At 37.7% G+C, this 72,089-nt stretch overlaps 2 protein-coding genes across 10 annotated transcripts; both read left to right on the plus strand.

The window, feature by feature from the left end:
• The first annotated feature begins 983 nt into the window (after positions 1-983).
• LOC132042858 (uncharacterized) lies at positions 984-1,355 on the plus strand. The gene has a single exon (XM_059433367.1). It carries the CDS (start codon positions 984-986, stop codon positions 1,353-1,355), a length of 372 nt encoding a protein of 123 aa, XP_059289350.1.
• A 36,793-nt stretch (positions 1,356-38,148) lies between these two features.
• On the plus strand, positions 38,149-49,276 carry LOC132042861 (uncharacterized). 9 transcript variants are annotated; one of them, XR_009411611.1, is made up of 10 exons: positions 38,204-38,383; positions 39,081-39,362; positions 39,451-39,666; positions 39,754-42,340; positions 42,440-43,212; positions 43,378-43,562; positions 43,639-43,799; positions 43,867-43,915; positions 46,329-46,424; positions 49,090-49,276. XR_009411611.1 is itself a non-coding variant. In XM_059433376.1 (7 exons), exons 2-7 carry the CDS (start codon positions 39,156-39,158, stop codon positions 43,718-43,720), a joined length of 4,050 nt encoding a protein of 1,349 aa, XP_059289359.1. In that variant the 5' UTR covers positions 38,149-38,292; positions 39,084-39,155; the 3' UTR covers positions 43,721-44,078. The 9 variants fall into 9 exon arrangements, 2 of the variants coding, with proteins under 2 accessions (XP_059289359.1, XP_059289358.1); XR_009411612.1 differs by having other exon boundaries at positions 46,332-46,424; XR_009411608.1 differs by having other exon boundaries at positions 43,639-43,915.
• Positions 49,277-72,089: the final 22,813 nt, after the last annotated feature.

Consider the following 72,089-nt stretch of genomic DNA (forward strand, 5'->3'; position numbering starts at 1 on the left):
AACTAGTTTGGCTTATGGCCCTGTTTATTTTAATGCTTATCCTAACTTGCAGGTATCATTGCAGGATGATAATTCTTTAGACGCTTTAATATTAAGTGTTAAATTGCATGGTTATGATTACATGCCAGGTATAGAGGTTATATGTATCTGTTATAGAATATATTTTAAACCATTATATACTATGAATCCTATGTGTAAAATCATGGATTTCAAAAATGAAACTATTTTGATAGAAACTAATTTTGGTAAATCCAAAGTTGTTACTAGAAGACCTATAAAATGGGATGAAATTGATTTTCCCAAAGAGTGGGTCATAGAAGGAGCTGCACCTCCTCAAAATAATATAAATACTGATATTTATGAAATTGAGCAAGCCCCAGATGGGACCATTAAATTAAGATTTTGTGAACCTTCATCTTTATTAGATAAAGCTGAAAGTTATAGTACTAGCAGTAGATCTAGACTAACTAGATCAAATTCTTCATGTCATTTTTATATTTCGCCAATTGATTATATTGTCAAGTCCCCATCTAGAGCTTCTACTTCTCAAAATAGAGAAACTGACACTAATAGAGTTAGTGGTCTTAAGATTGACCAGGATAATATTGCTACTAGTATTCCAGATATAGAATTGACTGCGTCTGATATGGAATTTAAAGATTTTTAATGGATTCAGATCAAAGAATTGATTTTAGTCGGGGATCACCCGCAAGACTGGAAATTAGCAAAGAATTTTATACACCCAAATGGGAGCCATTTCGAAAATGGTTTTTTACAAATTTTACTGATAATGAAACAACAAGTTTTCAAAATGAATTTTATAAAGATCCTTCCGCATTAACCAAATTATATTTTTTCCCTTGGTTTCTACACAAATATGTTGACAATTATATTTCTGTTGTGGAGGAAATACTGCACTAACCACTTCTCCAGTAGTCAGTTCGTAATTTGCTCCAAAACAGAAATATAATTGTCAGAAGATTATGAGGTTTGGCCAAAAAGGAAAACTTAGTCCTCGATTTATTGGACCATATGAAGTACTTGAGAGAGTTGGTCCAGTTGCATATAAACTAGCTCTTCCACCGGAGTTAGATAAGATCCACAATGTCTTCCATGTTTCTATGCTTAGAAGATATCGCTCAAATCCATCTCATGTTCTTCCTGTTGAATCCATTGAGGTCAGCCCTGACATGACATATGAAGAGGAACCTATCCAAATCTTGGCGTATGAGACAAAAGAGCTTAGAAACAAGAAAATCCCATTAGTAAAAGTTCTTTGGAGAAATCATTCTGGCAAAGACGTTACCTGGGAGCGAGAAGAGGATATGCGAATTCAATATCCCCATTTGTTTTGAGACTAGCATAAGGTAAATTTCGGGACGAAATTTATTAAGGGGGAGAGAGTTGTAACACCCCAAAAGTTTTTTTTAGCGAATACTTGAATTTTCGATTTATCATATCTTGATAGTAAGGGTATTTAGATATTTATAAAAGTGGGCAGCCCCTTTTTATTTTATTTTATTATTTTTCATCCTTATCTTACTAAGTAAGATTTATACCCTTTTGGCTCTTATCCTCTCCACCACCACTCTAATTTTGTTTTCTCCAAGGAAACAAGACATCAAAACCTCTCTCCTCTCATAATATTCATCCTCTAAATCAATCATCAAGACTTGCTTTGGTTGAGCCCCAAGCAACTCCACACGATTGAGGTAAGTTACAAACATGTTTTTGGACTAGACTGCTTTTAGTGTTTTCAGCATAATTCCTTGTATAAAGCTTAGTTTTAAGTGATTCAAGATGTTCTAGAAAGCTATTTCATAGCCCTACAACTTTCTTTCAGACTCCAAAACTCATTTTTGCTTGTATGTACTCGAAAAGGGGTGATGAAGTACAGGGCAGGTGTGTCGCCTAGATTTCTGTTTTACAAACCCTACATGTACTGCTGTTAGTATTTTGAGCATATCTTTTTGTACAAAACTTCTATAGGAGTGATTCTAATTTCTCTGAAACCTCAAGACATATATCTACAACTTTCATTAAGGCTACAAAGTCTATTTTTGCCGTTTACCCCTTTGAAACTGAGCGATAGTACAAGACAAAGACAAAAAGATCTGTCCGTAATTCCGTTTTGATAGTTTGGCCGATTTTCACTGATTTCATGTTTAGTTTTGACGTGCTGAAACTATTGAACTTAAGTAGATATTTGATTGTGTATTTAAGTTATATATGCTCTTGTACAAGCTAAGAGGAATTATTTGACGAAGTGGACTTTGGTTGGTCTATGGCGTAGATGATTTGAACTCCTCGAGTTGTGGTAGAACTTGTTGTGTGGTAAAATGCCAAGGTTTGTGTATAAACTTGAACTTGGAATATCTTTATTTTATGTAATTTTTGAAGTATCTGGATGGGTTGTTTCCTTACTCTTCATCTTATATCATTGTATGGTTATTATCTCAAGTATTGCAAAATTTTAGCTAAATCGCCCACTTGTACGAATTACTTGATCATTTTGCATTCTTGTTGGGACTTTGTCCTTCTTGTTGCACTGACTTTGTCATCGATATCGACATGCCTCTCAATTCGGATCTTGCCCATCTTGACTTTGGATTTATATTTCGTCTTGATGATGGATTTTCGTCCATTTTCGAATACGAGTGGAAAGCCACTTTCAACATGGCTCTTGATTCTCTTGACTATTGGGTGACGACCCTTCTTGATTTGGGGTTTCGGTACATCTTGATATTGATTGTGCTTGATGTGATGGCATGACGTACATATTGGGCGAAATTGGTTATTTGACAAACTCTCTTGAATTGAAGTATAAGCTTTCTTGATACTTGAACCTTCGAATATTGATTTCGACATTTGGAAAATCTTCAAGGTTTTGATATTTGATACTTTGATATACTTGTTTACTTGATTTATTGTTATCTTATTGAACTACCTACAACGGATAAGGGAATTGGAGAATCTAATGGTTCCAAGCCCAACGTTTATATACCACTAAGCTTTATGCTTAGCGATAGTTGTTTTCTATCGTAGGTAATGTACGGGAAGAGATTTGAAGAAGGCCATTTGGAGTAGACTTTTTGGGAGCCTTAGTGAAGATCACATTTTCATATGCATCTAGGTCTTGTAAAAGTTTGGGGACTTGCACATGATCCATATGTAACACTTATGTATGAAATTTTGGAGGCTTGTTAGACACAAGACCATATGCTTGTAACTTAAACTTGGTGACTTATTTTGCTATTTTAGGGTGTGCTTCCAACCCAAGTCATGCCATGTACTGGGTTTACATTTTGCCTTGTAATTATGTACAAAGGAAGATACTAGTTTCTGTGATAATCGCAAGTTTGAGTTTCGTGTATCTTATAGACCCGCAATGGTGTTGATTTGAAAATATAAATTTCAAAACGAAGTTACTTAAATGTGTTGACTATTCGAGAAAGGCATTACCATTTTAAATAGATACTCTGATATTGTATTTCATCTAAGAAATTTTTTCGGAGGGTACAATAGAAAAAAAAAACGTCGCACTTTCAACAGGGCGGGTAATCCATCTATAAATTTAGATTTCCAATGACTATCATTGCATTCGGACAGTTCCAGAACCCGGCAAAGGAATACATCCTTGTACCACCTAAATGAGGTAAGGGTTTTGCATCTTAAATTTTGAAGCATGGTCCTAATAGTTTCACTATTATCCATCCATCTTCCTGAAAAGTGTTCCATAATATTAATAACTAATGAATAAACAGCATTTGGGACTAGAACTGATTCTTAGGAAGTTCCTTGTTCCGGTTTTACAGCGTTCAAGATATTACCACGCTGTTCTTGGGTTAAATAATTATCCCACCAACCTTTTAATTGACCAATAAAACCAGCAATAATCATATCTGCGATGTTCGCTCATTATTTTTATTGACCTTACTAATTGTACTATATATCAACATTCTATGTATGGTACAATAGATTTGTCTTTCACTATAACCATCCATGTTCCATTCATAGATTTCTTTACCGCTATAACTATTGGTAATAATATGCTCATGCTACTCTAATAAGACATCCTGACGAGTAGGCCTAAAATAATAGTACATCCTTTGAGTAGGTTTCACAGCATAATGTTTATCTATTTTATTAATATCTGTTGCAACCTGGGCCTTGCAATCCATATTTGGAAAATTATCATCATCCTCTGCTATTAAAGGACTAATATTGAAACCTTTAAATTTTTCATCAAGCATTTACTCTAACTCTGAAAAAGGTTTTAATTTAAAATCTTTCATTTCAGGTGGAGGCTGTATACTTGGAGTAGCAACAACTTCCTGCTTTTTCCCTTTATTAAGGGTGGAACCGTGTAATGTCTCTATTTGAGAAAATAGTTTATCAATTCTTTCATGTAGTGAAAGAATCTGTTCACCCAAGATAGTTATGTAAATATTAGCATAGTTTTGTTGTTTAAGCATATTATTAAGATGCTTAACAGTTACTTGTAAAGTATCGTTTTCAAATAATTTTGAAAATGCTGCAAAATGAAGAGTCTTATCATCTTTACTAATTTGAAACGATTGTTGTGGAGGAAATACTGCATTAACCACTTCTCCAGTAGTCATTTCGCAATTGCGCTCCAAAACAAAAATATAATTGTCAACATATTTATGTATAAACCAAGGGACAAAAAATATAATTTGGTTAATCTGAGAAAGATCTTTATAAAATTCATTTTGAAAACTTGTTGTTTCATTATCAGTAAAATTTGTAAAAAAAAACCATTTTCGAAATGGCTCCCATTTGGGTGTATAAAATTCTTTGCTAATTTCCAGTCTTGCGGGTGATCCCCGACTAAAATCAATTATTTGATCTGGATCCATTAAAAATCTTTAAATTCCATATCAGACGCAATCAATTCTATGTCTGGAATTGTCACGACCCAGCCCCGTGGGCCGTGACTGGTGCCCTACTTGGACACCCAAACAGACTTACATACCGGATCGACATATCAGAGACTTAATCAAACTTAACATACATTAACTTAAGCAAATACTGGAGACAAATATCGTATTAAGCGGGCGCGCGTGCAAAAATTATCAGATCATAGTCAAAAGGGGCGGCGGAATACACCTCGCCGAACAGATATACACACATATACAAAGTACGGGCCATTTAGGCCGCATCCAAATCTGATAGATTGGCGGAACATACATCGCCAGATACATACACATGTACAGACAATTAGGCCAACTTGGCCATAATAACAAACGGGATCGCATTAAGACGCAGATCATAAACAAACGAACACATACGTGACCCATGACCCACATATATGACTACAGGCCTCTACAAATCGAAACAGAACATATGACGGGACGTGGTCCCGCCGTACCCCAAATAATCAAATGTGCAAAAGCGTATACATCACAAAAGATATGTACCAACATCTGGGCTCCGGATCGAAGGGAGCACTCGTAATAGCGTTGAATGTGTGGCCTACACCGGCGCACACCGGCAGATCACGAACCTCTGTACCTGCGGGCATGAAACGCAGCCCCCGAAGAAAGGGGTCAGTACGAAAGATGTACTGAGTATGTAAAGCACAAAGTACAAAAATCCAAGCCATAGCTGAAGTGAGGGGTACAGAGAGAAAATACCGGATCAAAGTATCGAATCATGACCGAAGACACATGTACATAATGCAAATAGAAAATCATGCATAAGCTCGGGAACGTGGTCACCACTCCGACCCGGTGCCACAACACAAGCATACTCCAGAAGGTTTCAAATCTCCGTACAAACCCCGAACATATCATATCACACACATATCATATCGCGACGTCTCGCGTCGCAAAACAAATCATAGCATTAGCCATATCACAAAGATAACTCCATATACGTAACCCGGCCCTATGGCGAGGTCTCGGAAACCGCAACACAGCATACTTCCGAATTTATCATGGTGCGCACGATCATAAACCGGCCCGGGAACCGGCGAACGATGTCATAGTATAGGCACGAGCAGAGTAGTGCAGAAGCCATATGCATATACTCAATTAAACTTCAAGACTCGGCAAATACATACATACACATATTCATATTAAGATCAGAAGGCTTAAAGTAAGCATTGGGTCTGTTGGAATTAATATACAAAACATATGAGCCTTTAGATTTATAAAACTTTCGAAAAATGCTTCATAACTATTCTCTGAAAATTTAGTGTCGTATACATTTAGAAGCTTTCATATAACTTATGGAACGCACCAAACGGAGTCTCAATTCATGGGCAAAGGTTCTTCCTTTATATCATACGAAAGTAGGTTAAGCAAGACCAACGAAAGAAATCTCGGGGCTAGTGGGCCCACCTCGGGTCAAGTCGAGGTGGCGGACATAAATCACGAACTTTAGACTCTATGGAGTCATCTATGTAAGTTTCAAACAATTCCATCACATTTGCGCAATTTATGGATATTCGAATAGTTTTTCAACAAAACATAGAAGTCATGATTCAATTGTACTGAATGAATAGTAACTAAAATCAAACTCGGGTTTCGATGAGCAGAATAATCCCCGAGGCTCAAATTCAAACCTAGTATATCTAGGACATGCCAAAAGAAGAAAAGGGATAGCTTTACATACCTTACGTGCGTCTTACGCTCGCTTAAACTCAAATCCCGTTTGCTTCAAAATCTGCAATTGGTCATAGTTGCCAAATATAGGTTTCAAGCTTTTATGCATTCGACTCAAATCCATATTTGTCTACCGAAATTTCGGCAGCATTTCCCCTATAAGTTCAACATCCCCGAGACTTAGCTCGGCCATAATATCAATAACAACAACCACAACAATATCAACAATACCAATAATCAACCGAAAACACATTTCTAATACAAATAGTCTTTTTCCAACATAATGCAACAACTCCTATTCTTAACTTCACATTCCCAACTAACTTCAATATTTCCGTATTCATTTACTAATCAAAATCATTCCAACACAATCCGGAAGTATTCCATATCCTTACACAAAGTATTTGCAAAACATACAAAAATTCCACCGTGATTCATAATTCATTCAAAACCTCCATTCTTCGACATAAATGTTCATAACACATTTTCGTCTCCCAAATTCGTCAATAACAATCATAGTTCACATCTAGAATCTTACTTCCATACTTATATAACAATTCATATAAAAATCACATAATTTCCCATAATGCCATACATGCCATTTCAATGCCAATTCGAATCGTTTAAGGCTTATTTACGTCATAAATGCCACAACGACACAACTAACCAACTACATAAATTTAAATTCATCTTCCCTTGATCACCCTATAACTCACGGCCACATACACCACTCCCCACACACACGGCCATGCACACACAACACAATATCCCTAATTCTCATTCAATTCTACCCATTATTTCACATACACTTATTCCATAACATAAAAGAATAGAAATCTCACCTTTTTCTTCCAATTTCAACTTGCCGCAAACGTGGTTCTTCCGCCAAACTAATTATACCACGTCGAAGGGCATCTTGAACTTGTTAAGAATTCAAGAAGAAAGAGATTTTTTTGAATCAAATTTGAAAGCTTGAAATTTTTTATTTTATTTTTTTTGAAGAGGGGCCGAACCCCTCCTTTTTCTTGCTCTCTTTCATTGTTTTGTTTTTGTGTCTTGAAAGTTCCATGGATAATGATATATATATAATAAGCTTTCTAATTAATTATCACATGGAATAATTTCCATGGATTTGGGCTTGGCCTTGGCCGGCCACCCCTACAAAGAATTGGGCCTCATTTTTTTTTCTTATTTTTGAGCCCAATTAATTATACACCATAATTTGCAATTCCCGAAACCAATTTCCAAAATTCCAATTTCACCCTTAGCCTTCCCCGACACTTTCACGTCAACACTTTTCATAAGCAACAACATATGTACTAAATGAAATCGAAATATGGCCTTATTCCTTTCAAGGCAACATTGTTCCATATTTTTCAAATGCGCAAAAACACGGGATATAACAGGAATACTAGTAACAATATTATCCTGGTCAATCTTAAGACCACTGACTCTATTAGCGTCAGTTTCTCTATTTTGAGAAGTAGAAGCTCTAGATAGGGACTTGACAATATAATCAATTGGCGAAATATAAGAATGACATGAAGAATTTGAACTAATTAGTCTAGATCTACTGCTAGTATATAACTTTCAGCTTTATCTAATAAAGATGGAGGTTCATAAAATCTTAATTTAATGGTCCCATCTGGGGCTTGCTCAATTTCAGAAATATCAGTATTTATATTATTTTGAGGAAGTGCATCTCCTTCTCTGACCCACTCTTTGGGAAAATCAATTTCATCCCATTTGATAGGTCTTCTAGTAACAACTTTGAATTTACCAAAACTAGTTTCTATCAAAATAGTTTCATTTTTGAAATCCATGATTTTACACATAGGATTCATAGTATATAATGGTTTAAAATATATTCTATAACAGATACATAGAACCTCTGTACCTGGCATGTAATCATAACCATGCAATTTAACACTTAATATTAAAGCGTCTAAAGAATTATCATCCAGCAATGATACCTGCAAGTTAGGATAAGCAATAAAATAAACAGGGCCATAAGCCAAACTGGTTTGTACTGTCCCTATAAGGGATTTTTTCCAATTTCGATTTCTATCATCTCTTAAAGCTGCTATAAAACTTTCCGGCAAACCTCTTAATGTAAGTGGTTTGAATACTACTTGTACTAACCTAATATGTATAAATCTATGAGTTTTCCTATAAGGAGCTAAATCACTTTCAGATAATAATCTAAAAGTAGCATGGTCACTATCAACTGTAATTGTTTCTTCAGTGGTTTTAACCACTTGCTTGAGACCTAATTTCTCAAAAGTACCCATCTGATATATTAATCAGGGTTGGATTTTAGGAATTGTCCATTTATTAAAATGATCTAAATGTTGAGGCATATCATATTCCTCTTTTTTAGTATTTTTAACCGTATTTTTTCTTCTAATGATATCCATTAGAAAAAGAGTGTTGAACATATATCACCTATGACTACTTCCGTACCATGGCTTTGATACCATTAACTGCAGGATCGCACTTTGGGGTGGCGCTACTAAGGAACTTTTATAGGTTAATAACCCTAGTGATGGGTTTGTCCAATCTCAGAAAAGTCCAAAAGCAGCCCTAAACGCCACCTCGGCTAAGCGGGCAAAATAACAGGACCACCGCCTGAATTTGAACAGTCCGCCTGGGTTATTCTCTGCCTGACCTCAACACCACCCTTGGTGAATCCTTGCTAATTAAAGCATTTTCACCATAATAAGTAGTAGTCTAGTGTGATATAGTTCAACACAAGATGTTTAGCCTGTCATTTAGGCTAAAGATAATTGTAAGAAATTTGTTAAATAACACAAAAGAAAAGAAAAGAGAATTACCTAAGTGAGTTTTGTTGTAACCAGAGGAGAGAGAGATGTGGCAAACTTCAAAGATTTATTGGTCTGGGCTGGATCTTAGGAATTGTCAATGTTGAGGCATATCATATTCCTCTTTTTTAGTATTTTTAACCTTTTTTTTTCTTCTAATGATATCCATTAGGAGATGTGTGTTGAATATATATCACCTATTAGCACCTTAGTTTGTGGAATATCCATCCCAAATTGTCCACAGAATTCTCCTAGTTGTTGTCTTTCATTTAGACCATGTCTCTTAATTTGCTGATTCAACTTGATCTCATTGCATAAGGCTAAACCTTCCTGCATGCATGTTACTATTAATTTCCCATAAGTATAATTATCATAATTGATACTAGCTTCCCATTTTCTAAGAGCTTTTCTAACTCTTTCTGCAAAAAGGGCGGGCAATCCATGTATAAATTTAGATTTCCAATGACTATCATTGCATTCGGGCAGTTCCATAACCCAACAAAGTAATACATCCTTGTACCACCTAAATGAGGTAAGGGTTTTGCATCTTAAATTTTGAAGCATGGTCCTAATAGTTTCACTATTATCCATCCATCTTCCTGAAAATTGTTCTATAATATTAATAACTAATGAATAAACAGCATTTGGGACTAGAACTGATTCTTGGGAAGTTCCTTGTTCCCGTTTTACAGCGTTTAAGATATTACTACGCCGTTCTTGGGTTAAATAATTATCCCACCAGCCTTTTAATTGACCAGTAAAACCAGTAATAATCATATCTGCGATGAAAGTATTTCCAAAATTGAGGACAAAGGAAGCATCATACAAGCTCCAATTCATCAAATCATGAAAGAAGCATCTATAGAATGAGAACTTCCAAAGTTACTCAAGGAGAAAATTTCCTCACAACTATGAAGTTTGCCACATCTCTCTCTTCTCTGGTTAAAACAAAACTTACTTAGGTCATTCTCTTTTCTTTTCTTTTGTGTTATTTAACAAATTTCTTACAATTATCTTTAGCCTAAATGACAGGCTAAACATCTTGTGTTGAACTATATCACACTAGACTACTACTTATTATGGTGAAAATGCTTTAATTAGCAAGAATTCACCAAGGGTGGTGTTGAGGTCAGGCAGAGAATAACCCAGGCGGACTGTTCAAATTCAGGCGGTGGTCCTGTTGTTTTGCCCGCTTAGCCGAGGTGGCGTTTAGGGCTGTTTTTGGACTTGTTCTGAGATTGGACAAACCCATCGCTAGGGTTATTAACCTATAAAAGTTCCTCAGTAGCGCCATCCCAAAGTACGATCCGGCAATTAATGAAAAAGAGTGTTGAACATATATCACCTATGACTACTTTCGTACCATGGCTCTGATACCATTAGAAGAAAAAATACGATTAAAAATACTAAAAAAGAGGAATATGATATGCCTCAACATTTAGATCTTCTTAATAAATGTACAATTCCTAAAATCCAACCCAGATTAATATATCAAATGGGTACTTTTGAGAAATTAGGTCTCAAGCACGTGGTTAAAACCACTGAAGAAACAATTACAGTTGATAGTGACCATGCTACTTTTAGATTATTATCTAAAAGTGATTTAGCTCCTTATAGGGAGACTCATAGATTTATGCATATTGGGTTAGTACAAGTAGCATTCCAACCACTTACATTAAGAGGTTTCTTTGGAAAGCTTTATAGCAACTTTAAGAGATGGTAGAAATAGAAATTGGAAAAAATCCCTTATAGGGACAGTACAAACCAGTTTGGCTTATGGCCTTGTTTATTTTAATGCTTATCCTAACTTGCAGGTATCATTGCAGGATGTTAATTCTTTAGACGCTTTAATATTAAGTGTTAAATTGCATAGTTATGATTACATGCCAGGTACAGAGGTTATATGTATCTATTATAGAATAGATTTTAAACCATTATATACTATGAATCCTATGTGTAAAATCATGAATTTCAAAAATGAAACTATTTTTATAGAAACTAATTTTGATAAATCCAAAGTTGTTACTAGAAGACCTATCAAATGGGATGAAATTAATTTTCCCAAAGAGTTGGTCATAGAAGGAGCTGCACCTCCTCAAAATAATATAAATACTGATATTTATGAAATTGAGCAAGCCCCAGATGGGATCATTAAATTAAGATTTTATGAACCTCCATCTTTATTAGATAAAGCTGAAAGTTATAGTACTAGAAGTAGATCTAGACTAACTAGACCAAATTCTTCATGTCATTCTTATATTTCGCCAATTGATTATATTGTCAAGTCCCCATCTAGAGGTTCTATTTATCAAAATAGAGAAACTGACACTAATAGAGTCAGTGGTCTTAAGATTGACCAGGATAATATTGTTACTAATATGCCAGACATAGAATTGACTGCGTCAGATATGGAATTTAAAGATTTTTAATGGATCCAGATCAAATAATTGATTTTAGTCAGGGAACACCCGCAAGACTGGAAATTAGCAAAGAATTTTATACACCCAAATGGGAGCCATTTCGAAAATGGTTTTTTACAAAATTTTACTGATAATGAAACAACAAGTTTTCAAAATGAATTTTATAAAGATCTTTCTCAGATTAACCAAATTATATTTTTTGTCCCTTGGTTTATACACAAATGTGTTAACAATTATATTTATGTTTTGGAGCGCAATTACGAACTGACTACTGGAGAAGTGGTTAGTGCAGTATTTCCTCCACAACAATCATTTCAAATTAGTAAAGATGATAAAACTCTTCATTTTGCAGCATTTTCAAAATTATTTGAAAACGATACTTTACAAATAACTGTTAAGCATCTTAATAATGTGCTTAAACAGCAAAACTATGCTAATATTTACATAACTATCTTGGGTGAACAGATTCTTTCACTACATGATAGAATTGATAAACTATTTTCTCAAATAGAGACATCACACGGTTCCACCCTTAATAAAGGGAAAAAGCAGGAAGTTATTGCTACTCCAAGTATATAGCCTCCACCTGAAATCAAAGATTTTAAATTAAAACCTTTTTCAGAATTAGAGCAAATGCTTGATGAAAAATTTAAAGGTTTCAATATTAGTCCTTTAATAGCAGAGGATGATGATAATTTTCCAAATATGGATTACAAGGCCCGGGTTGCAGCAGATATTAATAAAATAGATGAATATTATGCTGTGAAACCTACTCAAAGGATGTACTATTATCCTAGGCCTACTCGTCAGGATGTCTTATTAGAGGAGCATGAGCATATTATTACCAATAGTTATAGCGGTAAAGAAATCTATGAATGGAACATAGATGGTTATAGTGAAAGACAAATCTATTATACCATACATAGAATGTTGATTTATAGTACAATTAGTAAGGTCAATAAGAATAATGAGCGAACCATCGCAGATATGATTATTGCTGGTTTTACTGGTCAATTAACAGGCTGGTGGGATAATTATTTTACCCAAGAATAGCGTGGTAATATCTTGAACGCTGTAAAACGGGAACAAGGAACTTCCCAAGAATTAGTTCTAGTCTCAAATGCTATTTATTCATTAGTTATTAATATTATAGAACACTTTTCAGGAAGATGGAGGGATAATAATAGTGAAACTATTAGGACCATGCTTCAAAATTTAAGATGCAAAACCCTTACCTCATTTAGGTGGTACAAGGATGTATTCCTTTGTCGGGTTATGGAACTGCCCGAATGCAATGATAGTCATTGGAAATCTAAATTTATAGATGGACTACCCGCCTTTTTTGCAGAAAGAGTTAGAAAAACTCTTAGGAAAGGGGAAGCTAGTATCAATTATGATAATTATACTTATGTGAAATTAATAGGAACATGCATGCATGAAGGTTTAGCCTTATGCAATGAGATCAAGCTGAATCATCAAATTAAGAGATATGGTCTAAATGAAAGACAACAATTAGGAGAATTCTGTGGACAATTTGGGATGGATATTCCACAGACTAAGGCACCTCATAGGCGCAAGAAAAATAAGAAAAACTTCCAAGAATGGAAAGAGAAACGCTTGCAAAAGAAAGCAAAGCGGAAAAAAGAATTCAAAAAGAGAAAGGATTTTGTTAAATCTAAAAATCCAAAAGCCTGTTATAAGGGTGGTAGAGTTGGTCATATTTACAAGAATTGCAAAGTCAAGGCGAAAATTAAGAACCTTGACATTGACGATGAATTAAAAGAATCATTATACAAGATTTTATTGAATTCAGAACCAGAAAATTCAGGTTTTGAGTCAGATGAATCATGCGGCTCCTCATCAAATGAAGATATTAGAGTCCTTGATAATGAAAGCTTTATTTCAACCAGTTCAGAGGATGAATGTCTTCCTTGTCAAATAGGAAACCCTGTACTAGTAAGAGTAAAAAAGATGATGAGTTTTATAATCTCATATCCCAATTTCAAGATACCAATATCAATGTTTTAGACGGTGATAACCTTGCGGATTTGTTAAAAATTATTAAAGATCCAGAGCTTAGGTCCCAAATTATTGATAAGGTGAATGAATCGCCCAAACAGCCAGAAATTCAAACTGCCATTCACATCCAAGAATCCCCAGGTCCATATACCATGTCAGAAGTTAAAAAACTTCTTCAACAAAGAAGAAATGTTATAACTGCTCCTGCTACAGTCCAAGATTTGGAAAGAGAAATTTCCAATCTAAGACAAGAAATTTCTAGCCTCAGACACCATAATCAAATCCTAGATGAAAGGGCTTCCAAAATTGAGGACAAAGGAAGCATCATACAAGCTCCAATTCATCAAATCATGGAAGAAGCATCTATAGAAAGAGAAACTTCAAAAGTTACTCAAGGAGGAAATTTCCTCACAACTATAGAAATAATTACTTCCCAAAAAATTTTCATAAAGGTTACTCTTTTAATTGATTACAATTTCAAAAATGAATTTACTGCTCTTTTTGATAACGGACCTGATATAAATTGTATTCAAGAAGGATTAATCCCTTCAAAATATTTTCATAAAACTACCCATAGTTTAACATCTGCGAATGGGCAGAAAATGGGTATTACTTTTAAATTGTCAAAAGCCTATATTCATCAAGAAAAAGTTTGCATACCACAAAGTTTTGTCTTAGTAAAAGACATTTCAAATGAAATTATTTTGGGAACTCCATTTTTTCAAAATATATTTCCTATAAAAAAAAAAAGGGATACTAAGGGTATTATAGGAACCTTTGAAGAAAAAACTATTGAATTCCAGTTTATAACTGAACCATTTTTCAGAATTATAAATGAGATAAAAGATAGATTGATGAATAAACATCAACAAATTAGTTTTCTAAAACAAGAAATCTATACTCTTAATAATGAAGAAATTTTGCAAAATCCTAAATTACAGCAAAAAATAAATTTCTTAAAAAACCAATTTTCCTTACAAATTTGTAGTGACCATCCTAATGCTTTTTGGGAAAGGAAAAAACATATTGTTACTCTTCCATATGAAGAAAATTTTTCAGATAAAAATATTCCTACTAAAGCAAGGTCATGCCAAATGAATTCCGAATATTTAGAATTATGCAAAAATGAGATTTCTTCTCTTTTACAAAAAGGTCTTATACGATCTTCGAAATCTCCATGGTCATGCATAGCTTTTTATGTTAATAAACATGCTGAACAGGAACGAGGAGTTCCTAGGTTGGTTACTAATTATAAACCCCTTAATAAGGTTTTGAAATGGATTCGATATCCAATCCCTAAAAAAAGGATTTATTGGATCGACTCCATAATGCTATTACATTTTCCAAATTTGATTTAAAATCGGGATGTTGGCAAATTTAAATTGCCGAAGCAGATAAATATAAAACTACTTTTAATGTCCCTATTGCGCAATTCGAATGGAATGTCATGCCATTTAGATTTAAAAATGCCCCTTCAAAATTTCAAAAAATCATGTATGGTATTTTCATGCCTTATAGTAATTTTATCATTGTTTATATTGATGATATTTTAGTATTTTCAAATACTCTAGAAATGCATTTTAAACAACTTAATATATTCAAGAAAATAATTATACAAAATGGATTGGTTATATCCAAACCAAAGATGTCTCTTTTTCAAACCAAAGTTAGATTTTTGGGTCATAATATTGAAAAAGGAAAAATTATTCCTATTAATAGAAGTATAGAATTTACTTCTAAATTTTCTGATATTATTACTGATAAGACTCAACTGCAACAGTTTCTTGGAAGCTTAAATTATATTTCGCCATTTTATAAAGATTTAGCAAAAGATACATCTATTTTATATGATAGATTAAAAAAGATTCCAAAACCATGGACTGATGATCATACTCAAGCAATTCGCAGGATTAAGGAAAAAGTTCATAAACTTCCTTGTCTTACTCTAGCCAACCCTACTTGGCAAAAAATTATTGAAACAGATGCTTCTGATATTGACTTTGGAGGAATATTGAAACAGTATTCCCCAGATGATAAACAAGAATATTTAGTACAATATTATTCTGGTAAGTGGAATAATAGCCAGAAAACTTATGCTACTGTGGCTAAGGAAATCCTTGCTATAGTAAAATGTGTACTTAAATTTCAAGGAGATTTATATAATCAAAAGTTTTTAATAAAAACGGATTGCCAAGCCGCCAAATTTATGTTTAACAAAGACTGCAAGCATGATGTTTCTAAACAAATGTTTGCAAGATGGCAAGCACTATTAGCTCCATTTGATTTTGAAATTCATTATAAGAAAGGGACAGATAATAGTCTCCCTGATTTTCTAACAAGGAAATATTTGAGTTCATAACTCTTGTTCATTTTATTTGCAGAATGAGGCCACAATTTAGCCCCAACTCTAATAGAGGACGGGGAGGAAGAGGAACAACATCAAAAGGAAAAGGTCGCGGTACTGTTCTTGCTCAAATGGGCAACCAAAGGCTAATAGCCGCCAATATTGCAGAATCTTCCAGTAATACTAAGGAAGAAATCACATACCAACAATATTTGGATTTAATAAAATCCTAAAAATAGAAGGATAATATGCCTCCATCATGCTCTAGTACCGTTGCAGATGATGATCACGAGGACACGGATTGATATGAACAAAATGATAGCCGAGAATTAATAATTCTCATAGAAAATGATGATCTCCAATGGAGAAATGAGCTTTGGCAAATAATGCAAAGGTATTTTGATCAACAATCATATGCTACGATTACTTATAAATATCGTATGAATTATGAGATGGTCCTTTCATCCTTAGGACCAGCAGAATTTCAGCATTTTTATCCTGCTACTAGCAAAAAAGTTTATAACTTTTCAAAAATTATTATAAAAAAGATTTTCTCTCCAAATGAATGGGGATTAAGTACTTTAAAGGAAAAAGATTATACTCATCCTGAACAAAAAGCCCCAGTTAAATTTAATTATTGGAATTATGTTGAAGCTTTTAATAAAGTCTTTTTATATAAAAATCCTAATAAGAAACATTCCTGGTTCATATAAAGGTGTGGATCGCACTTTGGGATGGCGCTACTGAGGAACTTTTATAGGTTAATAACCCTGGGGATGGGTTTGTCCAATCTCAGAACAAGTCCAAAAACAGCCCTAAATGCCACCTCGGCTAAGCGGGCAAAACAACAGGACCACCGCTGAATTTGAACAGTCCGCCTGGATTATTTTCTTCCTGACCTCAACACCACCCTTGGTGAATCCTTGCTAATTAAAGCATTTTCACCATAATAAGTAGTAGTCTAGTGTGATATAGTTCAACACAAGATGTGTAGCCAGTCATTTAGGCTAAAGATAATTATAAGAAATTTGTTAAATAACACAAAAGAAAAGAAAAGAGAATTACCTAAGTGAGTTTTGTCGTAACCAGAGGAGAGAGAGAGATGTGGCAAACTTCAAACTTTTATTTAACAGATTTTTACAAGAGAGAGAAGGCAGTGTGTGAAAGCTTGCCTTTTCTCATTTACAAGTGATCCTTTTATAATGGATCATGAAACAAAATAACAAAATTAAAAAGATAAGGGTGGACGACAAGTTTGGCCGATAAAGAAAAAGAAAAAGCTACCTTGAATAAAGTAAAAGTACAATAATTAAATAAAAAAAACTACTTTGCTTTATTAAAGCTATGCTTTTATAAAAGTTGATTCTTTGTGGCGGGGTCCACCTTATCACTTTATTTTAGTCTTGCCTTTGTCCTTTGCGGTACTGGAAGATTCTTCCTTTTGGCTATTGAATCGTGCCAAAAATTGTGAAAAGTCCTCCGTATGATCAGGACTTTGAGATTCTCCAGCTAAAACATGGCTATCACCTGCTTCTTCATCTTCTTCCTCATTCTCTTCATTGTCGGTGGTATGACCAACCGATGCCATAGATATGTCTGGCGAAATTTGAGAAATATCAATTCCAAGATTCTTGGATAAGTCCTTTTTAAATTCTTCCATATAAAGAGCTATCATTTCTTCTTGGGATATAATCCCTTTTTTCATTTGAATTCTGTGCGCAATGTCTTTGAAAAGGGCTAGGAACTTCCCTTTGTCTGGAATTATTGATTCCCGATAACTAGCAATGGTAGTTTCAAACTGGTTTATTAACTCTTGCCCTGGAATGGTTCCATCATTTGATTTTTGGATCAATTTCTTCTAGAATTTTGTATAAAAAATCCTGTGAAGACAAAGAATATTGTGCGGGGTATGACCCACTTCCACAGACCATTTCATTATCCACGGAATAGAGAATTCAATGAAGAAATACATATTAGCAATTCCTTCAAAGAAAATATTATTAGTTTCCAAATCTATGATTTTTGGAGAGACTTCAACCCATTCAGTATATAAACTTTTGAATGGTTCGGGTAAAATCTTTATGGTTGGACCATAATTAATCCACCATTGACAAAACCAATTAGGGATGACTTGTTTATAAACATTGGCACAAACCTTTATAAACCAAGAATGCTTTTTATTAGGATTTTCATATAAAAAGACTTTATTAAAAGCTTCAACATAATCCCGGTAGTTAAATTTAATTGGAACTTTTTGTTCAGGATGAGTATAATCTTTTTCCTTTAAAGTACTTAATCCCCATTCATTTGGAGAGAAAATCTTTTTTATAATAATTTTTGAAAAGTTATAAACTTTTTTGCTGGTAGCAGGATAAAAATGCTGAAATTCTGCTGATCCTAAAGATGAAAGGACCATCTCATAATTCATACGATATTTATAAGTAATCGTAGCATATGATTGTTGATCAAAATACCTTTGCATTATTTGTCAAGGCTCATTTCTCCATTGGATATCATCATTTTCTATGAGAATTATTAATTCTCGGCTATCAGTTTGTTCATATGAATCCGTGTCCTTGTGATCATCATCTGCAAGGGCACTAGAGTATGATGGAGACATATTATCCTTCTATTTTTGGGATTTTATTAAATTCAAATATTGTTGATATGTGATTTCTTCCTTAGTATTACTGAAAGATTCTACAATATTGGCGGCTATTAGCCTTTGGTTGCCCATTTGAGCAAGAACAGTTCCATGACCTGTTCCTTTTGATGTTGTTCCTCTTCCTCCCCGTCCTCTATTAGAGTTGGGGTTAAATTGTGGCCTCATCCTGCAAATAAGATGAATGAGAGTTATGAACTCAAATATTCCCTTGTTAAAAAATCAGGGAGACTATTATCTGTCCCTTTCTTATAATGGATTTCAAAATTAAATGGAGCTAATAGTGCTTACCATCTTGCAAACATTTGTTTAGAAACATCATGCTTGCAGTCTTTAGAAAACATAAATTTTGCAACTTGGCAATCAGTTTTTATTAAAAACTTTTGATTATATAAATCTCCTTGGAATTTAAGTACACATTTTACTATAGCAAGGATTTCCTTAGCCACAGTAGCATAGTTTTTCTGGCTATTATTCCAGTTACCAGAATAAAATTGTACTAAATATTCTTGTTTATCATCTGGGAATACTGTTTCAATATTCCTCCATAGCCAATATCAGAAGCATCTGTTTCAATAATTTTTTGCCAAGTAGGATTGGCTAAAGTAAGACAAGGAAGATTATGAACTTTTTCCTTAATCCGGTGAATTGCTTGAGTATGATCATCAGTCCATGGTTTTGGAATCTTTTTTAATCTATCATATAAAATAGGGCAAAATACATCAATTACACTTAAACTATACCCAAAATGTCGAGTTCACACTCAAACTATACAGGCGACCTATTACACACCTGAACATCTAAAAACTGAATTTATTACCACCCTACAAGCTGATGTGGCACAAATTATAAAAATAATTAAAAAAGAGGCGCGTTAAATTTATTTATTATTTTCTTTTTTAATTAAAAAAATATTTTTTTAATAATCCCCACCCCAACCCTCCCTTTCTTCTTCCTTTCTTCTTTACTGTATAGCCCCACCCGCTCCCCTTCTTCTTCTTTTTCTTCTTCTTCTTCTTCTTCTTCTTCTTCTTCTTCTTCTTCTTCTTCTTCTTCATTTAACATGCTGCCCCCCTCCACCCTCACGCCACCCCCAGCCCCAGCCCCAAACCCCCCTTCTTCTAAATTTGACCACTACCACTACCACTCCGCCCCCCCCCCCCCTCCACCTTCTTCACCATATATATCACCAACACCGATTTCAATAGCCACCACCTCCCGATTTCGATAGCCACCATTAAACCCACCACCACTGTAACACCCCGTAAACTTGAACTAGGTGTGAATATGTAAAAATCTAATATTAAGATGATATTTTATCTATATGAATCCATTCTTGGTGAATTCGGGTGGAGGATCGTCGTTTTGAAGTCAAACCAATTAGTGAAGTTCGTAAGGCCTCTTAAATTCGCCTAAGTTTTGGTAGGTCTGTCTTCTGGGAGATTTTCATGAAAATGTGTTGTGAATTTGGAAACACTTCCTCAATGAAAGTTGTAGATCTTTGAAATAGCTTTCCAACGGTAGGTCGCCCAGCCCAAACGAAGTTACGTACAAGAAGTTATGTCCATTTTACCGAACACTGTGCAGAACCGACACACGCCGTCTTTTCAGGCGCGTAGGGGCGCATGCGATGGCCCCGCATCGCGGGCCGATCGCGCAAGTCTGAGTATTGAGCTTCAGAACATTGCACGATGGTCCCGCATCGCGGACCCATCGCGTAACGGGTCGGATTTAGGTCAAAAATTCGGGTTTACGCGTTTTCAGTTATATTTAAGGTTGGGGTTTATTTCCCAAAGACCCCATTCACGAAAATTTATCCTAAAGTCAATAAGAACAAGTCCCAAGCCTCAAGAACCCTAAAAGGTAAGTGTTATCATGATTCTAGGTTGAATTCAAGTCTCGATTCCCTTTCTAACATCAAACCCATGATTCTTAACATGATTTTGTGATCAAAACCTAGGGTTGCAACATAATTCTTTCCAAAGTGATTCAAGCTAGGGTTTGGGTGTTCTTCATTAGAAAAGTGATTTGTTAAACTCTGTTTAACAAATTAAGGTATGTCTCCCTTTTAAAAATCTTATTGTGATTTGTATGTCTCTTTAAAAATAAAATCCTTTTTGAATATAAAGGTAATTGATATGTCTCTTTTGCAAACTCTCTTGAAAGATTGATTCTTTATAAAAGCATGTGTTGAATGATATGATGAATTGGTTTTACACTCTCGAAATTTATTACATGTTTTGATTAATGGTTAATGTGCGTGAGGGGACAAGCCCACATTAAATCTAGATTGTAACAAACCCTATATATGATTGTGATATTATGAATCATTTTCTTCTATAAGAGATGATCAGTGATGATGGTTAATTTTTGGTATTGATGATTTTACAAAGGAACTATGATAAAGTAATTATCTATGATATTATGGGTTTTCGTAATGGCATGATGAACTTTAATGCTATTTGATGGTGTGACTATTTTGAGACAAATTGTGAATCGGCTTCTATGCTATGAATTTTGTTGTTGTGTTTGGCCTAGCTACTCGGGAGGAAGGGTAGCCACTATGGATCCTAGTGTGGTAATTGCCTAGCCATTCGGGAGGAAGAGTGGCCACTACCGGGTTCGCTACCCGGGGTGTGATTCAAGCCTAGCTATTCGGGGGGAAGGATAGCCACCGCTGGGTTCGCTACCGGGTGTGATGTATGCCTAGCTATTCGGGAGGAAGGATAGCCACCGCGTACTACATAGTCGGTGTGATTTATGCCTAGCTATTCGGGAGGAAGGATAGCTACATAGTCCCGTGTGATTTATGCCTAGCTATTCGGGAGGAAGGATAGCCACCGCGTACTACATAGTCGGTGTGATTTATGCCTAGCTATTCGGGAGGAAGGATAGCCACCGCGTACTACATAGTCCGGTGTGATTTATGCCTAGCTATTCGGGAGGAAGGATAGCCACCGAGAATTATATGTTCCGGTGTGGTGCGCTATGCGCGATATGCTTGATTCTCGTCCGTATTGGCATGTGTGACATTCTTATTCTCTTATGGAATTGTTGATGACTATCTTAATTCATTAAAAAGGGCATATTTGAAGTTGTAACTTAACAAGAGGCTTTATAAATGGGTTTTGATACTTATTATTGAGATACATAAACTGAATAACTGCCTTACGTTGATTTCATATGATTTTCAAGATTGATTTCTTCATGTATTATTTTACCTTATTTTCGTATTATTCATTGTCCCCGAGGCACTCACTGAGTACGAAGTACTCAGGCATACCATTGTTATTTTTGATGGTATGTTAGGTAACGGAGAAGAAAGCGAGGTTCGTGATACTCCTGTGCTTAGGAAGGACTTGCTGTTGCGGATAATTTGGTGAGCCCACACATTCGTTCGTGGGACACCCCGTTGATTTACTTATTTGTTACATTAGTTGTCCGGCCGCGTCCCGATGAGTCAGACTATTAATCCTTTATCTTAGAAGCTCCCTAGTATACATTTGTGGGTAGTTATTGAGTTATTGATTAACTCTTAGGTACGTTGTTATGTTTGACAAGCATAGATAACTAAAGACTTCCGCTGATTTAATTCTTATATGCGTGATTCGTTTACCTTTATTTTATAAACTGTTGGAGGCGAATGTTGAACCTGGCGGGTTCAAGTATTATTATGGTGTTGCTTAGGTTCTTCCGATGTTGTTCATGACGTCAGATGCCGGTCACGTCTAGGGTGGGTTTTGGGGCGTGACAACCACCAAAATCAAAATACCACTACCAATTCCTCTTCTTCACCGTTCACCACCAATTCCTCTTCTTCTAATAATTTGACTTTTTTCTTTCAATTGCACTTCTACTTTTAAAAGTTGTCTTTTCATTTTTGGATTCAATTGCACTTCTACTTTTGCATTATCCTTCCTATAAGATTTGTAGGACAAGAATCTTCATTGTCATCATATGGAAATAGTGTAACAGATCTTGGCCGGAAATTTTTTCTGGCAAGCTTCCATTTTTTCCGATCAATCTTCAATTTCTTTTATTTTTCTCTCACTTTAACCTGTTCTTAATATTACATTCTTAAAAATTATCAATAATGATTTGTACATTCGGCGGTGGATTTGGTTGGCGGGCTGGCGGCAATGGTGGTGGTTTAATGGCAGCAATCTTGAATTTATGGTGATTGTTTGCAATTTCTTATAGTGGCAGTAGTTGTGAAGCGATTTAATGGTTGATTTGGTTGTGGGTGGTGAAATTTGTGGTTAATTTTTTTATTTTGTGGTGGTGGGTTCGATGGTAGGTTCGATAAAGGATGATGGATATGGTGGTGGTGAAATTGATTGTAGTGGTAGTGGCGGATATGGTGGTGGTGAAATTGGTGGTGGCAAATTTTGCGGTGGCGGATATGGTTGTGGTGAAATTGGTAGTGGGGGTGGTGGCGGATATGGTGGTTCTAGTGAAATGGGGTGGAGAGATGGTTTAATGATTGAGAAGATGTAATTATGGGAGGATTTTATGGTTAATTAGAAATTAATTAGTGTAAATATAATTAATAATAGAAAATCAAATGAATAAATAAAAGGAAAATAAGATAAAATTAAAATTTAAAAGATATCTAATGTGGCGTTGACGTGTCGCTGACGTGGCAGCGAATGTATCACACCTCCCTTTATGCAACTGGTTATATGTGTATTGAGGTGGTATTAAATTCACTTTTTACATGATTAAGGGTGTAATAGGTCGTCCGAATAGTTGGAGTGTGAACTAGATTTTTCAGGTATAGTTTGGGGTGGATTTGATGTATTTTGCCTATAAAATAGGTGTATCTTTTGCTAAATCTTTATAAAATGGTGAAATATAATTTAAGCTTCCAAGAAATCGTTGCAGTTGAGTCTTATCAGTAATAATATCTGGAAATTTAGAAGCAAATTCTATACTTCTATTAATAGGAATAATTTTTCCTTTTTCAATATTATGACCCAAAACTCTCACGTCCAAAAGATGAAAGTTGCGAAAATGAGAATGTTGCGATGGATGTGTGGGCACACCAGGCGAGATAAGATTAGGAATGAAGATATCCGGGATAAGGTTGGAGTAGCATCAGTGGAGGACAAGATGAGGGAAGCGAGGCTGAGATGGTTTGGGCATGTGAGGAGGAGAGGCATAAATGCCCCAGTGCGGAGGTGTGAGAGGTTAGCTATGGATGGTTTCAGAAGAGGTAGGGGTAGGCCAAAAATGTATTGGGGAGAGGTCTTTGCGACATGACATGGCGCAGGTTCAGCTTACCGAGGACATGACCTTCGATAGGAGGTTTTGGAGGACTCAGATTAGGGTAGAAGGCTAGTAGGTATTCACTGTTTTTGATCTATAGTCTATTGTCCTTTGTTTCTTGCTACAAAATGTTATTTCTTGTACTTCGATTATCTTATTTATCTGTGGTAGCTACTGCTCCCTTTTTTCAGACTGCTCTATTTGACTTATTCGCTTTCTTTAGTTTCATTTGCATTTTGCTTTGAATTGCTTGTGCTTATCTAACCTTTCTCGTTGTGTTTTCTCTTGAGCCGAGAGTCTTTCGAAAACAGCTCTCCTATCTTCCGAGATAGGGGTATGGTCTAGACACTTTACCTTTTGAGACCTCACATTGTGGGATTTCACTGGGTATGTTGTTGTTGTAATATTGTGACCCAAAAATCTAACTTTGGTTTGAGAAAGAGACATCTTTGGTTTGGATATAACCAATCCATTTTGTATAATTGTTTTCTTGAATATATCAAGATGCTTAAAATGCATTTCTAGAGTATTTGAAAATACTAAAATATCATCAATAAAACAATGATAAAATTACAATAAGGCATGAAAATATCATTCATGATTTTTTGAAATTCTGAAGGGGCATTTTTAATCCAAATGGCATGACATTCCATTCGAATTGCCCTTAGGGACATTAAAAGCAGTTTTATATTTATCTTCTTCGGCAATTTGAATTTGCCAATATCCCGATTTTAAATCATATTTGAAAAAATATAATAGCATTATGGAGTCGATCCAATAAATCCTTTTTATTAGGGATTGGATATCGAATCCATTTCAAAACCTTATTAAGGGGTTTATAATTAATAACCAACCTAGGAACCCCTCATTCCTGTTTTGCATGTTTATTAACATAAAAAGCTGTACATGACCATGGAGATTTCGAAGATTGTATAAGACCTTTTTGTAAAAGAGAAGAAGTCTCATTTTTGCATAATTCTAAATATTCAGAATTCATTTGGCATGGCCTTGCCTTAGTAGGAATATTTTTCTCTGAAAAAGTTTCTTCATATGGAAGAGTAACAATATGTTTTTTCCTTTCCCAAAAAGCATTAGGATGGTCACTACAAATTTGTAAGGAAAATTGGTTTTTTAAGAAATCTATTTTTTGCTGTAATTTAGGATTTTGCAAAATTTCTTCAATATTAAGAGTATAGATTTCTTGTTTTAGAAAACTAATTTGTTGATGTTTATTCGTCAACCTATCTTTTATCTCATTTATAATTATGAAAAATGTTTCAGTTATAAATTGAAATTCAATAGTTTTTCCTTCAAAGGTTCCTATAATACCCTTAGTATCCCATTTTTTGATAGGAAATATTTTTTTTAAAAATGGAGTTCCCAAAATAATTTCATTTGAAATGTCTTTTACTAAGACAAAAATTTGTGGTATGCAAACTTTGTCTTGACAAATATAGGCTTTTGGCAATTTAAAAGTAATACCCATTTTCTGCCCATTCGCAGATGTTAAACTATGAGTAGTTTTATGAAAATATTTTGAAGGGATTAATCCTACTTGAATACAATTTAAATCAGCTCCGCTATCAACAAGAGCAGTAAATTCATTTTTAAAATTGTAGTCAATTAAAAGAGTAACCTTTATGAAATTTTTTTGGGAAGTAAGTATTTCCATAGTTGTGAGGAAATTTCCTCCTTGAGTAACTTTGGAACTTTCTCCCTCTATAGATGCTTCTTCCATGATTTGATGAATTGGAGCTTGTATGATGCTTCCTTTGTCCTCAATTTTGGAAATCCTTTCATCTAGGATTTGATTATGGTGTCCGAGGCTAGAAATTTCTTGTCTTAGATTGGAAATTTCTCTTTCCAAATCTTGGACTGTAGCAGGAGCAGTTATAACATTTCTCCTTTGTTGAAGAACTTTTTTTAACTTCTGACATGGTATATGGACCTGGTGATTCTTGTATTTGAATGCCAGTTTGAATTTCTGGCTGTTTAGGTGATTCATTGTCACGCCCTAAATTTGGAGCGGCGTGACCGGCACTGGGTGTCAAACTAGGCCCCGAGCAAACCACTCTAAATCTGAAACTCTACTAAGGCCTACCTGCACACCGACAATATCAACCAGTCGGCGAGGCCGTACTGGATATACATAAACAAATGCTGTCTATCTCGTTTGAACTGGGCACGCACACACCTAAAATGTATATATACAACTGAGCAAGCGGACGAGGCTGCTATGTAAGCTGAACAACAAAACTGAGAGCCAACATGGCTACATAACATCCTAACTACATACAACCGCCTTTCCGTACCCTTGGGGAACACGAGTCGCGTAAAAGGACAGACAAGGCCCCATCACATCCATATATACATGTCAAAATAGCATACCACCAAAGGGACCCGCCTCCGAACAAGTCGAGCGCACCGACTACGGCCGAGCGGGAAGGCCCACCGAGCCGAATCGTCCGTCCGACTACTCGAACCTGCGGGCATGAATGCAGCGCCCCCAGACAAAGGGATGCTAGTACGAATAATGTACTGAATATGTAAGGCAAGATAACAACTGAAATGAAATAACAAACTATACTCTGGATATTTCAAGAAAGCATCCGGAAGGTTTCGACTACCCGGGTTCCTCTCATCCGAGGCAAGATAGCATCACTCTATAAATATAACTTCGTGACTCGAAGGTCGTGCATAGATAACATAACCCCATAAATAAAACGCCGTGACTCCATAAGCCATAGGTCAATAATCAACTACATGACCCGTAGGTCGTATAAGCAACTCCATGACCCGTAGGTCGATAATCAACTCCATGACCCGTAGGTATGTGTATAATCAACTCCACGACCCGTAGGTCAAGTATGCGCAACTTCGTGACCCGTCGTTCAGTAATAACTCCATGACCCGTAGCACAGTGCAACAACTCCATGACCCGTAGGCCAGGCGTATACATATAATAATAACTCGAAGGCAACATAATAGCCTATAAACAACATATACACTAATTATACCTCCTGACATTCAATCATCTTATATAACTCAACTATTCTTATACTAAATTTTAACTAGAGAGGAGTACTACACTAGGGTTATGGTAACCCCAGAATAATCTTCGTGAATAGCACGTCTTTGTGCGAATAGCCAAAGAGGTCTCAATAGTAGGAATCTGAAGAAATGGAATCATCATCAAGATTACCATCACAAACATCTATCTTTAGCATCACAAGAACTTTGAGAATCAGCGAACCTCGAGCTTTTTGGAAATAAGGATATTATGGAATCCATGTAAGCGTTCACAGGAAAAAGAATCATGCCTTCAGAAAGAAAGGAAGTAGCCTTAACATACCTGGAAGATTACTTCTCGACTTTTCCAACTTACTTTCTGTCTTGAAATCTACATAAGATCATTCATACTATTGTTAGGCTCATTATCATGTGCTTGTCTCAAGCCTTCCAATTAAATCCTTTTAAAATTTGCCGAAATTCGGGCAGCATCTCCCCTGTTTATATCTGTAGCCCGAAATCACAATACCAACAAAACAACAACTACAACAGCACCAACATCAACAACATCATTATCAATACCAAAATATTTCATGAAACATCCCACGCGATATTTGTCCAATTTCTCAACCAACAACTTTATTATACAACCATTTAATTACTCTATCTTCGTAAATAAATCAAAAGTAATATTAATAAGGAGAGATTCATACCTTATTTTTGTTAAAACAGCGATATCTTCAATATCCACCTTGAATCCACCGCAAAACCATACTAGAATCACATCTATGCGTTATCCGAGCTTCGATTAATACTCCGCCACTTGAAAATCACTCAAACCCTCAACTTTTTATGACATAATTGCCCTTTATGTTGCTGAGCTTTAAAATCTGATTTTGGGTGAAAAATTATGGGGTTTTCCCCTTTTATAAGGTTCAAAAGTCGGGTTGGGGTCACTGTAGCTGTTACTGTAGCAAGCCGGTTACTGTAGCAGTTATTGTAGCACGCCTTTCTGCTCTGTCAGCCGAATTTGTAACATTTTTAATTCTCTACTCCGATGTCCTATCGATGAGCTGTTTATTGCGTTGAAAACTAGACTCGACGAACTTCATTTTAGGCTTTTGTTTCACTTCAAAACACTTCATATGCTAAGAGATATTCTTCCCTCAAGTTGGACCAAAATTTTCACACGAAACTTTACCCATCCTTTCTCCAAAGTCGTATTTCACTCCATTTCTTCCGCTCATTTCCTTATAAAATCTTCCGGTATACCTTATATACATCCTTCACTCATTAAATATACTTAATAATGCTTGCTCCTTATATTCCAAGGTGGTTTTACTTAACCATAACTCAACGTACTTATGTTTCAAATTTGATAAGTGCTTCTTCGAAGATACGGGGGGGAACATTCTTCCCCCCTTAAAAACATTCATCCTCGAATGTTGTAGGAGAGCTCGTTCTAACGTTGATGTCAATATTCTCACCAGCATTTGCTGGTATTTACTTTACTTACTTGCAAATATATTCACTCATTCGAACTCGAACTCATTCGCAACTTATGATCCTCTTCGCGTTTCGAGGCTATACAACTTAAGTTAATAAGTCGTAACCCTAATTTTTAGACTTATGATGTTATATCGATTTGTTGGAGCGACAATCCTCTCTTGCTGCAATGTTACTCTATCTCTTGTCTGCATACCATTCAGCTGTGTCGGCACTAATTGATTCTGCTTCACTAGTTAATATTCCTTACCCCTTTTGGGTTTTCTTACACTGAATCTGTGGCATTTTCAATCTTACTGCAGTAGTACTCGATAATTCCTTATACTGGAGCGCCTCAATTTCTGACGATTAATCTTCCTTGGATTCCTTGGTTCCTTTGTATGAGTAATAATATGGTTTCTTCTTAACATATACAGTTGTCCCTTGTGCAATTACTAGCTCATCATCTCCACATATATGTAGACTCTATATGCATGGTTTCACAATTCCTTTGGTGTTTCTTGACTACTGTTGATTTGCTATCAATGGGTGTATTCCCGGGTTCACCGAATTCCTTGCCCAATCAATTCTTGGATATTATTCTCCTCTTTTTGTGGCTAAAATTTATGTTCGTACTCACGGTTATCTCTTTTTCGTATCACTCGTCTGCCGACTAGCTCCTCATACTTTATCATCCTCGTTATCTCTTCGACTTCTATCGTTTACATTCTCATATACTCGTTTATCCAATACTTATCATATACTTTTATCCAATTTTGGTCTTATCTTCCCTTTCATCCCAATATACCAGAAATTCTTGTTTCTTTTGATCTCCACGTATCCTTCTTACGCCTACGATGTTTCAGGCTCCTCTCTTCGGGGATTTAACTTATTCTTCCCCTTTAAGGATAACCTAAACCGGTAATGTAGTATCCTCGCTTTCCCCGTAGCAAGCTGAATCGATCCTTGCGGTATTTTATCTTCCAGCTAATGTCACGTCGAAATTTCCTTTCATCCGTATACTTTACTTGATCCTCTCTTGTTCTTGATAAGGCTTCTTATGCTCGGTCTGACTATCGGTAATTATTGTGCCTATTCCAAGAATATCTCAAATTTCTTCTTCAAGGACTTCTTTCAATTTATTCTTAAGGTTGCTAATCCCGTAATCCGGCTGATAAATTAGGGATAATTTTGAAATTTGCCGAAATGTGAACCAGGCTCCTTATCACGCAGCGAATTCAAATCATTTCACTCTTTCCTTTGTCTGCAGTTTTCAATCATAGACATTTCCTTTCTAGAAGAACCATTATTTTGCTTGTTCTATGAGAGTTCATTGTCGCCAGCTTTGTTCCAATCAGACGCGTCATTCCTATTACCTCCTTTGATGTTGTTCATTGACTCTTGGCCTTCGCTTAATTTTTACTTGATAAGTCTTCCCCATAGTCTGGCATACCCTATTTGTTGTTTGAGTTTATCAGTCGCATAGATATCCGAAGTTCTTAGATACTCATTTTCTATGTTTACCTTTGCGATTTAAGGCTTTTGTATGTCCCCTCTCTTACACTGACCTTATCCTTTAGCCAACCAAATCTCGTTTCTTCTTTCAATACCATCGTAAGCCAATGTACTATCGCATCTATTTCCCGGGACCCGCTCTGTCATTTGCCCAACTCATACTATTTTGTAGTTCTTCTTTACTAAGTGGTTGTACCATAGTCAGGGGTCATAGTTCTTCTGATATCTTGTCGATCCTTGTCCTACTCATAAATACTTATAAACTATATCCTTTTCTTCCTCCTTTCATCCCTTTCTTGTCTTTCCTTTCGATGTCATAACTTGTTCATATTCATACACACCCCTTGTATATTCGTCCTATTTCCTTTATAATCAAATCTTTGTACTCCCTATCAAAACTCTTCTCCCATGCTATCTATGTTTTACCTCTTGGCCAAACTTCTTGTCTTATTAATCTTCCATAAAATCTGATTATGTTTTACCTCTTGGCCAAACTTCTTATCTTATTAATCTTCCATAAAATCTAAAATAAAACCTTCCCCTACTCATTAACTTCATTTTTCCATATCAATATCTCTTCGTTATCCCTTACTTGTCAATCCATGAATCGTAATACTGTACTTGAGTTCTTACTGTCAATTTTCCTTATATCTTCAATAAGTCTCACTCTTCTAAAAATCTCGAATGCAACTCATTCTGGTTTCACTAGCTACTAATCACTTTTCCTCCTCGGTTCCTCCCTTAAATCAAATTAGAATCATTCTAAAATTCCTCTTTAAAAGCGTCTCATAATTGTTTATTCACTCATAGCTTACCAAACGTCTGGTTATGACATTTCCCTTTACGCTTTCTCTATGGCATAGACATTCAAACAATTCAATTTGTAAAAAATTTGGCAGAGTTTCTTCTATAATTCTTACTACCTCAACCCTGCACACAGCCCCGAAAACACATCCAATGCCTCTCAGGGCAATCATAAATATACGCGGCATCCCGCTCATGTACTAGTCGTCCATATACATCAATATCAATAAAGTAGGGAACATACCTTTCAGGTTAACAAACTTCAATTCTCATCAATTTCCCCAAGCTGTATAATCAACCGCACATCCACAACCCAAAATATTTTGTTATAGCCTGTATTTCATACGTTGGGATATTGCGAGAAAATGGTGAGAAGTTAAGGACAAGACTATGTTCCAAAATTATTTTAATGTACAAGTGGGTTATGAACATTATTTATGAATATTACTAGTATAGAAATGTTGTGAAAGAAAGTGGTAAAAGGGAAAGTGAAAGTGGCGTCATGGGAATAATGTGGAAGGCTAGGGGCAAGATAGTAATTTCGCAAGGTTCAAGAGAATTCTTGAAGGGCCAAATCTTACATAAGAAGACACTTGGCCTTCTTTACTAATTTTCAAGAAAAGGGAAGAAAATCCTAGAAAAGAAAGAAAAGGGGGGTGTGTAAATAAAGATAGACTAAAGTGTACAAAGGAAGACACTTGGTCTTCTTTGACCAAGTGAGGAAATTTAAGAAAAGAAAAGAAAAATCAAGAAAAAAGAGGAAAACTCTAGAAGGAGAAGAAAAGGGACATGAGGCCATACTTGAGGGACTAAGATGCAAATATGGAAAAGTGATGGAATATATATATATATATATAAGAAGAGTTCATCATTTTAAATGAAGAGACTTGAAGAGAGAAAGAAAGAAAGAAAACAAAAAAAAAAAAAAAGAGAATAGCCATGGCATTCGGCCATGGCTTGCCAATTTTGTCTCCATGAAAGACTTGCCAAAAAATATTTTCTTCTAGCTTTCCTACCAATTTAAGGGTCCTCTACAACGTGGTATGGTTGTTTCGGAAGAAAGGGTATTCGTTTCATCGTTCCCACATCTTGGTCAAGTGAAGAAGTTGAAGGAAAAAGGTAAGGTTTAATCCCTTCTCTTGTGTTATGGATGGTCCATGCATATTGTTGAGTGTGTAGCATGTGGAAATGAATGAAATTCATGAAGTATGTATATACATGGTATGGCCGAATGGAGTAGTTGTTTGTGTAGAAATAATGGATTAATTTTATGTAGTAAGTTGGTTGTCGTAATGTATAGAAGTGGATGCAAATTCATGGAAAATATGTATGTTGTGTGTTGGCCGAATGTATGGGTGGTTGTATAGAAAAGATGAAATGATTTTATTTGGTAGTTTAATCGTTGTGTTGAGAATTCCATAATGTAAGATGGATGAAAAACATGAAATCATGCATGTTGAAGTTGTAGCCGAGAATGGGCTGTTTTGGTATGGGAGAAACGAGTTAACTTTACCTAGTAATTTAGTTGCTATTGTGATGGTTTATGTGATAAAAATGAAGGTATTGGATGATTCAAGTTGGAGTTAAAAACTGATTGTGAATTATTGTGAAAGTTAGCATATTGGTAACAAAGTTCTTGCATTGGTACAAACGGTGTTGTTGTTGATAGTTTGGCCGGGTTGAATTCCCGGGATTGTTGTTGATTGAAATTGGCCAAGTTGAACTTGGTGGGATGGAGTATTTACGGGGGAATCGTCAAATTTCGGTAGCCAAGTGTTATTTTAAGACTTAACCTTTAAAGGCTTCTGATCAATGTTTGGTAAACATGACCAAATTGTAGATTTTAGCGGATTTGCAACTTGAAGTTGGAGTAGCGTAAGGAGCGGAAAAGGTATGTAAGGCTTCACCCTCTCTTCTTTGGCATGTCTTAGATGTAATAGGCTTGGATAAGTGCCTCGGGGACCACTCCAACTCTAGAAATCCGAGTTTGAAATTAGCCCTTTTTCATTCAATAGAATTGAATTAAGTTCTTCACATTTTATCAATAATTGCACCCAACATCTATAACTTGTCAAATGAAACCGGATTACAATAAAACCCTCATAAATGGCTCCATGAAGCTTATTGTATGTAGTTTGGTGTGCGCCACCTCTATTGACCCGAGGTGGGCCCGCTATTCCCGAATTCCCTCCTTTTGTTCTATTTGACTTGTTTCTGCACTAAAGTTAGAGGAAAACTTTTGGTTATCATTCCAATTACTAAACAATAGTGCTTTAACCAATCTATTGATTCCAAGGCATGATTCTTCTTTTCTGATAGCTCGTAAATATTTTCCAAAATGCCCGTATTCTCCCAAAACAAAGATTTATGACAAAGTAAGCTTTACAACGAGGACGATGAATATGTTCTACAATGACATGGATGATGACAAGGAAGAAAATGTGTATATGATGAGTATGACAATGATGATTCCATGATTGAAGGTTCCAAGTTCACGATTTCAGTGATGATATGAGAACGTTGAGCTATTTCTTGAATTCTCAACTTTATCCATAAATGATGACTGTTTTTTTTTTTAAAGATTCCAAGGTATACGAAACGATGCCTTATGATCCTGTTTTATGTTTTCTCATGCTATTACTCTCCATTAATAGTCTCGCCTTATATTAATCGTTCCTTCAAGGTGAGACAAGCGCCCATAGTTATTCCATAATATAATCGGAGGTTACCGACCTTACGTCACTCCGATAGAGTTATAGCTTTTCTTTGGGCTCTCCTGCATGCTATGGTATGATATATATGTATATATATGTATATGGGGAAGATGGGAAAAAGGGCAGAGCGCTATAGACGCTGGGATATACATACGGTACATGTATCCGTACTTGACTTGATATCATCCCGGACGCGGGATGCCCGGACGCGGGATATATATATATATATTTGTGGTTAAATGGATCGGCTGCCGACGCCTCGGCAATATGATATATTCTATTTTCTATATATATGAAAGAAATATTTTTCAAGGGAAAGATAAGCATGCATGGCATCCGCCTTCGTGGCACTCATATGCACAGTTACTCGCTATCCTAAGATATGTTCTATGTTCCCATGTTGTATTATTGTTCATATGTACATTTCTTACTATGTTACTATTCATGCCTTACATACTCGGACATTATTCGACCCCCTCTTCTTCGGGGGTCGCGTTTCATGCCGCGCGAGTACACCAGTGATGATGCGAAGTTAGCATGAAAGATGTTCCAGTGTAGTGGCGAGCTCCCTTCGCTCTGGAGTGTAGCCGAGTCAGAGCTTGTATGCTAGGATTTATGATTGCAGTTAGAGACTTTGTAGACAGAGTTGTGGGCATAGAGAGTCAGTCGGCCAGCGGCTCCATCGGCCGATGTGTCATAAGTGTTATGCTATGCGTTTCGTATAAATATAGATTTGGTTTGAATTGAGTACAAAAAGAAATCTCTGACGGTTTTACTACGTTTTCATTCTTATTAATGTAAAAGTCTAAGGAAGTCTAGATATGTAATAAGAGTCAGTGGGTTCGCTCGGCTCCGGTTACGGGGTCGGGTGCCCATCACACCCTAGTAAGATCGGGGTGTGACATATTTAAGGTTAGAATCAGGGACTTCATATCCTATGGCTTAGCTCTACAGCACGATCTAAGATAAGAAAGAAGAGTAACCATCCTAAATGCCCTGTAGCTTCCCGTTTATAAATGTGGCGCGCTTCACACCCATAAACAAGACTCTACTCACGGTCTGTAGACAACCCTAGGACAGAACTGCTCTGATACCAAGTTTGTCACGCCCTAAATTTGGAGCGGCGTGACCGGCACTCGGTGCCAAACTAGGCCCCGAGCAAACCACTCTAAATCTGAAACTCTTCTAAGGCCTACCTGCACACCGACAATATCAATCAGCCGGCGAGGCCGTACTGGATATATATAAACAAATGCTGTCTATCTCGTTTGAACTGGGCACGCACACACCTAAAATGTATATATATACAATGAGCGAGCTTGACGAGGCGCTATGTAAGCTGAACAACAAAACTGAGAGCCAACATGGCTACATAACATCCTAACTACATACAACTGTCTACAGACCTCTAGGGAACACGAGCTGCAGAAAGGACAGGACAAGGCCCCATCACATCCATATATACATGTCAAAATAGCATACCTTAAAAGGGACTACGACTCCGGACCAAGGGAGTGCACCGCGCGGCCGAGTGGAAGGCCCATCAGCCGAATCGTCCGTCCGACTACCCGAACCCGCGGGCATGAACGCGAGCGCCCCCGGACAAAGGGACGTCGGCACGAATAATGTGCTAATATGTAAGGCAAGATAACAATCGAAATGAAATAACAAACTATACTCTAGATATTTCATGAAAGTATCCGGAATGTGCTCTACTCCGGGTTGCCTCATCCGAGGCAAGATAACATCACTTATAGATATATCTTCGGGGACTCGAAGGTCGTGCATAGATAACATAACTCCATAAATAAAACGCCATGACTCATAAGCGGGTATAATCAACTACATGACGTGGGTCAGGTATAAGCAACTCCATGACCCGTAGGTCAGGTATAATCAACTCCATGACCCGTAGGGCAGGTATAATCAACTCCATGACCCGTCGGTGAGGCAATAACTCCATGACCCGTAGGCCAGGCAACAACTCCATCACCCGTAGGCCAGGCGTATACATATAATAATAACTCGAAGGCAACATAATAGCCTATAAACAACATATACACTAATTATACCTCCTGACATTCAATCATCTTATATAACTCAACTATTCTTATACTAGCTTTTAACTAGAGAGGAGTACTACACTAGGGTTATGGTAACCCAAGATTAATCTTTGTGAATAGCACATCTTTGTGCGAATAGTCAAAGAGGTCTCAATAGTAGGAATCTGAAGAAATGGAATCATCATCATTATTACCATCCAGAAACATCTATCTTTAGCATCACAAGAACTTTGAGAATCATGAACCTCGAGCTTTTTGGAAATAAGGATATTATGGAATCCATGTAAGCGTTCATAGGAAAAAGAATCATGCCTTTAGAAAGAAAGGAAGTAGCCTTAACATACCTGGAAGCTTACTTCTCGACTTTTTCAACTTACTTTTTGTCTTGCAATCTACATAAGATCATTCATACTATTGTTAGGCTCATTATCATGTGCTTGTCTTAAGCCTTCAAATTAAATCCTCTTAAAATTTGCCGAAATTAGGCAAAGATTCTCCCCGTTTATATCTGTAGCCCGAAATCACAATACCAACAAAACAACAACTACAACAGCACCAACATTAACAATATCATTATCAATACCAAAATATTCCATAAAACATCCCACGCGATATTTGTCCAATTTCTCAACCAACAACTTTATTATACAACCATTTAATCACTCTATCTTCGTAAATAAACCAAAAGTAATATTAATAAGCAGAGATTCATACCTTATTTTTGTTAAAACAGCGATATCTTCAATATCCACCTTGAATCCACCGCAAAACCATACTAGAATCACATCTATGCGTTATCCGAGCTTCGATTAATACTCCGCCACTTGAAAATCACTCAAACCCTCAACTTTTATGACATAATTGCCCTTTATGTTCTGAGCTTTAAAATCTGATTTTGGGTGAAAAATATGGGGTTTTCCCTTTATAAGGTTCAAAAGTCGGGTCTGGGGTCACCGTAGCGGCATCTTTGTGTAGCAGGTTCTGCCTTGCTCGTAGCACGCTTTTCTCGCTTTCTGTCACTCGAACTTGTAACGTCCATAATTCTCTACTCCGATGTCCTATGATGGCCGTTTATTGCGTTGGAAACTGACTCGACGAACTTCATTTTAGCTTTTGTTACACTTCAAAACGCTTCATATGCTAAGAGATATTCTTCCCTCAAGTTGGACCAAAATTTTCACACGAAACTTTACCCATCCTTTCTCCAAAGTCGTACCACTCCATTTCTTCCACTTATTTCCTTATAAAACCTTCCGGTATACCTTATATACATCCTTCACTCATTAAATATACTTAATAATGATTGCTCCTTATATTCCAAAGTGGTTTTACTTAACCATAACTCAACGTACTTATGTTTCAAATTTGATAAGTGCTTCTTCAAAGATACGGGGTGTAACATTCATTCACCTTATCAATAATTTGGGACCTAAGCTCTGGATCTTTAATAATTTTTAACAAATCCACAAGGTTATCACCGTTTAAAGCATTGATATTGGTATCTTGAAATTGAGAAATGAAATTATAAAACTCATCATCTTCTTTGCCCTTACTAGATGGGTTGTCCTATTTGACAAGGAAGACATTCATCTCTACGAACTCGTTGAAATAAAGCTTTCATTATCAAGGACTCTAATATCTTCATTTGATGAGGAGCCGCATGATTCATCCGACTCAAAACCCGAATTTTTACGGTTCGAATTCAATATAATCTTGTATAATGATTCTTTTACGTCATCGTCAATGTCAAGGTTCTTAATTTTCTCCTTGACTTTACAATTCTTGTAAAAATAGCCAAAAATAACCAACTCTGCCACACTTATAACAGACTTTTGGATTTAACAAAATCCTTTCTCTTTTTAAAGATATTATGTGAGATACAATAACATAATATATTGTATCTCATATATTAAACTATATGTAATTCCAAATAATATATAATTAAGGTAGTAACATCCATTAAGAACATTATTATAAAAAGATATTATGTGAGATACAATAACATAATATATTGTATCTCATATATTAAACTATATAATATATAATTAAGGTAACTAAATTCATAGTTTGGATATTCAGTATATTGAATTCACCTATTATGTCCATGTAATAACATTCACTCTCATCATTTAGATAAATCTATTATGAAAAATGTACTTTTTTATAAATAAATTATTTAATATATTGTATCTCATATATTAAACTATATAATATATAATTAAGGTAATTAAATTCATAGTTTGGATATTCAGTATATTGAATTCACTTATTATGTCCATGTAATAACATTCACTCTCATCATTTAGATAAATGTATTGTGAAAAATGTACTTTTTTAGATATATAAATTATTTATCGGTTCACGGGATACATACACTTTTAACACAAGAACTATAATAAAAAAAGTAATGCTAGCGGTGGTGAAAAATATATAAAGGGTAATATTTGGAGTGAAAATATCTGCTAGGCTGGGCGTTATGATTTAGGGTTAAACCCGCACGTAACGCCGTTATTTGTCTGTTCACAAAGAATCGAAGAAGTTACATATTTATAATCACCGCTTCACTAGGTTGTGCCATTTGTTCACTTGATTGCTCAATCGGCCCTTGGATAAACCCTAGAATTTTCCGGCAAGGGTTTCCACATTCATTTTGCATTTTCATATTTGGTTTTTGTGTGCAATGTTTAGTGCTTATTGATCTGCCATTTCTTGTTAGGATTGAAATCCTTTGTCGAATCATGCTCCTGCTATTACAGTTTTTCTTTGAGGAAAAAAAAAAAGAATAATTTTTTTAAGTTATGAAATTGATTATTAGGTTATGATAACTTCTATCTCAACTCTGCTAATCTTATTCTGCTCGAATTTACGATTCAATGTCTATTCGTTGTTAACTTTTGCATTTTTTCCCAATTCAAAACCGGTGTTGAGGCTTTTAATTTCTTATAGGGTTGGATGAACTGATTAGTTCTAAATTTTAACAAGCTCAGGGTTTACTGAATAGTTTGAATTTGCATTTCTGGATTTTCCTTCATGCGTGCTTGATTGTTGTATATGTATCCTTTCTTGTTACTGTAAATCTTAACCAAAAACCTTCATTTTATAATGATCACAATCTTGCAATACCTAGTTCAGCTTTAGATTTCTTGTTTTAAACATCATTCTCAATAAGTATTTAGCATATACAAGTGTTGGGGCATGGGAGTTGAGTGCATATGTGGCTTTTTAAGATTTGACTTTTGCGTTAATTCTATTTTGCCTTTATTACCTGAATGTGTATTTCATTCATTGTCGTGTTTCTAATTATAGTTATTTGACGAGCTTTGCAGTAGCAACTTTCTTGTACCAGAAGCATAAATGCGTTGATGTGTTGTGGGAACTGACATTTTTACTCCTGAGTAGATATGGGTTTTGATATTGAATGCATAATTGACATCCATACCTATCCCGGAGAGTATTTCTGTCCTGTTTGTCGCACACTCGTATTCCCTAATGAAGCCGTCCAATCACAGTGCACTCATCTCTACTGCAAACCTTGTCTGGCCCATGTTGCCAATGGGAGCCGGGCCTGTCCCTATGATGGATACTTGGTGACTGAAGCGGACTCTAAAGTAATTGCACTCTGTACATTGTCTTTTAGATAATTGCTCATGCTTTTGCCTACTCTTGGTATCTTGAATTTGTTGCTTTTCCTCGCAGCCCCTTATTGAGTCAGACAAGACACTTGCTGAAAGCGTAGGCAGAGTTAAAGTGCGTTGTCTCTATCACAGAAGTGGATGCACATGGGAAGGTCCCTTGTCTGATAACACTTCCCATTGTTCTGCCTGTTCCTTTGGCAATTCCCCAGTTATATGCAATAGATGTGGAGTCCAGATTGTGCATCGACAAGTGCATGAGCATGCCTTGAGTTGTCCTGTGAGTGCTTTTCTTACATACATATGTAATCCTCATCTTCCCTTATAATGGAAATGGATGGTTTCTTAGTGTATATCTTCTATCCAGGGTGTATATCCTGCACAGCAGACAGCTAACGGTACTCAAGATAATCCTAGCTCTGGCGCAGCCACCACTGCTGGTGCTGGTGCTGGTGCTGAGTCGAATCAAACTACAGCTCAATCAGGAACTCCAGCATCTCAGACGCCAAACCCTCAAACATTAACAGCTTCTGTGCCACCTGGACAAGATCCCAATCAGCAAACAAATGCCAGCTCTCAGGCCCTTGCTACAGCTTCAGCTGGTGTGCCTACTTCAGACCAGTGGTATCAGCAACAATATCAACAGTATTATCAGCAATATGCTGGATATGATCCTTATCAACAGCAAACTTATCAACAATACTATCCTTATCAGCAGCAACCCGTCCAACAATATCAGCAACCTCAGATTTACATGCAGCCACCTGCACAAACCCACACTCCGGTCCCAACACAGCCTCAACCCCAGCCCCAGTCGCAACCACTTAATCCCCAATCTCAACCTCAAATGCAAGCCCTACCTAAGGGGCAGACTCAATCACAGGTTCAAGCTCTGGCACAACAGAATCAAAACCAGGTTCAAGTCAACCCACAGCAGCAGCTCCCACCTACTATGCAACTTCATACCCAAATTCCATCACAAATATATCCAACTTCTCGTGCTCAGCCACCTAATCAACCTCCCCCATATCCGCAGCCCTATCCAATGCAGCCTCATTCACAACACCATGTGCAGGTGCCACAGTATCAGCAGCCTCCTGCCCAGGTTCATCTCCCCCCGTCTTCTCAAGGCCAACCGCATCCTCCTGTGCAACCACAACCTCATTCACTATTTCAACCGCAAATAAATGTGCAACATCTTCCACAATCTCATGGCCAATTGCGCCCTCCTCAGGCCAGCCAGCCTGCTCATGCACCGGGTCAGACCCTCCATTCAACAGCCAATACAGTTTCAGGTTTCCATTCCTATCCACAACCCCAGCCCATGCAGCAAGCGCCTGTGGGGATTAACCAGAAAACTCAAATGCGTCCACATCCTACTAGTGGGTCTATGCCTCCGGTTCAAACTCAGGGTCAGGTTACTCAACAACCTCCTTTAGTGCGCCCACCTCAGGGTCTAGTCGCCAATCAGCAACCGGCGCTTGTACCTTCTCAAGGTCAAGCTCCTGCAAAGTCTCAACTTTATCCTACTGCTCAACAAGTAGGACACCCAATTCAGCAACATCCTGTTCAGCCTAATCAACAGCCAATGCCTCAACAATACAGTCAACAGCATACATTTCCTGGTCCATTTCCGAGCCAATCACACCAACAAGGTCATTTTACTCACCAGCAGCCATTGCAGTCTCAGTTCCGCCCTCAAGGTCTTCCTAGTGCGGTGCCTCAAAGTTTGCATGCGTATATTCAGCCACAGCAAAATGTCGCCTTACCACCTCCCCCACAACCTCAACAATCTCAAACATATATAGGAAGGCCTGGGATGCAAAATCATGTCCAGGTGATTTCTCAGGCTCATGGTGGATATAATACTGCAGCCCAGGTTAGACCTATCCAGCCTGCTTTAAGCCAGCCACAAATGAATCAAAGTTATGGGAACCGCATAAGCAACGAGCATGAGTCGATTGATCAGAAGAAACGGTCATCCCTAGAAAGTAAAAGTGATAAGTTACCTGACAAAACTGCAGGAAGACCAGAAGTGGGAGTTTCTTCCCAGGATAATGCTCAAAAGGATCTAAGTTCCCTTGCACAGAGCGCCGGCAGTGATATAGATGTTCATAAGGGTGATTCAGATGAGCTTATGGACAAAAGAACTGTTAAGGAAGAGGGAAATGAGTACTCTTTGGAGCCTAAATCTGCTGCCAAATCAGCTGATGCAACAGTTAAGCCAGAGAAAGATGCCTATGATGATGCTCCGAAAGAGCTGGACCAGGCTTTGGCAAATCATGCATCTTCTGATGCCACCGATGGTTCAATGGAGAATCTGAACCCTGGAAGAAATTCACATGTCGCTACCGTTGACGCAGGGGGTTTTCAGCAGTATGGCCATGAGATGCCACCACCAAAATATGGACCATCTGGTCAACAAAGGTCTGTTGGTCCTATGATGATACCACCAATGCAACCTGCAGGCCGTTCTTCTCATGCCCAAGGTCCCGGATATCCCCCTAATGCAACGATGCCTTCAGGGGATGTGCCTCAGGCTGGTCAGCCATTTAATTCTCGTGTTCATCATCCACAATTCCTGAAGCAGCCTAGTAGTGCCCCCCTTGGTGCTATCCCCGGTCCAGGGTCTACAGCACCCTTTGCTAGAGGGCATGGTCATTTTCCTCCACCAGGTGATTTCCGAGAGGGGATAACGGGAATGGGAAGAGCACCGTTAAGTGGTCCTGAAATTCATAGTGGAACACAACACTCGGTTAATCCAGCAGAAGCTGAAATGTTTCAAAACCAAAGGGTGAATCGGTTTGATGGAAATCAACCAAATCCATTCCCCCCAGGGTCCTTTGATAAGGTTCCATTTGGCCAACCTAGAGGTATGGAATCAGCTAGGGATACAAGGTTGAAGGCGCCTATGGGGGAGCATTTAAGTCCTTTACCAGTGACTCACGATCAAGGTGAGTTGGAATTTTTTATTCAATTATTTCCTCAATAATTTATCAAGAAGAATTAATTTCCTAACTAATTTCACTAAATAATGAACTTTGTTGTTGCAGCATCACGGCTTCTTGACAAACCACCTCGCGGATTAGGATACGATTCTGGATCAAAATTTGAGGCCAGTGCTGGGGTTCCGCCTAACAGATTATTGCCTCCATATCATCCTCCTGGCTCGATGCATTTCAAGGGAATTGGAGAAAGAGAAGCACAGCTTGGTCCGCATGACGATGATAGAAAAAGGGCAGGCTCTGGATTTGGTGCGCAACATATGGATTATTTGTCTGCGAGAAACCCTGATGGGGAGTTCTTTAACATTCCACCACGTGGATTTGCAAGTCACTCGCGTTTTGACGATATTGGTGGCAGAGAGCCCCGTCAATTTATTGAAGGGCCTGGGCCTTTCAATTTACCTTCCAATCAAGCTGGCGGTTTATTCTCTGATGGTAGGTTCCAAACTTTGCCTGGCCATCCACATGGAGGCGAGATTGATGGTCTTGGGGATTTGAGAGGTAGCGAGCATGCTACCTTTGGTCGTCCTTACAAACATGTCCGGAGTGGTGATCTGTTTGGAAAAGACGTGCCAAGTCATTTGCATCATGTTGAGCCTTTGGATCCTCAGAAATTACCAAGTCATTTACGTTTTGGTGAACCTGCTGGCTTTGGTCCCTTTGCTGGCCGTCCTAATATGGGGGAGTTGTCTGGGTTTGGAGATATTCCTGGTTTTGGTGAATCAATTGGACGCAACAAACCTGGTATGCCACGGTTTGGGGAGCCTGGCTTCAGGAGCAGGTATCCTGTCCCGGGATTTCTGAATCACGGGCTTTATGCAGTAAGTCATTATGTTATGAACTGTGTAATTATCTTATTCATTTTCCTTCGTTAGTATGTTATTTCTTGGAAATTGAGCTTTATAGCATTGTTATCACGTGATGGTCATTATGTGCATGAAATTAGATATCCTTTTATTAATTTTTTGTTAATTCCAACTTCTCAGGGTGATGTGGACTCCTTTGATAGACCAAGAAAGAGAAAGCCCGTGAGCATGGGATGGTGCCGTATTTGCAAGGTTGATTGTGAAACTGTTGAGGGCCTAGATATGCATTCACAGACAAGAGAGCACCAGGATATGGCTATGGATATGGTCAGGTCTATCAAGGAGCAAAACCGAAAAAAACAGAAGTGAGCGTTCGATAGATTTTGTAACACCGACAAATTCCACAGAACAGATTGTTATTCCTTTGCTACCATTTTGTAGGACTTTTAGCGATCGTGCTTCAGTTGAAGAGAAAGGCAAGACTAGAAAGGCAGTGTTCGAGGGCCGTGTTAGAAAGACTTGAGCTGGGATGGTAAATAGGGAGTGGAAAGACGTGATTGATGGTTGTAACTAAGCCTTCAGTCAAGCGTTTGCATCGCGATGTAGGTGATTAGCTTTACCGTCTTTCTTCTTTTTCTGGGGGTTTTTATCCTAGCTTTGTCATTTCAGGTTGCTGCCCTGTTGTTGGAGATGGTTTGGATTGGAAGTTTCTGTGGCAGTTAAGTTGTTTTGCCCATGGTTTTGAAATTTTCTTTTTTCCCATCTTAGGACGATTTATGTCAACTTAGTCCTAGTGGATCTGTAGCTATATTCTGCACTTTCCTTGGTTATGCAACGTAGTTTATGGAAATTTCCTGCTAATTAAACGTTGTTATGCGTTAGTTTCAGTTCTTATGCAAGAGTTTCTATAAAATGTATGCTCTGGAATTACCTATCTTCTAGTGCTCGTTCAATGCTTCTGGAAAATAGCAACTAATAGTGGTGCTTCTTCGGACATGGGATAGTGCAGACCTGATCCTTAAATAATAACCATAGAAGTTAATATCAAATCATAGCTTTTTCCGTTATTACTTTTTTTTTTTTTTTTTGTTGGTCAACAGAAGAATAGTTTCCACAGAGTTGGTATAGAAGTTCTAGTATCCACTTCCTAACCAAAATTTTACAATCTATTTTGAAAAAAGAAAAGCAAAAAGAAAGAAGGAAAAACTGTATGTGAAGATCAGTTTTAGCCCTGACAGTTCACAGTTTGCTGTTGCAGCCTCTAAAGTAAGAAGGGGCATACATTGGAATGCCCACTCTTTTTTGTTAACTGATAATCCACTTCCCTTAAGAGGGATCTTATGGTCACTTCTGTGTTGCAGTGATACATAAAGCAGAGACGCACACACTTATCCAGAAAGAAAAAAAAAAGCAGACACACACAAAGACAGAGAAAATGTGATCCATGAATATACTATCCCGTTAGCAGCTGGAGATAAAAATACAATCTCCCTTTTTGACATATTGTCAATAGTTTTGTTAAAAAAATGTAGAGAACTTCAATCTAGAGTCTAAATTATTGAATACTTGAATGAAACTGGTTCAAATGGAACGAAATCATATTGACGGTTCATATAGCTGAACCCAGCCGGCTTGGGATTGAGGCGTAGTAGTTGGTGAGACACTTTTCATTGCTCTGAGATGCTTTTCCAGTGCTAACATTGAAGTTCACTAAGTACTTTTTTTTGTTTTTGTATGCTGTCTGTTCCATGTATACTTTTTGATTGGACGAAGAGTAGATAAGAATGACAGCTATGGGATTTGAACCTGTTACGGGTCTATGAGCTGTAGAATAATGTGCCATAGCAACCGTTAGATTGGTATATCAGTACAACCGTACAAGAAGTAATGTGAAAAGTTATAACTGGTGGCTGTCTGTTAACAGACTGTCATTGGATTGCCGTTTTTCTTGATTGATGGAGGGGACCTTGTATGCAAGATCTTTATGCGGTTTCTTCCTATTCTCTTATGTTATGTTTGTAGACTTTGAAGTTGTTCTGAATTAAATCTTTCATAGAACCATTTAGATAAAAGATTATGGTAACTTAAAAATTAACTGCACCATCGACAGCTCTTGAGCTGGCAGGTTATTTTTTTTTCTGTGCATATTTCAGTTTTGGGCTACGACCCAGGGGCAGTTGGGGTTCAGACTTGAGGGTAAATGTTTTACTGGATTCTCTATGTTCTTCAGGGCATTAGATAACAGGGTGCTCAAGTTGTCACGTAACTTAGAATGTTCTAATGATGATTTAATTGCCAACCAAAAAAAGACTACGAAAAGACACGTTTATGCTCTAAGATTAAAATCCCCTAAGTTAGACGACATTAAAATGAGGTTTTGGTAGAAGGGAATCAGTTTTCAGTGAAGATAATTAAAGCTTGTTCTTCATAATACATCATCTTTTGAAGAATGAAATGCTTATCGCATAACATCTGAGTTGGGGTTGCGGTTGTGAGAAGCTTCTCTTGGCGATCGTCTTCTGCCAGACAACACTGTTTTTAAAAAAATTATTTTTCTATTTTGTGTAGGGCCCTTTTTGTTGCGCATCTCTTTCAACTTCCCATCAGTTTTTTGTGTTGTGATGTCCTCTCATGCCTTAAGAGGATACATCCTCGTTTTGATGATGCTTAACCCGATAATCTTGAATTTCCTGGCTTCTTCTGGCGTTCTTTTAAGCTAGTTTGCCTATTGCACAAGCTTATTCACTAACCTAGGTTGCTAATGTTTCGATCTCTCCTTTCTTAGGACTGATTCACTGACAGATGTAGTTTAGTGGTAAGGAAATAATTACCATGCCATAGAATTGAGATGCTAAGTTTTGTGATGTGAACAAATATTAGTAGCAATAGTATGAAATTCAGTTAGTGACTGTATTGGAGTCTCCCTAGTTTATAATTCCTCTTTTTGGGTCTCTCTCTTCTACAAGGTTGTCTGTTTACTTCTTTGCAAGTTAAGGCACTGCTCTGCTGTTTCATTGGTTTATTTAGTTGCAAATGTACGAGATAATTTCTCATTATTTTCAAAAGCTTATCTTGCTGTCTGAGGCTACATTTTGAAGTTAATTTTCTTCTGGTTGAAATTTCTACAATAGAAGATCTTTTCGATTCGACCTGTCTTTTTCCGGCGAGGCAGACGAGATAAAAGGCTGACTCTTCAGCAGACTGGTTTACTCGCAGTATTATGGGTGGTAAGGATATGTTTGATGTACAAAACATGTTTATTAGCATATATGGTGTTTGTGTTGGTTGATTGGTAATCTGCTAGACTATATTCTTTTCTTTAGCCTCCTTTACCGTTCTTAGATTTCTGGATAGGGCATTGCGCTTGAAGTTGAGGAATTATATGGATGTTTTGGTTGTGCTCTACTTTTGGAGTTTAGATTTTTTGATAGTTGGGAGATTAGCTACTAAACTCGAGTGCCTTAGAGTTCTGTCTCATGCAGTACGCATGTGGGGGCTTCTATGTGGAAGCTGACATTTCACAGTATACATACTAAGAGGGTGAAGAGGTTTAGAGATAAAGATAAATGTAAAAATAAATTGAACTGTGATTCAGTGATTACCCTATTATGATTAGTGTAGATTTGTTGTTTGAGAATGTTGGTTATTGCTCAGTAATAGTGTTTAGATGCTCTTAGGAGGCTGACATAATTCCATTAGTCGTGAATTCAGTAACTGTGCCCCCTTTGCGTGCAGCATTTGTCTTTACCAATAGTGATAAATTATTGTAAGAGAGTTTCTTGACTGGTTTATAACATCTAGTATAACTCATTCTTATTGATCAACATTGTAAACATAGATTGATAGTTTAAGGAATAATCTGAAGCAACATGATTGATCTTCATGAAAACCCACTCGTGTGGCACGAGGATTTTTTTGAGCTTTTGCTATGGCTAGTAGGCTGTTACTTTCTAGAGGCTGCAGGTTTGCGAGGCTTATGGTATAATGTGTTTGATTCCAACATCTATGATACTGCTAAAGTATCAAGCTTGTCAATTAGCCATTAGCTACTCTTTTCTTTAAGTTTAATTTCCACTCTGTACAGCCAATTGTTACTGCAATCTCTAGTTCTTGCCCTTGTTCATTATCGTTGTGGAACATTTTAAATGATATAATCGGTTACTTATTCTCATGCAGAAGGTTGAAACGTTATAGTAGTTAAATTTTAACTTAAAAATATTTAAAGAAAAGGGAATACTAGGAACACATCTTAGGTTATGAAGGTAGGATTTAGTTGGTTCCTCCATGAAAATTTGTGGTCCAGGATAGACCTCAAAGCCGTAAAGATGCTTTTGCGATGAAATGAAGTAGACATGTACTTAGTTTGGTCTTATGGGTTTCTGTTTCACTGCAAGTATATGATTGTAGAAAATATATGAAATCCATCTTTCCTTGGTCACATGATAAATTTTACTTGGAACTGAAGAGATGCTTAAATATATGCTCCCATATTTTTTAGGCTCCCTTTTGTTTATCCTTTTTTTAAAGGTAAATTGAAAATTGATCACTTGATATCAGTATCTTTTGATCATAAAAATTCAAATTCCATAGTTAGTGATATAACTGCAATAGCTAATTTCCGTTGAAAATAAATTGTAAAATTCTACTGGGGGATGCAAATATGGATTGTTCAGATTTCAGCCCGTTTAAGTGCATATGTTTTTCTCTTTCAAAATCATTGGTGGGTTGTAACACTTGAACAAAAACGAATCAAAAGTAAACCCTCATACTTCATGGAGATCGAAGGGTTAGATATTAATGGGTGGGTTACAAAAATGGGTTGACTTAAAAAAAAGTCACCTTTGCCCTTTCAATATATTTTTCATTTTTGAAATATCCTAGCTTTTGCGATGTTCTTGTTGTTTGGTTAAGCTTGTTATAAAGAAATGTTTGAGAACATTATGAATGTCCTAAACGTCTCAATTTAAAAATGGGAACTATATTTGTATTAGTACTAGACTAGACTAGATGGTGGTTGACGGGCCCAATAACTAGTTGTATGTGCGAAATCGTTTTTTTATACAGTTTTAAAAGTTAAGGTTGCTTATGACCGGTGTGAATGTAGTTTTAAGCTTCTTATTTCAAAAGGCCGGTGAAGCATATTGTTTAATTTGTGTGAATATATATATATATATATATATATATCTGTGTGTGTGTGTGTGTGCACGGGCCCAATGTTGTATTTTATGTATTTTTTTTCTCAAGTTTTTCCAATAGCTGTAGAAAAAAAAAAATTAGCCGCTTGGATTTTTTGTTCAATAAATATTTGTAAATTCTATTCTTCAACTGGCCAACTTGTAACGCCTCTGAGTTGGTCCTTCAGTTAAATCTCGCAATCTCTTTTGTATTCCTTTCTTTGTGTTCTGAGATCTCAGAGCAATAATCCAATTATAAAAACTGGTAATGTGTTTAAGTGTTTTTTCTTTTTTCTAATCAGTGGGTTAAATGGACGTGCATGTTTTTTCCCCCTTATTCTTCTTTCTTGTTGCCCTGCCCCATTTTCTACAATCAGTTTTTATTCCTTACCCCAAAAGGATCAAACAAATAATTGGCTTGAAGGACAAGGAGAAGATAGTGACTGGTTTAATGAATAGACAAATTAAACGTGTTGTCGTGAAGGAGAACATGTCCAAAGTAGTAAGCTCAGCAACAACAAATCAAGAACAGGATAGATCAACCAGGCAATTCATGCCTGGATTGAACCTTTGTACACAAATTTACACAGTTCAACCCAAACCTAATAGTTACCTTAAATAAAGGGTGTTTGATCTTAAAGACACATCTCTATGAACAATTTTAAACTTTTTTCTATTTTCTTATCATTTTTTCTTTCTGTAACATTTTTTTTTCCAGGTTCAATCATGTGTAAGAGACCCGGCTGCTGAAGTCATACCTTTGGCACCCAAGACATAATAGGTATACAATAGTTTTGTTTTGCTACTCTGCAGCTTCACAGGAGAGGACACAAGTTAACGTCACAGATTCTTCAGTGAAAACTGGCCAGCTACAATACACTGGAAAAGGTCAAACTATTTCAACAGTTATTTACACAAAAAATTTGAAAGACTTTGCTGAGCCAGACGATTATTGAAAGTTCTTTCTAAGCAATGCTATTATGTAGTTAGTGGTCTAGCAAAATGCAGTTGTACATGCCGCATGATTCTTACAGAAAAATACACTCGTACATACCACACGTCTGACTGAGCTGCCCCGAACTCAAATTCCCTCGCGCACTATTGTACGAATAAAAATTATTTGTTAGATAGTAAAGAGATTCAAAAGTATGCTTTGAGAAATACTATCTCCAATGCTTAATTTGATTTGTAACCTTCAGTGGAAAGAAGAAGAATATACAACACGATATAATAAAAATTACTGAAAATTATGGCAAGAATGGATAACGGGGTAAGTATTGTTGTACTTGATTAAAGAGGATCACAGTTGAACAACTGGATACACAACTTTCACGTGAGATCCAGTGAAGAAGTTTTTTAGTTTTGTCGACCTACAGGACAAAAGTTCAGTTTGTTGAAGTATTTTCACAAGCATTCAGGTAAAACAAAGCACCAACAAAGAGAATGAAAAACACGAATGCACGGAAAAGGAAAAGAGAGAAACCAAACATGCGTATAAACGGAACGTAACGAACGACCATTAAACAAAACTATTGTTCAGAAAAAAACATAAAAAGGTCCACGAAGTTCAGGAAAGTATATAGCAGAGAGAAACAATAAAATTTTCACATTTACAATGCAGAGAAGGAAGAGGGAGAAAGAGGAAGCATTGCAGCGAAAGAAGTGTGATGCAGAAATAATAGTACTCAACTGAGAGGAATCAAGTGGTGATATTTCCGATGTCAAAATGGCCCACGAAATGACCAATTTACACCTTGTTTGGATGGTTATTACCTATTGTATTGCATTGTATTATGTTGTTAGTTTAAATACAATGTTGGTTTTAATTGTTATTTAAATTTTATTGTATCGTATCGTTAAATTCATTGTTGTGTAACGACGGAAAGTCTCATTTTGTGTAATGATAGATTTGGTGTGATCGCGTCGTTATCTTATTTCTTTTTCTCATTTTGTCTTACTTAATATTTAATAATCGTATTTTATTCTTTACCCTACCTTTTTGTAGTAACTCTGCCCCTTACTCTACTTATGACCCAGCCAAAGCTGAGTGGGCGACAGGCCAGATGGCAGGAACTTCTCGCAGAGTTCAATTTTAACTTGGAGTACAAAAGCGGGAAGACCAACCAGGTTCTTTGATGCGCTGAGTCGAAGGGCTGACTTAGCGTCGGTGTGTTTACTCGCCGCCCTTAGGGGAAGCGAAGTTTCCACCCCGATAAAAGATCGATAAGGGGAGTGGCTCCCTAAAGACCCTGCTGCTCAACATTTGATTAGCCTCGCAGAGCAGGGAAAAACTCGCCAGTTTTATATGGAAGATGGGTTTCTCAGAGTCAAAGGGAATCGTCTTTATGTGCCTAAGGGAGGCGACTTGCGGAGGACCCTTCTGAAGGAATGCCACGATACTCTTTGGGCAGGCCATCCAGGAGAGGAAAGGACCATGGCGCTGCTGCGTCGTGCATATTATTGGCCCCAGATGGCAGATGATGTTGCTCAGTATGTGAGGACTTGCTTAGTGTGTCAGAAAGACAAGTCCGATCGCTTGACCCAGGCGGGTCTGCTGCAGCCTCTAGCTGTCCCAAAGAGGCCTTGGGAAAGTGTCTCACTAGATTTTATCACTGGCTTGCCCAAGGTCGGGGATCTGACCACCATTCTGGTTGTGGTGGATCGGTTCTCCAAATATGCTACTTTCATTGCGGCCCCTAAATATGTTTCAGCGGAAGAGACGGCTCGACTCTTCTTTGCTCACATTGTTAAATATTGGGGTCTGCCCAGGGATATTATTAGTGATCGCGATTCTCGCTTCACTAGCAACTTTTGGACCCAGCTCTTCAAGTGCATGGGTTCCAAGTTGAGCCATAGTTCGAGTTTTCATCCCTAATCTGATGGCCAGACGGAACGGTTCAATGGCATCTTTGGAGGACTATCTTCGGCACTTTGTGACTGGTTCTCAGAAGAATTGGGTGAAGCTCTTGGATCTTTGCTCAGTTGTATTTCAACGCCCAAAAGAGCTAGAGTACCAACAAGAGCGCTTTTGAAATTGTTACCGGGCAGCAACCACTCCTCCCACATACTGTTGATGCCCCAAATGTGTCTAAATCTCCCAGAGCTGCTAGCTTCTCTAAGGAATGGAAGCAGAACCTAGAGATAGTGCGGAGCTACCTTGAGAAGGCCCAGAAGCGGATGAAGAAACATGCTGATGAGAACCGCCGCTTCGTGGAGTGTCAAGTTGGTGACAAAGTGATGGTGAAAATCCCAAAGCGGTACCTATTTGCGGGGACTAGTGACCCTCGCTTGCTGCAAAAATATATTGGACCTTTGTCCATTGTGAAACGCATTGGGGAAGTGGCTTACCGTGTTGATGTCCCAGCTTGGTGGAAGATCTATCCAGTTTTCCATGTCAGCTTATTGAAACCTTTTCGAGAAGACAAGGATGATCCCTCGAGCCACTCACAATACCGGTATTCGAGCAAACAAAACATCTTGAAAAAGAGCAGTAGAAGCCATACTTGATGATCGGGTGATTCATGCATCGCGAAAAGACCACCAGGAGTTCCTGGTGAAATGGATAGGATGCGATGCTGAGGAGAACACATGGGAAAGGGCGAAAGACTTGAAGGCCTTCCAGGATTTGATTGACGATTACCTTGCAGAAGGCTCGAGGACGTCGCCAAATCGGGGGGAGAATGTCATGGGTGGCTTTACCGCCATGCCCGATGACCCCTTGGTCGCGCCCCTACGGCCCCGGTGTCATGGACGACCCCGTGGTCTCGGTCGCACCAAGCGACAAGAACGCCCATGCTAATGTCGCCCCGTCGTTCGCTCGTGGCCGAGCCCGCCGGCCCCGTGCCCAAAGCGCCCATCGCCAGCGGCGCCCTCAACGCTACTTTGGGTCGGCGCCCACGCGCCCGTACCAGTACATATCCGTATTTTCGCATATTCGGAAATTTTGGTATAATTGTGACTTGTAAAGAATAAGGCCATGTTTTGATTTTATTTGATACATATGTTGTTGCTTATGAGAAGTGTGGACGCGGAAGCGTCGGGGAAGGCTAAGGGCGAAATGGGAATTTTAGAAATTAGTTTCGGGAATTACAAAATAAGATTCACAATTAATTGGGCTCAAAAAAATATAAGAGAAATTGAGGCCCAAATCAAATGGTGGCCGGCCATGGGAGTTAAAAGACCCAAGCCCATATTATGAATTGGTCATGTGATTGATCATGTGACCAATTATTATAAGAGAAGCTAAGGTTCAAGAAAATTCAAGAAACAAAAAAAAAAACTTGAGACTTTCATGACCATGGCCATTCGGCCGAAAAAAAAAAAAGAGAGGAAAAAAATTGCTAGCCTTCCAACTTTGATCTTAGAATCTTGTTCTTCTTGAACTCTTAGCAAGCTCAAGACGCTCTCCGACATGGCGTAATTAGTTTGGTGGAAGGACGACGTTTGCGGCAAGTGGAAATTGAAGAAAAGGTAAGAACTCTAAGAATCTAGTCTTTTATGTTATGGAATAAGTGTATATGTTATAATGGTCGGGATTAGATGAGAATTATGGAATTTTGGTGAGTGAATGCATGGCGTGTGTGTGTATGGAAAGTGTGCTTGGCCGTGAGCCATGCTAGTGGAGAAGAGAGGTGAATTTAATTTTATTTAGTTTGTTAGTTGTGTCGTTATGGTAGCTATGACGTAGATAAGTCTTAAACGATTCGAATTGGCATTGAAATGGCATGTATGCATGTGGCCGTGTGGTATGTATGACGTAGGAAGAAAAGGAAATGAAATTCATTAGGTTGCTAATTGTGTTGTTATGACGTTTATCACGTAAATAAAGATTTAACGATTAAAGTCGGCATAGAAATTGGTTGTATGTCGTTATGGAAAATTATGTGTTTTAATGCAGCTTTTATGTAATCATGGTGGTGGAGGTTTAAAGCGTGAGTTAATGTTGTTGTTGATGAATTTGGAAGACGAAAATATGCTATGAACATTTACGTCAAAAAATAGAGGCTTTGAATGAATTATGATTTTGGTGAGATTTTTATATGCTTTGCAAATAGTTTGAACGATGATACGGAATACCTCCGGATGGTGTTAGAATGATTTTGATTAGTGAATGAATGTGGAAATGATGATATTAGTTTGGAATGGAAATTGTCGCTTTATATAGAAATGAAGATTTCTTATGTTAGAATGCATTCTAAATGCTTATTGATGTTGTTGGATTTTTGGGTTGTTGTTGATTGATATATTGGGCCGAGCGAGATCTCGGGGATGTTGAATTTACAGGGGAAATGCTGCCGAAATTTCGGTAGACAAATATGGATTTAAGTTTGAATGCATAAAAGCTTGGAACTTATATTTGGCAACTATGACCAAAGCTGTAGATTTTGGCGAACTTGAGACTTGATTTTGGAGACACATAGAAGGCGGAAAAGGTATGTAAAGCCATCCATTTTCTTCTTCCGGCATGTCCTAGATATACTAGGTTTGAATTTGAGCCTCGGGGTTATCACGCTCATCGAAACCCGAGTTTAATTTTAGTTACTATTCATTCAGTACAATTGAATCATGATTTCTATGTTTTGTTGGAACGCCATTCGGATATCCATAATTTGCGCAAATGTGATGGAAATGCTTTGAAGCTTACATAGATGACCCTATAGAGTCTAAATTTCGTAATTTATGTCCGCCACCTCGACTTGACCCGAGGTGGGCCCACTAACCCGAGATTTCTTTCGTTGGTCTTGCTTAACCTACTTTCGTATGATATAAAGGAAGGACCTTTGCCTATGAATTCGAGACTCCTTTTGGTGTGTTCCATAAGTTACATGAAAGCTTCTAAATGTAAACGACACTAAATTTTCAGAAAATAGTTTATGAAGTATTTTTCGAAGTTGTGTAAATCTAAAGGCTCACATCTTTTGTATATTAATTCTGACAGACTCGATACTTATTTTGAGCCTTCCGATCTTAATACGAATATGTATATGTATCTGTTTGTCGATTCTTGGAATATAATTATGTATTTGCATATGGCTTCTCGCACTACTGCGCTCGTGCCTATACTATGATTTCGTTCGCCGGTTCCGGGCCGGTTTGTGATCGTGCGCACTATGATAAATTCGGAAGTATCGTGTTGCGGTTTTCCGAGACCTCGCCATAGGGCCGGTTACCGTATATGGAGTTATCTTGTGATATGGTGATGACATGATTTGTTCGATGACACGATATGTCACGATATGATATGTGTGATATGATATGTTCGGGGGTTGTACGGAGATTTGAAACCTTAAGAGTATCTTTGTGTTGTGGCACCAGCGTCGGAGTGGTGACCACGTTCCTGAGCTTATGCATGATTTTCTATTTGCATTATGTACATGTGTCTTCAGTACAGCTTCTGATGCTTTGATCTGGTATTTTCTCTCTGTACCCCTTCATTTCAGTTATGGCTTGGATTTTTGTACTTTATGCTTTACATACTCAGTACATCTTTCGTACTGACCCCCTTTCTTCGGAAATTTGCGTTTCGTGCCCGCGGTACGAGAGGTTCGTGATCGCCGGTGTAGGCCACACATTACGCTGTTACGAGTGCTCGCTTTGATCGGAGCCCGGATGTTGGTACATATCTTTTGTGATGTATACGCTTTTGCACATATGATTATTTGGGGTACGGCGGGGCCCTGTCCCGTCATATGTTCTGTTTCGATTTGTAGAGGCCTGTAGTCATAGATGTGGGTAATGGGTCGTGTGTGTGTTTGTTTGGTTACGATACGTGTCTTCTTGCGGTCCCGTTCGCTACTACGGCCTAAGCGGCCCATACTCGTCCGTGTATGTGCTTATATCCGGCGATGAGCATTCCGCCGCCTCTTTTGACTTTGATATAATATGTATGATACATGCGACCGCTTAAGTCAATGTTGTTTGCATTTCTGATTAAAATGATGAATATGAAATCTGAGTTATGCCAGAATATGACGGTGCAGTATGTATGCACATTTGTGGTGTCCAAATAGGGCACCGATCACGGCCTACGGGGGGCCGGGTCGTGACACGGCGACCCGCGCGCGGTGGGGCGGTCGGCGCCCCCGGCGCGCCGACGAGCGCCCCGGTGCGCCGGCCGGCCGGCACTGCGAGCGCACGGCGGTGCGGCGCCCCGGCGCGCGCGCGCGCGACTGCGCCCATAAGCGCCCGACCGTGCCCGCACCCCCGGTGCGCACGGTAGTGCCATGATCCGAAGTTGCTGTGTAATGGACTGCTTCTAGTTTAGGTCACTTTTGATGTAAATATAGAATAGTTTACTTCCTGTTCTTGTAGTGTGATTCTCTAGCTTTTTTATGTCTACTCCTGTAACTTGGGTTTTTATTTTTAAAGCATTATTAGGGGGGATATAGTTGGTGAAATCAAAAAGCATTCAAATCTTCTGCAAAGGTGTTCTCTCCCCCTCGAACACCCTTGACTCTCTTGTAATCAATTCTCTGTTAATACAAGCAAGCATTTTCGTTTTCAATTCTCTCATTGCAAATTGTTGACGACACGGTTTTCCTACACGGCATTGACAATCTAGTCTAGCGTGTAGAGGGGACCTCAGGTTGGCGGATAGTGATCACACGGAAGTCGGATTACTTAGCCTTACGTCGCCCTTCTAAACATCTCAAGAAGGTGCCGCGTAACAGTATAAACGGAACGTAACGAACGACCATTAAACAAAACTATTGTTCAGAAAAAAACATAAAAAGGTCCACGAAGTTCAGGAAAGTATATAGAGAGAAAACAATAAAATTTTCACATTTACAATGCGAGAGAAGGAAGAGGGAGAAAGAGGAAGCATTGCGGCGAAAGAAGTGTGATGCGAAAATAATAGTACTCAGCGAGAGGAATTAAGTGGTGATATTTCCGATGTCAAAATGGCACGAAATGACCAATTTACACCTTGTTTGGATGGTTATTACCTATTGTATTGCATTGTATTATGTTATTAGTTTAAATACAATGTTGGTTTTAATTGTTATTTAAATTTTATTGTATCGTATCGTTAAATTCATTGTTGTGTAACGACGGAAAGTCTCATTTTGTGTAATGATAGATTTGGTGTGATCGCGTCATTATCTTATTTCTTTTTCTCATTTTGTCTTACTTAATATTTAATAATCGTATTTTATTCTTTACCCTACCTTTTTGTAGTAACTCTGCCCCCTTACTCTACTTATTTTTGTAGTTTTATCCTTCAAATTGTTGATGTGTGACATTATATAACGACGGAAAATGATACAATATATCCAAATGTTATATTCATCAAAACAATGCAGAACGATATAATACAACAAAATACAAGATAATACGATACATTGTGAAACAATACAGAATGACCATCCAAACAGAGTGTAGCCTCCTTTATGACAGACATGCATATTGACCCGTTGATACCTTTGCTCACACCTTAGCCGGATTCAAAACCAAAAGCCATTGCGCCTTTGGTCGACTGGGAGGACTGCCTAGAAATTCTTTGTTTAGAAAAAGCTGTACAATCATGAAAAGAGCGGACAATATGATTACTGAGGGTGAGCAGTCTCACATTCTCGAGGAAAAGCAGATGGTGAAAGACTTGGCAAGCACATAAGCTCGATCGGGCCTTAGTCACTCAACAAGAAACTTCACTCGCCGAGGAAAGAAAATCAGGAATTTTTCGGGAGAAGGATTTGGCCCTGACTGATAAACTAACAAAAGGAAAATGAAATGCAGCTCATCCGAATAAGACCAATTGGCATAGGCCATAGACAGAGAGGACGAAAGAAAGACATATGAATTTCCCACTGAAGCTACAGGAAGGCACCAAGTGTGCTCTCCCTCTTATAAGATAGTAGAATACACACACACACACACACACACACACAGACATACACAGACACACATTTGTATTTATTTACATATCGATAGAAGCTGGTGCAGCTAATAAAATTCGAGTCGAAAAATAATAATCAAGACAGAAAATTATTGCAACAATTATAGTATTTGATTTCAATATAATGAGTGTTACAACCTTTATGAATCATCTGATTCTTCTTTTCAGAAATAAATTCGAGGGCTTTTGAGATTGATCCTGAATCTATGTTGGATTTGATTTTGATTTGAATTGATTCTTCACGAACACTTTGATGATCATCACGAAAACTTTGATGACCGTCACGAACAATAATTCTCCCATGAATAAGTGAATTTGATCTTGAACCCTTGGAATTTGATTTGCTTTCATCTTGATCTTCGGGTATTTAAAACTTGTAAAGCAATGCTTATAGCTTGTAGAAAACTTTTAGCGTTTGATCCACGAGCTCCCCCTAGCATTTTGTTTTAATTCTGGTTACTTTTCTGAATTATAAGACTTATTGTTTGCATGCTTAAGTTTTGATGATTGACAAAATAAGCGCACGTGGTAAATGAACCAGGTTCCCGGACATGTTCTATCAAAAGAAGACAGGAGAAGAAAACAGGCACAGAGCAACAAATGATCAATGAAACAGGTCTGTCACTATGTTCCATCATCCATCACAAAAGCAGGCTCAAGACAGAGTTGCAGAAATGAACGAGAAGGGGATGATGAAACAGGTTTGTGAACATGTTCCATCTCAGACAGTGCAGAGATTCAGAGGCAGACAAACCAGGTGGATGAAATAGGTTCGTGAACATATTCCAGCGCAAGTCCTACAACAACTAGGATTTGCAGATTTATGGTAAAGACTTGGCGGTCAAGTATGCAGATTTCCTTGCCATATTTGTTGGGATTAGTAAGACTTCTACATGGACAAGAAGCGGACTCAACAAGGCAAGAATCCAAATACAACACAAACCCTAACAGATCATGGGCCTACTCAAAGAGGGTTTTGTGTTTACCGAGCTGCTGTGCACTCAATGTTATAAATATCCAAGTCTTACCAAGAAGAAGGGCATACCGAAAAAGAGAGATTTCAGAATATTGAGCGATCAAGAGATATATCAAGAATATTCAAAATCTAGGCGTGTGTCCCTAGTACGAGAGAATGATTGAAGAAGCTGTAGAATAAAGTTTATATTTTCAGTTCTTGAGTCTAGAAAACTTGTATCTGATTGGGCTATCGAGTTGTACTTTATCCACTTTATTAGAAGCAGTCAAGTTAGTACAAAACATTGTAAATTCAACTTCAAGTTGGAGGTCAACTTGAAGGTTGCTTGCTAGTTAGAGGTTGATTTGGAAGATAGGAATTAAAAGTTAGTTTCTAGGTTACAAAGTTTGTAACTAGAATTCACAGAGGCTCATTGTTGTAGTGGAGTTTAGGGAAAATCCTACAGAGGTGTAGGTCGTGGTTTTTATCTCTCTTGTGAGCCGGGTCGTTTCCACTTAAAATCACTGTGTTCTTTACTTACCTGCTGCTTATATTCTGCAAGACGCTAGCATAGAACAGGTAAAGTAATGTGTTCCATCCATAGGCAAAATTGGATATTTCTTAGGATGGAAAGTAGGTCGTGCAACCTATCAAGTGGTGTCAGAGCATGTTCTCTTCGAAGAGACTAACACCTTAAGAGAAGACCATGGTGAATCTTTGCACCTACAGGACACAGTGAAGGTCAGTCAACTCAAAAGCCACCATTATGCAATGGGTAGTACTACGCCTGGTGGATGGCACGAATGAAAGACCATATGCAAGTAGAAGACTATGAACTCTGGGATAGAATCACTGATGGTCCCAAATATCCCACAAAGAAGGGCACTGATGGATTTGACATAAAAAAGGAGAAGAGTGAGTATCTTGAAAGTGTTTACAAGATGCCAGAGAAAAATGCTAAGGCTAAAAACGTCTTGATTTGTAGATTAGGACCAGATGAGTACAATAGGATCTCTGGGTGTAAAACAACCAAACAAATCTGTGATGCACTGGCTAACACTCATGAGCAAACAAGTCATGTCAAGAAAATCAGAAAGGCTATGCTTGCAACTGACTTTGAAAATTTCAAGATGAATCCAGAAGAAACTGTCTCTGAGATGGTTACCAGATACACATCTCTTGTGAATGAACTAACATCACTTGGGAAAACCATTACCACAAAAGACTCTCTGGATAAAGTCTTGAGAACTTTGCCCAAGTCGTTTAAGATGAAAGTCACTGCAATAAGGGAAGCCAAAGACGTTGAACAAAATAAGAAATCTGAAAACGTATGAGATGGAAATGAAGAACTCTAAGGATGAGGAGACAATTGAGAGAAGGTGTCTGGCTTTCAAATCAGCTGAAAGTGATGATTCTGAGCTAGATGAAGAGAATGTGGCTCTAATTGCAAAGAACTTTAGAAAATTTCTCAGAAAGTAAGGGCAAAATAACAGAAGTAACACCTCCAGAAAGGGAAGAAGTGCCAATATACAATATGGTGGATGTTACAAGTGTGACAAGGATGATCATCTAATAAAGGACTGTCCCTTGCGGGAAATAGAATGGAAAAGGGGAAAAGCTAAAATGAGCAAGCAAAAAGAATAGGTTAAAGAGAAAGGAAACAAGGACACCAAAAGGGCCATGGTTGTAACATGGGCTTCAAGTGAGGACTCAGAAGATGAAGAGGAACACTATGCGTTAATGGCTATTGGAGACTCAACTTCAGACAGAGAAAAAAAGATTAAAATTAAGACAAAAGGAAGCAAGCAAAATTGGTATATGGACAGTGCATGCTCAAGACACATGACTGGAGATAAAGAAAGTTTTTGCTCACTCTTAGCACTGTAATGAAGTTTTACAGGATGCAGATGGGATTATTGCAATTCAGGAGGAACTTAATCAGTTCGAGAGAATCAAGGTGTGGAACCTTGAACCAATACCACCAATAGAACAATAAACGGTGCAAAATGGGTGTTTCATGTTACACCCCGTACTTTCGGAGAAGCACTTGTTAAATTTGAACGTAAGTACGTTGAGTTAGGGTTAAGTAAAACCACTTTGAAATATAAGGAGCAAGCATTATTAAGTATGTTTAATGAGTGAAGGATGTATATAAGGTATACCAGAAGGTTTTATAAGGAAATGAATGGAAGAAATGGAGTAGTATGACTTTCGAGAAATGATGGGTAAAGTTTCGTGTGAAGATTTTGGTCCAACTTGAGGGAAAAATATCTCTTGGCATATGAAGTGTTTTAAGGTGTTTCAAAAGCCTAAAATAAAGTTCGTCGAGTCTAGTTTCCAACGCAACAAATCGCTTGTCGATAGGACATCGGAGTAGAGAATTATGGACGTTACAAGTTAGGCTGACAGAGCAGAAACGCTGCTACGATAACCGGCCCCTTTCTGATCTTTCTCTCTACCAGACCGCTACGATCTTGCTACAGTGACCCGACCCGAATTTGACCCACTATTTAAGGATCAAATCTGATACTAAACCTCATTTTTCAGCCAATAATTCTCCCAAATCTTCTAGAAAATTCTCCCAACTTCCGTCCATTAGATTTTAACGCAAAGTAAGTGAAATCCCCGAATTTAAGTTCTGACAACACATAGCTGCGATTATAATATCGAATTGCAGCGAAACTTGGCTTGGATTCAAGGTGGTAATCAAAGATATTGTAATTCTAGCGGGTGAAAGGTACGAATCTTTCCTTATTAGTATTGATTTAAGCTTATCTACGGAGGAAAAGTTACTACATGAGCGTATAATGAATTTATGGGTCGAGAAATTGGATCAAACATCGTGTGGGGTGTCTATGGAATATGTTGGTGTTGATAATATTGTTGTTGATGTTGGTATTTTTGTTGTTATTGTTGATTGCTGAATTGAGATTTTGGGCTAGGCATATAAACAGAGGAGATCTTTGCCGAAATTTTGGCAGATTCTAGAAAGATTTATTTGGAGGCTTAGGCTAAGTATATAACAACGGGCCTAACAATAGTATGAATGGTTTTATATGTATATTTCAAGACAGGAGGCAGGTTGGAAAGTCGATAAGCGATCTTCCAGGTATGTTAAGGCTCGTCCCTTTCTTTCAAAGGCGTGATTCCTATGTTTTAATTCCATACATGACATCCATAATATTTTTACTCCTAGAAATGCCAGAAGTCTATAGTTTCTGAAGAATCTTACGATGACTCCAATCCTAGAGATTTTCAAGCCTAAGGTTCTAGATGATTTCATGACGTGACTGAGCGTGCTATATAATATATGGCCTCAGCTTATGTCTGAGTGTGCTATATAACATATGGCCTCAGCTTATGTCTCTAAGCGTGCTACATAACATATGGCCTCAGCTTATGTCTGAGCGTGCTACATAACATATGGCCTTAGCTTATGTTATTGATCATTCAAAGTGAGACGTGATAGTGGTGATGATTATGGTAGTGATGAAGATCCTTATTATCCAAACGTACCCAGCAAATAAATGGATTCCGAAGACTCTATTCCTAGACAGTGTAGGGATATTCGTATCCTTGACCTCTTAAGTCCCGAAGGGGCATCCATAAGTTGTACGTTTTCATAATGATGTCTAAAGCCCGAAGGGGACATTCATAAGGTTTTCTCTCTCCTATGAATTTTACATTTAAATTTGGAGTCTCGACGGAGACTAATGAAAAGGGGAAGAAGTTCCCATTTTTTTTAAGAAAAGGGAAGAAGTTCACTTTTGAACTGAAAGTTATTCCAAAGGGAGTCTTTTGATGGTTTTGAAAGATTTTCATGCATTTTCATATTTACATACATGCACGACATCATTTCATGGGGATGGGGAAAAGGGATAAGGCGTTATATCAAACCACACGATTAATTTGGTATACGATGATTATGATGCCGAAGGGCCATTATGCTATTATGCCCGAAGGGTCACATAAGCGGTGGTGAAGGCATGAATATATATATATATATATATATATATATATATATATATATATAAAAACTAAAAAGAGCGTTATATGCGCAAACCGATCGGTGGTATACGATGATTATAATGCCCGAAGAGAACCATTATGCTATTATGCCGAAGAAGCAAGCGAGCGGGGTGAAGGCATGCATTATATATATATATATATATATATACACACACACACACACATATATACATACTCATCTTTGCATCAAAAGTTCATGTGCACATACATGTTTATCGAGAGTTAGTTACAGTCTGATTGAGTCACATTACTCTTTTATCATCCGAGTCGAGATATATTGTTTCGATTACGCATACATACTCGCTACATTATTCGTCTCGACGTCCCTTTGCTGGGCGCTGCGTTTCATGCCACGCTTGTGTGTATACGAATAGTAGAAGACATTGGCTATAGGATGTTCTCGGGCTATCAATTGGATTGGTGAGGCTCCGTCTCGGTTCGGAGTGTTGCCGAGTCAGAGTACTTATGTTATGGTATCTCGTGTATGTTAGAGACTTTTGCAGACAGTGTCCTGTGGATAGTGAGTCGAGATTTTGACAGTTATGTAAAGCGACCATATAGGTCGATGTGTTTTTATGCTTTGTTCTTAAAGATTTTATTATGACTAAAGGTTTTCTTCGAATTAACGATAAGAGAGAAGTCCCTGATTTGATGAAAGAGTTTTATTGAAAAGTTTGTCCTGTTTTACTTGACGGAAGCGTCATTTCATAAATTAAAGGTTCACAAAAAGTTGTGACTCATGGATGGAATGGTAGTATGGCACTCAGCCGAGTAGGGTCTTGGGTGTCAGTCGCGGCCCTCCGGTTTGGTTCGTGACATTTCAAAACAAGCTGGATGAAAATGGAATAGTCACACGGAACAAGGCAAGGTTAGCGGTGCAGGGGTATAATCAAGAAGAAGGGATAGACTATGATGAAACATTTGCTCAGTAGCAAGATTAGAAGCAATAAGGCTCCTTATAGCATTTGCAGCCCACATGGAATTCACACTTTACCAAATGGATGTGAAGAGTGCCTTCTTAAATGGATACTTTAAAGAGGAAGTATATGTCAAGCAGCCTCCAGGCTTCGAAGATGTTGAACACCCTGATTATGTTTACAAGCTCGAAAAAGCGCTCTACTGACTCAAGCAAGCTCTAAGAGCTTGGTACGAAAGGCTATTATGATTTCTTCTAGCACATGGCCACACTAGAGGAAAAGTAGACAACACACTCTTCTTAAAGGTCAAAGGAAAGGACCTGCTAGTTATGTAAGTTTATGTGGATGATATTATCTTTGGAGCTACAAATGAGTCAATGACCAAAGAATTTGCCGAATTAATGGGGAGTGTGTTTGAGATGAGTATGATGGGAGAATTGAACTTCTTTTTAAGACTACAAATTAAGAAAATAGCAACGGGCACCATGATCCATCAACAAAAGTAGTTTAAGGAACTGCTCAAGCGGTTCAAAATGGAAGATACAAAGGCAAGTGACACTCTTATTGCAACATCCACAAAGCTCACCTTGGATGAATCTGGTCCACCAGTTGAGCAGAAACTATACAGAGGTATGATTGACTCCCTTTTGTATCTCACTGCTAGTCGATCTGATATTGTATTCAGTGTGGGATTATGTGCAACATTTCAAGCTAATCCTAAAGAGTCTCATCTAAAATCCATGAAAAGAATCTTGAGATACTTGAAAGGAACAAGTGAGTTGGGGCTATGGTATCCTAGAGTTAACAACTTTGATCTAGTTGGATATGCTGATGCTGACTGTCACACCCTGATCTTACTAGGGTGTGATGGGCACCCGACCCCATATTCGGAGCCGAGCGAACCCGCTGACTCTTATTGCACATATGAACTACGCCGTTTTTTTTTTTTTTTTTTTTTTTGACAAGCATTAACGTACATAGCACAATTATGAACATAGACTAATAAGCTTTACGATCATACTATACGACGACGGGGACAATCGGGAGTACCAATAGCTCACATGCACATACTTTCTACGAGCCTCTAAACATAGTACACATATACATAGAAAGGGCCGAAATCTTGCGGGTGCCCGAATATATACACAAAAGTAATACCAAGGGATGGGGCTCCGAAACAAGCTGGGCATTTGCAAAAATCTTTATTTGAGGACTCTAGGAACCGGATACGCGTTTGTCTGGCACACGCGGCATGAAACGCGGCGCCCGCATGAAGGGGCGTCGATGCGAATAATGTACCGAGTATGTAAGACATGGAAAATAACATAAACAGGAGTATAGATTATAATTAACAATATCGTGGGGTCATGGATATATATACGGAGGCAAGAAAGTAACCTGTGCGTAGAAACACCTTGGCAGGCCGAATACCATGCATGCTTATTGTCTTTTTTTTTTTTGAAAAACATTTCTTTTCATAGACATAGAAATAGAATTTATGTCATATCGTAGTATCATAGCATAGCATAGTATACCATAGTATCATAGCATAGCATAGTAGATCATAGTATCATAGCATAGCATAGTATATCATAGCACCGAACAGTGTCGGCTCGCCCACATAGTATAATTCCCGCGTCCGGGCATCCCGCGTCCGGGATGATATCAAGTCAAGTACGGATACATGCACCGTGAGTAACCCAGCGCCCATAGCGCTCTGCCCTTTTTCCCAGTTTTCCCCAAATATATTTTTAAACATATATGTATATATATACCATAGCATGCAGGGGGAGCCCAAGGGAAATCATGTACTTATCGGAGTGACGTAAGGTCGGGAACCTCCGATTATATTATAGAATAATTAAGGGCGCTTACCTCACCTTGAAGGGATGGTTAATATAAGGCGAGACTATTAGTGGAGAGCAATATCATGAGAAAGTATAACATAGGATCATAGGGCATCGTCCGTATACTTAGAATCTTTAAAGGAAAACACTATTCATGAGTAGAGCCGAGGATTCAAGAAATAGTTTAACGTTCTCATCTCGGCACTGGAATCATAGACTTGGAACCTTTAGTCATAGAATTATCATTTTTTTCCATCATAGAGTCATAGTCGTCGTCTTAGTCATTAAGGCTTGCAATATTGTAAAACTTAGTTTTTGGAGAAAAACGAGTATTTTGGAAAACATTTGTAAACTTTTAGGAAGGAAAATCATGTTTTGGAATCGAGGGATTAGTCAAAACAACTATGATTTAGTAGTTGAAATAATAACCAAAAACTTGCCTTAACTATAGAATGAAAATAAGTCAGAGGGGACAATAGGAAAGAATTCGGGAATAGTGGGCCCACCTCGAGTCAAATGAGGCGACATATCAATTTTACGTATTTTACAATTCATGGCGTCACTTGGGAGGGTCTTAGGGTAATCGAGTCCTATTTGTGTAAGTTGGATGTCAAGAAGTTTTTCCAACATTTTATGCAAGTTCTAATTCAATTCTCTTGAATGAATAGTAGTTAATTTCAATCTCGGATTTCTAGAGTTAGGAAAGTCCCGAGGCGCGAAATCAAGCCTACACGTCTAAGACATGCCAAAGAAAAAATAAAGTCTTACATACCTCTTTTCGCTCCTTATGGCACTCCAAATTCAAGCTCCAACTTCGCCAAAATCTACAAATTGGTCATGTTTACCAAACATGATTAGTGCCTTTAGAATTGAATTCGTAAAACAACACTTGGCTACGAAATTTCGGCGGCACTTCCTCTGTAAATACATCGTTTCCCAAGAATCATCTTAGCCAATTCTCATCAACAACAATCCGAGAATTCAACCGGCCAAACTATCAATCATAATATCGCAACCATATTAACAATTTCCAATTTCCATCCAAGATACATTCTAACAACTTAGTCAATATACTACTTCCATCAAGACCTTCCAACTCCAATGAAAACAATAGCAACCTACTAATTCATATACCAACAATATCATACAAGTCTCATTAGCTTCCATGCATGCAAGAACATTATATTCAATTCAAGTATTTCAATCACAAGTCTCCAACTTCTACAACTTCACAAGATTATTATGCATTCATTAGCAACATGGTATCCACAACACAACAACAACCATATATTAGATAGAATAGTTAAATCATCATTCCTACACACACACCATAGGTTCACGGCCACATACACACTACACATTACAATTTCCAACTTCCACTAATTCATTCAACTTTCACTTCTAATACAAATTCTACACAACTACAACTAGATTACCACATAAAATTCAATTCATATTTCCTACACCTATACATATATACACGGCCAAGTACTATATTTCTCTCCTTCATAAATTTCATCCATTTTAGCATACCACAACACATATAAGCCATATATAATACACAAAACAAGATTAATTCTCACCTTTCTTCTTCACTTCTCACTTGGCTACAACTTGGCAACTTGTATGATTGTGAGTTCTTCTTGCTTCAACAACAACTCCACCTTGTTAAGGACCCTCTACTTGGTAGAAAATAATTTTGAAGGAATTTTTGTCAATTTTTCCTTGGAATTTCTCTCTTGGCCGAAAGGCCTATAGGTTTTCTTCTTCTTTTCTCTTCTTCTTATTTCATGAAATTTCTAGAGAATTATGGAGCAAGGATGACTTGGTCATCCATTTATTGACCAATTTTATTCAAGGTGGGCTTGGACCCTATGCATGGCCGGTTGGGCCTTCAAATTTTCTTAAAAAAATTCCAAGCCCAATCGTCAAGCTTGTTCTTGTCATTCATGAAAACAAATTTTCCCCGTTTCCAAATTTGCCCTTCGTCTTTCTCCATATTTCCACGGGTCATATTGCGAATTTTCCTTTTATGCCCTTGGCCTTTCTTAAAATTTCCGCTTCATAAACCATTCATATACTTAACAAAATAAAAATAGGGCCTCGCTTGTCGTCCTCCCGCAATTGTCTTGAATTATCCGATTGCACAAAATGCGGGATATAACAACGACTACGCAGGGTATTTGGTAGATATGAAGAGCACTACAGGTATGACACACTTTCTTGGATCATGTTTGGTCTCCTGGACGACAAAGAAATAAAATTCCGTGGCACTATCTACCACTGAGGCAGAATACGTGGCTGCTACATCATGTTGTGCTCAACTGCTATAGATTAACCAACAACTAAAAGATTTTGGCATGGAAATTGATTGTGTTCCTATATTCTGTGACAATACTAGTACTATCAACATTGCAAAAAATCCCGTTTAGCATAAGAGAACCAAAGACATTGACATAAGACACCATTTTTTGCGTGACAATATTGAGAAGAGTCTTATTTCAATCCAATTCTGTGCCACTGAAAAAAAAAATTGCAGACATTTTCACAAAAGCCTTAGGAAGAGAACATTATGAGCGAAGTGGTTGGAATTGGGGATGATTATTATTGCTTAGGTACCCTTCAATGATTGGTTAGAATGTTTGTTTCAAATTCATGAGCTTAAAATTGAATAATATTCTACTCAATCTTGTACATTAGTTGTATGTCCTGTGCTATGATAAGATCATGATCTCATAAAGTCTAAAGAATGATTCCGCCACAACAGCCAAGAATTAGCAAATGCATCAGATTCTACTTTGGTACTTCAAGTATGTATTCAGTCCTTGATTATTATTAGTACAGTCAGGCTATAAAACTTGTTGTTCAACCTGTTCCAACCTTCATCGTATGAGCCAACTATTGAGCACTGGTGGTCACAACATGTCACGACCCGACTAGGACCACGAGAGGTACCCGGGTCTAACCACCGAGCACCACTCATTCTATTACTCATCCTGCGTTCATTCATATTTCTTATGCTCATAATCATAAAGAGGAAAACTATTTTCATTTGAAACATATTTACCTTTATATACATAAGCCCTTCGGCTATCAAAATAATACATATATATATATATACGAGGAGAAACTGTGAGACCATACTACCCACACGTACGTATCTACGAGCCTCTACTAGAGTACTAGACATATGGACGGGACAGGACCCCATCTTGCCCAAAGCATATATGTACACAAAATAGTAAATCAATGGCACCTCCGGAATAATGGAGTGCTCTCAAAATACTTAATCGGCTTCTATGATTGGGTCGCCTCCTTTCTACTGTTGGGCATGAACACAGTGTCTAAAGAAAAGGACGTCAGTACGAGCATTGTACTGAGTATGTAAGGTGTGAATAAAATAAACATAAATAGAGAAATCATAAGACGTGAGATGAGGATATAACCTGCTTCACCTTTAAGAGTAAGTGCATTTTCATCATATCACATATACCATGAAATCACATATATCATGAAATCACATATATCATTGTCACGACCCAACCCCGTGGGCCGTGACTGGTGTCCTACTTGGACACCCATACGTACCTACCTAACAGATCCGACATACCAAATTGCTAATCCGCTTAACGTACATAAATTCATACAGATATAAGGTGCGACGCACGAACATACATACATATATATGCATACTGGAACCTGTACAGAAGCCGTTAGGGCCATTATATCAGACAAAGTCACATATCGCATATACCTACTCGGACTGGGACAAGACACGGAGACATGTCTCGGGCCTCTAACATACGGGAACAAAATCGTAGGACGGGACGGGGCCGTCGTACCCAAATGATCATACATATACGAGGAACATAGATACTACGGAAAAAAATATATACCAAAAGTGTTAGCTCCAGGATCAAGGAGCTCTCCAAACGACGAACCGACGTCCTAAGCGCGGCGTATCACGCGCGCGTACGTCGCACACGTGGGCATGCCAACACGGCCCCCGAGAAGCAAGGGGGTCGGTACGAAGATGTACGAGTATGTAAAGCGGAAACAAAATATACATAATTAAAATAACGAGTCGAGATATGTAAAATCGTAGACGAAGTACGAAATAGAGCGGACGAATCGGATTCAGCGGATTCGGACTTACAGAGCGTACGGACAGAGTCACGAGCAGAGTCGGACTTACAAAGTGTACGGAGACGAATCATGGCGAGTCGGACTTACGAGATGTACGGACGGAATCATAAACGGTAATCGAGCTTACGGAGCGTACATACGAGATTCTCGGACCGAACCGAATTCAAACGTATGACGGACGAAATCATGCGTACGAAGTCACAATCATATGCGAGACAGACATATCAAAAATCGATCCCATCACATACGAACGGATCCGGCCCTTTCATAAGGGACGCGGTAATGAACCCGGCCCTCGTAGTACGGGACGCGGTGGACGGACGGGGAATCGGATCAAATGCCATCACTGCCGCCATCCCCATAATATCACATAATCGTCATCATAATCAAATCATAATCGGATCCGGATCGGTCTGGACGGATCCGGCCCGCACAATCCGAGGGACGCGGTGAATAATGCGGTGAGGTGCACGAATCACGAACACAGCCCGGCGCGATGAAGGAAGCGTTGAGGCATCCACGAACAGACAAATGAGAAACCATACACATACAGACCGACGTACAGACGTAATCAAACTGAAATAGTTCAGAAAGTAAGTCAAATCAGAATAAGCAGATCGTATCAGAACAGAGTATCCAGAATTGTTCCAGAGGTCGGAATAATATTCAGATTCAGGAAGACAGTCATAATACTTCTTAGTTAGCGGACGGAACATAATTAAGAGTTACTTATGAAAATCGAGACGAGAACAGATCGATTTGAACCATACCGGGAGTATCGAGGTATTGTGGGCCCACCTCGGACCTAACCATAGTACAATACATAAATTATGGATAATAACCCTTAGGGAGTCGTTCATAATCATCTTAGGGTGTTTGACTCCATTTTATGGAAAATACATACTTATAGGTCAATCTTAGAAGAAATTGGTTCAATCTTTTGACGGATTTTGCGCTAATTTCAATCTCGAATTGTGGGTAGCGAAGGGTCATCGAGGCTGTTGTCAAGCACTCGTTAGACTCAGAACATGCCATAGAAAGATAGGGAAGGCTTTACATACCTGGATAGCGCTTTACGCTCCTCAAATCTCAGTTCCCGTTTCGTCCAAAAACTGCAAATGGTCATCCTTACCAATTACTATTCATGGAAGTTAACATCTTAATCTTGGGGTTATGCCTGGCTACCGAAATTTCGGCAGCACCTCCCCTATAAATATGACGCCCCGAGAATTTATCTCGGCTCGAATAACCAACAACAAGCCAACAACAACATCAACAATCACAACAATCGCTACAAATCGCAATATAACATAATTAGTCTACTTTCTTCATAAGGCAATAACTTCCAACTAACTTCACATTTTCAAACCAATATCAATACTTTCATACTCATTTACTCATTCAAGACCATCAAATACAATTCCCGAACATTTCACATTATTTCTGATTATACAAAAGTTTCGCTAAACCATAATTCGTTCAAACTTCCAACTTCCAACATAAACTTCCATAACATATTTTTACCTTTCGATTCCATTAACCACCATCATAGTTTACATCTTACAATTTCATTTCCATAATAACATAAACTATAATAGAATCACATACTTTCCGACGACAACTTAACAACCAATTCTCCATGCTAACTTAAACCATTATTCTTCCATCTACTTCATAAAGCCTTAACGACACAATTAACATAACAAACAAAATTAATTCTTTTTCATTTCAACTTCCATAATACACGGCCAACATCTAATTTTTCCAACTTCCATCAATTCGTTCTACTTTCATTTTCAACATGAATCCCATCATAACCACAACTCAAATACAACATAAAATTCGACACCAATTCCATGCACCACCACACACACACACACGGCTATATTCACACACACACATACACGGCTCACACATACACATGCACACACACCATAATTTCATGATTTCCATTCAATTCCATTCACTCTAACATCCATAAATCTTCTACAACACAAAAGGAACATGAAATCTTACCTTTTTCTTAATTTCTCCACTTGCCACCAAGATCACTTTCTTGCCTTGAAAATTATACCAACTTGTAAAGCACACTCAAGCTTGTTACTAATTCAAGAAGAACCAAATTTTTGGATTAAGGTTGATGGCTTAGGAATTTTTTTTTCTTCTTCTTCTTTCTTTTCACTAGGGCCGAATGGCTCTTTTCTCTTTTCTTGATTTTTCTTTTTGTTTGTCTTGAAATTTCTAGAGATGTCATGCATATATATTATGAAGCACATGACCAACACATGCCCATTTAATGGATTTGGGCCAAGAATGGCGGTTGGGCCTCCCTTCCTTGGGCTTCCATTTTTCATTTTTATTCTTGGAGCCCAATTGGCTAAAATCTTATTTTGTAGTTCTAAACAAATTTTCAAAATTCCAATTTTGCCCTTAGGCCTTCTCCATTATTTCCACAGTCAACTTCCATAACCGACATGCACATACTAGGAAAAATCTTAACTTGACCTCATTCCTTGCAAGTCAAGGTAACTTCCAAGTTTTCCAAATACGCAAAAATGCCGGATGTAACAATCATTATCTCATGTTTATCACATCACATTTGTCCTCATCGTTAAACCGCGTCCGGAAAACCATCATACGCCGCCCACTAGTGGTGGTCATATCCGGCCCTTTAGGCACGGTGTACTCATACGCAGCCCACTAGTGGTGATCATGTCCGGCCATTCAGGCACGGTGGAACCATCGTGCTCGCCCTAGCGGTGACATGTCCGGCCATCTAGGTGCGGTGGAATCATATCATCACCTATATCTCATAACTTATCATGAACTTTTCATATAGCACACATTAGAATTTAAAGACAATCTAAGAAAATCGTATCATATTCGTAGCATGAACTTTATTAAAAAAATATATCGTATGATAGGCTT

The sequence above is a fragment of the Lycium ferocissimum genome, unplaced genomic scaffold (genome assembly GCF_029784015.1).
Source record: "Lycium ferocissimum isolate CSIRO_LF1 unplaced genomic scaffold, AGI_CSIRO_Lferr_CH_V1 ctg1863, whole genome shotgun sequence".
Taxonomy (NCBI): Eukaryota; Viridiplantae; Streptophyta; class Magnoliopsida; order Solanales; family Solanaceae; genus Lycium; species Lycium ferocissimum.

Coding starts and splice junctions, on each gene's coding strand:
- LOC132042858 (XM_059433367.1), top strand. CDS start 984: ATGAGGTTTGGCCAAAAAGGAAAACTTAGTCCTCGATTTATTGGACCA.
- LOC132042861 (XM_059433376.1), top strand. CDS start 39,156: ATGGGTTTTGATATTGAATGCATAATTGACATCCATACCTATCCCGGA. Junction 39,667..39,753: donor AGCATGCCTTGAGTTGTCCT/GTGAGTGCTTTT, acceptor TCTTCTATCCAG/GGTGTATATCCTGCACAGCA. Junction 43,213..43,377: donor TGAATCACGGGCTTTATGCA/GTAAGTCATTAT, acceptor CCAACTTCTCAG/GGTGATGTGGACTCCTTTGA.